At 41.9% G+C, this 57,500-nt stretch overlaps 2 protein-coding genes across 2 annotated transcripts; both read left to right on the top strand.

The window, feature by feature from the left end:
• Positions 1-5,806: 5,806 nt before the first annotated feature.
• On the top strand, positions 5,807-36,305 carry nap1l1 (nucleosome assembly protein 1-like 1; the record flags this gene model as incomplete). Its single annotated transcript, XM_084049826.1, is given in 16 exon segments — positions 5,807-5,851; positions 5,853-5,946; positions 13,590-13,626; positions 15,280-15,368; positions 17,805-17,907; positions 21,711-21,852; positions 23,693-23,773; positions 24,860-24,988; positions 25,597-25,668; positions 25,985-26,124; positions 26,429-26,574; positions 27,558-27,577; positions 27,817-27,939; positions 28,410-28,442; positions 29,093-29,143; positions 34,138-36,305. Coding segments are annotated over 16 exon segments (1,344 nt in total). The 3' UTR covers positions 34,177-36,305.
• A 1,654-nt stretch (positions 36,306-37,959) lies between these two features.
• Positions 37,960-41,118, top strand: phlda1 (pleckstrin homology-like domain, family A, member 1). The gene is made up of 2 exons (XM_084049913.1): positions 37,960-38,630; positions 39,900-41,118. Exon 1 carries the CDS (start codon positions 38,142-38,144, stop codon positions 38,598-38,600), a length of 459 nt encoding a protein of 152 aa, XP_083906039.1. The 5' UTR covers positions 37,960-38,141; the 3' UTR covers positions 38,601-38,630; positions 39,900-41,118.
• Positions 41,119-57,500: the final 16,382 nt, after the last annotated feature.

The following is a 57,500-nucleotide window of genomic DNA, read 5'->3' as shown; positions in this document are numbered from 1 at the left end:
TAAATGACTCAAACCCCCGGTTTGAGTTGTGTGCCTGGGGAAGGAATGGGGGGAGAATGCGGGCGCAGGGGAAAGTAGTATGGAGCAGTGTTCATCACTTAAAAGGGTTAAAAGGAGGCAGTGGCTGTCATTAATATTTCAATCATTTGGCCCTCACTCTGGCATCTCTCCTTACAGTCACCACTGGGAAGATGTCTGGTCAGGATGTTCAAAATGTTTGCAGTAGGTGATACTGTGTTCATCAGTGTACATTACAAGAGGGAAGACTTTAGCTATGCACAGCTTCTTATACAATATACAGTATGAAGGATGTGTTGAGATTTAATGTGCCATTCTCATTAAAACTGTATGTTGGAGTGGATTCGAAGTTAATGCACCAAAACCTGGTTAAGATCGTTGCTGTCGGGTGGAAACCTTGTATGTCCAAAACCGTACATTAGTTTTTGAGAGTTATGAGATTTAGTCACAAGCTGTAATACTTTTCATTGGTTAACCACTTTAACCTGGTGTCCCTATTTCAGGCAAGTCATTATATGCTAAATGTTTTTGAAAGTATACTGTAAGTGGTTAAATATACTTAAAACCCACAGAGAGATGTAAAGTGTGACCAATAGCATTAATCTATTAAAATAAATAAATAGATATGGCAATACGAGGTTCACCCGAATCCTTGCTTCAGACGGGGTAGCTCCATGTGCAGAGTACATTTTGTCACAGAAAACTTAAAATGTTGTCCGATCTTATTGGAGGTGTCAGCTGAAGCATTACTTTGTTGTCTCTTATTGGGTGTGTGCTGTGTTCTCAGACCTCAACTTCATTATAGTTCAAATTATATTTCAAAGTCTGTGTAATGATAACACTGGCTCCAGGAGCTCCACAGATCACTGTGAGCATGCAATGACTGCCTTGGCATCTAGCGCATTAAGGCATTTGACTGTGATATTGTGATGTCATATTCTTATTTGGATCCGGTGAATAGAATCACATCACAACATGAAGGCAGTATCTGTCAGCATTACTAATGTAGGTGATTAAACTTGAGCAATAACATCGTCCGTCACTTAATTCCCTCGATAATCACTCGAGAGTCCATTCCGGGGCCCAGTATGATCTCAAGGGGAGGAATTGCAGTTTCTCTTAAAGCCAAAGTCATCTGAGGTGGAATCTTCATAATCCTGTCTGAATCACAATGCTATGGCTTGGAGCTGACAAATCTCCTTTAAGGGCACAGCTTCGTTAAACAGCCTTTGGGGTTGTTAGGCTCTATATGGCTCTATATATTCTTCTTACATTGAGATGTACAGTTACACATCACTGAGGACTGATAAGTGCAGGTCTCCTTTGTTTGAAACCAAACACCTCTGAATCAATCAAAGGGAACTCCTCCCCTGACAAAAGGAGACATATATCCTTGTACAGGTTGAGCAAGGTTACTTGATAGACTTTGACTTGGACTTGAAAATGTATACCCACCCTGACCCAAGTCTGACAGAAAAGCCAGTCCAAATCAAGTTATAGGGGGACACCTTTTATGAACACAAACCTGAATAAAGCTATTGTCCCATGATTCTGATACTCTGCCACCACAAAACACAGTCAATTCATTTATCCATTTCTAACTATGTATGTGGAAATGTACGGGTCCATTTGGTTACATTTGCACCATTTGTTTCTGAGAGTTAATTAACTTATAGCTCTCAGTCAGCTACATAATGTTCTATAACCCTTCATGATGCTGCATAGTGCAGGTGGGTGCCATGGGCGGTTTGGGAGCAGGGAATACTACAAAAATAACAAGTGCTCTTGACCGTTTCAATGTGGGCCACCTTGTCAGATACCCCCATTCCGTACGGGGACTGTGGCTGATCGTGCATTTGCACCTCAATGCATTTTCACAGGGTTCATCAGTCGACAATTCATCCTCAAGGGGAAAGGTTTGCACAGGGTCCAAGGATCAAAGATCATGTCAGGCAAGGTCATCTCTTTGTACTGAATGTACTGTTTAGTGAACAAAACCATGTGAATTAAAGAAATTATCCCCAATAAACTGGTCGCTCCTGATGTAAGTTATTATTGCCCGAACTAAGGCATAGAAGACAACATTTTTGAGTGGTGTCTCCTTGCTATTCTTTTTGTTGTACACAATTGGCTGCAGATTCCTGCAGGCGTATCTCTACTCTCTCCTAAGTTAATAATGCATAGGGATGGTGAAACTTTAATTTTCAAGTTGAATGCATTTGGACTAAGTATGGTGTGCATTTCTGACTGTCCCCTCTCGCACATCCAGGTCACTCGCTGTGCTGCAAACAAAGCAGAACTATTTATATACTTAAAACTTGATAGCACATCATGCACAAAATGACAGTGGATCCTATAGCATCAAACCCCTCTTCTGAAATTCTATGCTTTGGGAGGACTGTGGCTGTTTTGGGATAAAATGTAAGAGACCTGTATAATTATTATGGGTGTGTTTTAATCACTCACCAAATTGGAATTTCACCAAATTGAAATGTATTACTCCTACTACAAGTTAGATTGTCAAGTTAGATGGCTGTAACTTTTTTAAAGATGGTTTTAGGATTAATTCGAAATTTACATAGTATCGTCGTTAGCACGTCTGTTTTGTTTAGCAGATATTGTGTAATCTACCGGTTGATAGGTTACAAAACACTCACTTGGGGTGTGAAGTGATATGCTGCGTGACACCATTTACTGTTGCCTCAGCCGGGTTTAAACACAAGCCCACCGTGACATTTTGAGGGTGGCTTGTTCAGCATGCTTGCATGGCAGACTCACAGCTGAGGTGGATCCCAGCTGGCCAACAGGGACCTATGTAGGGCGCTCTTCTGCTCACCTCAATATGGTCTCCGCTGCTTTACACCTGCCTAGATGATGGTTCGCTGCAAGGTGCTTCAAAGCTGCATTATTACCTAATGCACTCCACTTGAGTCAAGGTGGTGCTTAGTGAAATCAATCACTGCAAGGACAGACAAAAAAGGTTTCGGCTCCCATTTTTCGCTTAACTTGTATTTTTATTATGAACCGATGTATATGCAATATAGTTATACCATATAAATGCCAATTGGTAATGTGTTAAAGGTTTGATTTTAAAAAAACACTTCCGTGACCTAGGGGGCATGGGTTTGACATCAGGACATTGGTACTCTATTGGCCCTTTTTGTGCTCCGGTTATTCAAAATATCAACTTAATGATATAATGGTACTTGGGTTTTCTTTGAAAAATAGTAGGGGTGTAATAATACATTATACATAGATGTACGTAGTTGTATGGTTGGAATTCAAAATCGATACATCGATACAATTAATGTATCGTTACACCCCTAAAAAAAATTGCCTTGGGTTTATGCCAGACTACCGCAACATATTTTAAAATCAATTTCCTCTGAGATTATTAGAGACATATTAGCTATCTGTCAGATAGCAGATAATATCTTTTTCATTATGAAGGTGTTTACAAGCTTCATATGAACTGGGTCTGACGTCTTCATCCAATTTAATGAAGAGTGAAAAGAAATAATTTGCAGCCCATGTGGTTTTGTGTTTTTACTGACATTGTCCAACTTAATAACAATATACAGCATTGTGATGAGATGACTCATGCTAATGTGGGTAACATTAATAATTAATGTGAAAATAGAGAGCCTGCCATTTTGATCTAGAGGGTGGGTAGGTTGAGATCTATTTATAGACAGGCTCACTTAAACGTTACCATGATGCTCCACATGACAAAGCAATGCTTGACAACTAACCGCCACTGACAATGTTGTCAATGGCGGCAGAAACCTTGTGTATCCATGTTACATCTTTTTCTTTTGTCATAAATGAATGCCCTATATAATTTGTCAAGTGACAGAAAGTAGCAAAAATCCAGATTTACAATTTCATACAAGTAGATCCACTAATTCTGCTCTTTTTAAAAAGTGATCCATAATAACACAGGTTAGTTTTCCCATTTCCTAAAAAGTCACGGTTTTGGACAGTGGTAGGTACGGTACAGTAACATCCGGTGGCGTCACTTCTGGACCAATCAGAATAAATCATTTATTGTATCATTTATTCATGAAAGACCATGTATTTACACCAAGCCTGGATCCTTCATCACTGTTCATTCATGCCTGTGTTATTTGTAAAGGTAAGTCAGAGAAATGCTATTTCTGATGTGAAACCCACATACACCTACAGTAGAAAAGTTTCCTCCTGCGGGAGGCTTTGGATCACAGTTGTGACCTTTGGGCTCTTGCCAGATACGTATTGCTCAGAGAGTTTGAGCAAAGCAGCACCGTGTTCTGTGTTAGTAAATATACTGGACTGCTGTTCATTGACGGATGATTCATGTTCAGTTTTTGCCTCTGGCTTAGTTTGTGGTCAGTCCACTCCAGGGTAAAAGATATTTACAAATCATTTAGACTTTTTCATTTAGATAGACTGCCCACCACTATCAAAAGGATTGATGTCCAGATACATTATCTAGGTCAGAAGTCTTAACACTTCTGACTTCTTTTTCTAATGTCAGCAGTTACAGGAGGGCCAAATAAAAATATTATTGATTTTGGCACATGTAGTCCATTTGGAATCATGATACCATAGTTTAACCACTTAACCCCTCTAGACTTAGTAAAGTGGACCTGAATTTTCTCTGGACTTGGACCACCTTTTTTTATACCAAATCTCTTTGCCAAAAATAGCCGATTGGCTAATGTTCCCCCCAGAAGTGGTTAAGAAATCAGTACTATGGAGGCGATTAGGTACTGTATGTGTCAACAGTTGGCAAAGTATAGACCTAGCGTTTGTTTTCGGACAACTCGACGGAGGCGCGCCGTCTGGAGGGGACTCGAGCCACGAGAGGCACCGCCGAGCGGGCTAAAGCGAGCGAGTCGCCGTGCCGATTCCGAACATTGCGAAGTCCCCTTCAGCCAACTGAGCGCCGTCCGAGTTATGTCACGATAGGTACATAAGTACATTTACTCCAATACTTTTACTTCTACCCCACTACATCTCAGAGGCAAATATTATACTTTTTACTCGACTTCAATTATTTGAAAACTTCAGTTAGTTACTTTGTAGATTTTGATTATTATTACTAAACATACATTAATCACGTCAGCCCTATTATATATATATATAAATCGTCTATTTGAAAATAGGCGATCTACACAAGCTCACAATGCTTGTAGGCCTACAGTAGATCAGCTATTTTCAAAAGTAGAATAGATCTGCTATTTTCAAAAGATTTTTCAACATTTGAAAAAGTAGGCCTAGTTCACACCCAAAATGACTTTTTTCTATGGACTACTCATCCCATGAAGCCTTGAATTCATGGAGATTTTTATCGCTTTCCTAAGCCAATAATTTGATGACCAGCGGCGTCTCCGGTAGGACCGGAGACTAATTTGACCGGTCATCAAATTATTGGCTTAGGAATGCGACAAAAACGGAAAAATCTCCAAGAATTCAAGGCTTCATGGGGTGAGTAATTGATAGAAAATAAGTATTTTTTGGGGTGAACTATCCCTTTAAGAACATTTTGATACCAACACTTTTGTAATTTTACTCGAGTAAATTTCGAATTCCGGATTTTTACTGGTAACAGAGTATGTCTACATTGCAGTATTGATACTTTTACTTAAGTAAAAAATCGGAGTACTTTTTCCACCACTGTACACCACAAACACACCATGAAACACAACGAGCCTTTCTCAAAGTTGACGTAGACGAGCCTACTTTTTCCCGGGAATTCTTCTCTAACCCCTCCCACAAGCAGCGTGACCCGCCTGGTTTTTACGTGATGACGTCGGATGTATATGAGCGCAGGCGGCGGGATACCTCGCTCCCTTTTTTTACCGCCATCAGAGCGGAGTGTTTTTCCTCCTCCCTGTGTGACCGCTTCACTGCGTAGCACCAACCACCGCCTTGTACAACCAGAAGGTAGGGGTACAATGACTCGATATTTATGCTCCGACTCGAACTGCAGTCGCTTCGCACGCACCATATGCGGGATTGTAACCCTGTAACCCTAAAGTAAACTCGATAATGTGGCTATAGCGTGTTGAAACGACGAGTCCTCCGGCTAAATGCTAGCAGTGTTGCCAGGTCGACTTATTATAAGCGACTTTGGGCTTCTTTTTCTTTAAAGTTGCTTGCAAATATTGGTGGTTGTTGCGGTTTTTGGGGCTTGTTTCTAAAGTGTACATGCTTATTTAGGCTTGCTCACAAAAATATATATTTTGAAATCAGTGGTTCTCAAAATATTTTCATAAATGGTATGTGCCCAGGGAGCATTTTTTTGTGTTGGAATGTTTAAAAACATATTTCACATTTATTTGTGCATGAGTTTTTGTGAGCTTGCTGACGCATATAGGTTGAAAGTGTCCATGTGGCTAAAGTTGCTTCTTTTGGGCTTGTTTTCCTATACCTGGTTACTTATTTCTGTCGCAAAATCTGGCAACGGTGAAGAGCAGCCATTGAGACTGAGAGGGTGGTGTTGTACGAATTTTTTGTATCCCCGTAAGAATCGGCTTCTTTCCCCCTCGCGGTTTTATTTCCCTTGGAACCCAAATGGGGACGAAAGGGGGTGGGAGAAAACGGTGAACTTTTAAGTGGGAAACGGATTGTGACAGGGATACAATGTTAGGCACAAAACCATGGCTCCACCATGATGTGGTTTAACATGTAAAGCAGCTCGCTGCTTCCACGGGGTAACCGGAAGATTCGCCCCAAAACATGCTAGCCCCCATTTTCTTCACGGACCGCTCGGCCCCAGTGGTTCTTGTATTCTTGTATTTGTTTTACCGAGGATAAGGCTAGAAATAAATATAGGGTTAGTCATGGGTTTACTGAGGTTAAGTCTAGGGATAAGGTTAGGTTTTGGCACTGCTTTACTGAGGTTGTGTTTTTAGGCTAGCCCTGAAACATGACTGTCATAATCATGACAGTCATGGATGCACTTCAACCGTGTGTGGTGGATTTCTCCTTTAACAACCCGTACATCTACTTGAACGTTCAGATTTCAAATATGAAGTGCTCACCCCATGGCCACAGATGTTACAATTATTGCACGCGCCTGGAAGTACCTGCGTCTTCCGGATTGTTCAATAAAGGGAATTTTAATCTGATCGGTGGTCATTTTCTCAGTTTTTTAGCCATATCCTTTCAACTATGCGACCCTATCTGGTGGGAGGTGTATTGCACTCTGATACATTATAACTATTAGAACATGGCCACCAATCAGATTAAGAGGCTTTTTATTGAACAACATGGGAGATTCGGTTACTTCTGCTGGAGCGTGCAAAATTGTAACATCCATGGCCATGGGGTAAGCACTTCATATTTGAAATCTAAACTTTAATCATGTAGATGTATGTGATGGAGAAAAGCCACAACACGGTTGAAGTGCATCCATGACGGTCGTGGCGCAGGTGGACAACCGTCATGTGATCCATGGCTAGGTTCAGGCATAGTTTACTGAGGCAATGTTTAGGCATAAGGTTGGGTTTAGGCATAGTTTACTGAGGTTACGTTTAGGCATAAGGTTAGGGTTAAGCATAGTTTAGTGGGACAACATTTAGGAATGCCAGGTGGCAACCGTACGGAGGTCGCCGGATTTGCCCTGGGGCGACTGTGTTTTGGGGCGAGCGTTTTGGTATTCCTGATCACACGGTGATTAGAAGTCATCATGGATCCTCCTAAACCGGGTCGGTAGTGTTAGCAAAACACTAGGCTCGGATGATCCCTGTTATAAGTAGGAATTTGTTGGCACATGTGTTGTGTTTTAGACTAGACCTTATTTCTTGGGATGAGGGTGTGGACGTTGTTTTTGTACCATGTATATTTAAAAAAAATGTATATACATATTTTTTTAGCGTCTCGTGTTGGATATTCAGAAAGTTCCTCAAATTAATTATTGATTAAAGAATAACTATTTTACCATAGAATAACTATTTTCTATAATAAACTAAAGTAACCCAGTGATGTATATAAGACTACAAGGCTATGAGTACTGATGCTGCGGGGTGGGGTGTGAATAGAATCGACTGGATGATGCTCTTTGATCAATGTAACTTGGTAGTTTATTTTATATTGGGACCCAATTAGCTGGCCACTTTTCGTACTCCCTACATCCGATTGCCCATATTTTCGTCTCATTTCTGTCGTATGTGCGCTAAAGTGTCTTAGTGCACACATAGCAAGGTTGCTAAGTAGAAGCTAACTTAACTAAAGGCACTGTACTGACTAGAAGTCTGGTTGGCCCGGTCAACTAACTTGGCCAACTTGCTATGACTTATTTTGGTCAAAATAAGTTTATTACCATAATGGCAACATATTTCTAGTAGTAGGCTTGTGGTTCAGATTGTTACTTTGTTAACGTTCAAAGTGAAGTAGGCAGGCATCCACCAGTCCTTTGTGAAGTCACCGATGGTTTGCCATGTTTAGTGCAATGTGCAGCATGCAACACGTGGTCGCTGGCAAGGCTTTGTGACACTGATGGAAGAAGTACCCAGATTTTTTTTCTTAAGGTAAAGTAGCACTGAGCTTGTACATAGCCTATTGAAATGGGATTAAAGTGGTTAATGTGTTTTTAATAATATAAAAATGTATATCTGCAAAGTAGTAAAGTTTCAAATAATTGCAGTGGAGTAAAAGTACAATATTTACCTCTGAGCTGGAGTAGGAGTAAAAGTACCGAAAATTGGAAATACTCATGTGAAGTAAAAAATCTAAAAACTTTCTTAAGTACAGTACTTGAGTAAATACTTAGTTACTTCCCACATGGGTTGGTTCTATATGCAGTAACGGATCTGAGTACAGATTGACTTGCTAATAACGTGTCTGACATGGCTTGAGCAGTGTTTGAATGGAAGGTTGGTCCAAATGATCTTGTTTAAGACGTGAGGCTGATTCTATAAATTCCATCTAAATAAGTAGTTTTCACACATCGAAGCGAAAAGGTGAAAATATCTGATCTGTGAGTTGGCAGGTATTTGGTCTGCTCTGTGAGTTGGTGGCAGGTATATAAAGATCTTCTGCAATGGCACTTGGCGTAGCTCCTCCACTCCCAGAGTCAAGTGTCTCTTTGCAGGCAATCAACATATTCAAGGAACATAATGACGGTAGTTATTTTGTTGAGTTGCAGGTTCACATTTATAGAATATCCTGTCCTAGTTAGATGCGTTTTCATTGGTTAGGAAAAATCAACAGTTCGGCTTTCAAACATATTTGCTCTGTCACTGAATTTGATACATTGTTTGCTTTTTAGAAAAGAAAAATTCTCTGCTAAGAGCCTTTTTATAGTACTCACTCTGCCATCAATAATTTGGTGAGACTGGAGAATATCATCTTGCCTTGGATATTGTCATGTTAACTTATTCGTGACATATGTGTCTGCAAGGCAATATGACTTGTATAATGCATAAAACTATACAGCATGTCCTGGTGCAGGAGTGCATCTTGGCTGTTCTTGTGCTGACACTGCATTCGATAAGCGTTATAACATGAGTTATAGCTGAAATGTTGTCATAAGTGTCATTTTCCTTGCATATCAGTATCCCACTTAAATAAGAAACAACACTAGCCTGTCCTACACAACTAGTGTGACTGTAATAATGTCATATGGGTGGGTATTTTCGAACATGCAGGTGACTGATCATACCTCATTAGCTAATCGCAGGCTGATTCAGAATTAATCACATCGGTCGAAAGATGTTGCCGTTGATATGGCGGCTTCACTAAATTAAGTCTCTTCCTTGAGATGAATCAAGTTTCCTTTGACAAGCTCTATTTAAAATGGATATTTGACAATGGACTTCAAACCTAACTCTAACGTCTGAGCTTCTGTTTTTTTTCAAATGAGGTGGTTACCACCTGGCCAATCTGAATTTGTCCCTTGGGAGTCAGGGCTGGTGTCTCTAGATGTGTCATTTTCACTAGTCAGGATTACCCAATTCAACTTTTTTGGATAGTTTTCTGTAGATAACCAGTTGTTACATTTTATGTCGTTAATTGACATTTTGGGAACATTTTCACCTGTAACGACATGGCCAAAATGGGGAGTGTCACAAGGCACCGAGTTGGGAGCTTGTAGATAGGCTACTTTCTGGGAAGAGATTTGGTTTAGAGTGAGAAAAGGAGAGGACCATGTATAGATGCCTGGGGGACCCCGATCAGGAAAAGACAACACTTAAGTCCTATCATCTCAGATGATATCTAGGCAGATATCACAATCTAGATACAATATTCATATGCAGTATTGCCCAGGCCTAGACTCAGATCAGACTATTGGACTGTCTAGTAAGAACAGTAAAAAAATATAGCATTTATAATTATTCTCGGAATCACTTCTCACTAAAATAATTTGCCCTGATAAAGTGCGTACACTTAACTGTAGAGTATATGGAGAGGTGTGCAACTTGTCACTTCCATACATGCTGATCTTTGCATAGACGTTTGCTCAGCATCATCTTTATGCGTACACACCCTTGATGCGTGTCTCCAGGCTTTGAAAATGAGCACTGTCCTTTGCATGTTCTTTGCATCTTCGGTTCTGGTGACCTCCAGTAATGAGTTTCTTTCAGGGAGGGGGTTCATAATAATGGGTTAAATATTCTGTCTTTAAATATAAATGGATGGCCCATTCTGTAGGGTGAGCCTTTGCTGCATTATACTGTAGCTAGGGATGGGACGATATGAAAATAACATGTCACGATCACTCTGGCAAAAATAATTGGGATTTAACGATATCACGATAATCAAAATATGCTTAAAACGTAAAATGCCCCTTTGTTAAACACTTGAACCCCCAGCATCCCTATTCAGGGGGGAACGGTCGCCAAAAATAGCTGATCTACAAGCTGTTGCAGATCGTCTATTTTTGGCCAATCGATTTGTGTAGAGTGACATGAGAGTGTACCAAGTGCGCTCATTACAGGTCCGTTTTATCTAGTGTAGCGGGTTTAAGTGGTACTGAATTTGCAGCTCAACAAAAGCTAATTCATCCTAGTGTATGACGGAGGACAATTTCACGATAAATCTCGGCAATACGATTATTGTGAGGGTTTCTTTTTCATCACGATAATGATTATCGTCCCATCCCCATTCATAGCCAGCGGTGATGTGGATTCGACCTGTGTGAGGGAACACATGCTTCCTGGCACCCTATTTGTTAGAAGTGCCATGATTCTCAAAATTAACAATTCAATTTAGATTTTCTGCACTGTCATTGCTAAGACTGTTAAGTCTTCAATTGCAAAGACAAACATTTGTTTCTCAGTAAGTTTTATTTAAATAACCATTATGCTTTGCTTACCTCAAGTCACACAAATGCCAAATTGTCACTTTTGTCATAAATGAAATGCATAAATTGCATCATGCATGAGGAGCGTTTAAAGGGATTTTCAATTAACCAGTCATCATTAATGTAGTGTTATGATGGTCATGTATCTCTGTGTTGCTCAAGGCAATTATGTTTTCCCTTTGCCTTTTTTCCTTCACACGAGCGCATGGTTTGGATACACAGAAAAACGGCAACTGTGTGCTTCCCTCTAATGCACAGGATGAACGGAATGAATACTGCCAGAATCCCGAACCTGTTAGTGATTCATATGCTTGAAATTGGAACATTAATTTCAATTTAGAACCAAAATCAAGACACTCCTAGTATTTGTGTGATGTGGCTGCAGCTCCACCTATAGGACAGTGTGACGTCCACGTAACCTGCCCTATTAGCATGTGTTTTTAAATGATTACGATCAATTACATTGATGGATGACAAACCTCCACCTTGGTTGACGTGTAGGTCTGGCTACCCCTATGGTATTTCTGTGCTACCCCAATATTGAAAATCCAAACCCCCTTTAATCAATCTGCATTCATGGCTCTTTCCATTTCACTTGACAAGGAGAATTCTTCCAATCCATAATCTGCCACCACGTCAGTGGATTTGAGTTAAGGCCATTTTAGCGATTGTGAGTTTTGACACCAGTGTCAGTTCCAGGTCATGATCTGTTACCATGGCTGTCTTGTGGTGCTGATTGTCTGTGAGACTGTCTCCTGTCCCCCAAACCCCCTGAGAAAACACTGGTGATCTACCCCCCCCCCCCCCCCACCCTGCTCTAGGAGGAGGTTAGGGAAGGTGGTGTGAGTCATGACCAAGTTTGATTCTCATACTGTCCCCATGTGGCTTTATTTGACTGAAACAAAGGGGTCTCTTGTATAAAAATGTGTAATTGTATGATGACGTGAAGTCATTTCTAGGAGCTGTTCTCAACAAAAAATCTTCGGCACACTAATAGTCATAGGTTGATTAGTTGATCAACAAATCTGTAAATTGTGTTTGCTGCATCACAGTGATGTTTTTGGGTCTTCTACCATCTTCTGTCACGTTATGAACAAGGCTTTCTTTACAAGCAGGGCTAGGGTTTGCAGCTCATATCTGTCACCAGCCAAATGATGGTAAATATTGTCTTTCACAGCACTGCCTGTTAGTCTTGTCTACCAGCCACTTTGGCCATTGCCTAGAACTTGTTTCCCAAGCTGAAACCCATATCTTGGCCGATGAAAGGTTGAAACTGGCTGCTTTGGAATCAGTTGGCCACTGTCGTCTTTTCATGTTGGTCTCTGCCCTGTTGGCTTATTTGAATGAAAGCGGCCCTTTCAGATGTGTCCGTTTTGGGTCGGGCCATGTGTGCTGCATGCTGCTATCATGTTATCAGGTAGCCAACCGGGTGCCCCCTGTCCTGTGTCATCAGCAGCCAAAGCCTCAGCCCAGGGTAGTGCAGGCAGGGTATGGATTAACTGAGCACTGCTCGCTGCAGTGAAAACAGTTGACTGAGGAGATATATAGGTCGCTTGTAAGATTAAAGGCGTCGTTGGGTTGTGCTTTAAACTGCAGCAGCAGATGTTGACTGTTGGTTAACACTGGGAACTAAGTAGTACAGTAATGAACACATGTATGCCTTTTTTTTTAATGCTTGTCGCCTTACACCAGGGCAATGCTAGCACTGCTATTTTCTCTGGGGTTTGGTGGATTACAGTTCGTAGCCATCATGTTGTTTCCAGTGGAGAAACTGGGCTGAAGATATTTTAAGTCCATTTTGGTGATGTATTTGAAAGTGTAGGATCATGCTAAATTTATCAGATTATGTCCTGTTAGTGTTGGTTAATGATTCCTGGGATATTGGTTCCTTAAATGATTGATGAATGAATGCCTAATGTTTGTAACCGCCTGTCATAATCAGACCTAGATTAATCAACGGTTTGAAATCGAAAATAATTCTTAGCAGTGTGTTTTTGAAACCAAATGAGTGCAGTGTGTTTTTGAAACCAAATGAGTGCAATTGTCAGTCACAGAAAAGCATACCAACTTCACTTTGCTCGTCTAAATTTTGTCTGCTACTGTCACCCATTGTTCTAGACTGCAAATCCCTCCAACCTCTAGCATGTTAAAATGAATATAAAGGATGTACTGCAAATACTTATTGAATCATGTCTGGTGGCAGACTGGCCCTGTGATGTAACCCCAAACTACTGACTATTGTCTAAGTCTAAACGGTTTCCTTTCCTCTCTTTTTTCATAGCATCAATCTACTTGGCTAAGATGGCAGACCTAGACAAGTAAGTGCATCCTTTTTATCCTGAATCCTATCCTTCTATTTTGAGGAATATGACATAACACTTATCAGTGCATGCTGTGTGTCGAGTGCATCGATGCACAGCAATTTACGTAGGCTGGTGTTGATTTTCCAGCACCAAGAGGAAGCAAACTCATGGATCATTATTGTCATGCTACATTTGCACGAGTTTGCTCACACATTGCATGCTAACTTTAATAATGTACTGGCCAATCAGTTTTAGCCTCAAACTGACGCTTTGCTGATATGAAAGTATGTAGTGGCCCAAACTAGTTACTCTTTGTCACCGAGCAGCTCCCCTGCAGAATTTAAGAAATCCAAGTGCCTTGCTGTAGGGGATTTGGCATTGTTGAATGATGTTTCTTTAATTGTATAGACCCTAAAGAAAAACGCGGGCAAAAATTCTTGCTGGCTAAAGTCCTTGATTTTGCAGGCTAAAATCCTTGATTTCTCGATAAAATGTGCAGGGTTTTTGTGTAGGATATTATTATTTCTTTTTTTTAATGCAGTGAAATTGCAGGAAGTTGTGAAATATGCGGCATATTTGGCTGATTATGCGGTAAATTATGCGATCGCATAATCACATTTAGTCTAGTTAGTCAAAAAAAGTCAAATAGCTTCAAGTTGACTGGAGACCTGTGTTGCTTGTCCTTCCCCCATCTCTGTCCTCAGATTCCTGTCTCTACCATCCTACGTAAAACGTTTAAATTAAAATACATTATATCATGGACAAAAATTGTCTTTGGATTCTAATCGGCAGCATCTTGTTTTGGAACTGTTTCTTTCTCTTTAGAGTGGTGAGGTGAAGGGCAGATGTGGTATCAATTTGAAACCCACATTAGTCCATGGTGTCAGGAACAGTCTTAATGAAATTATAGCCGAAAGAGGCCAATTACCAAGAGTACAGTTGACGCTTGTGAACAGGACCAGTGTTGATGAAAAGGGAACAAATGCTGCACAAGGCAGTTTCATCATTGTGTGTCAGAGTAAGCAGATAAATACAAAGCCATCCCGCTCGCCTGTCTCTCTTCCTCATTTCACTGCCATGAAAGTGGTTGTTTGTTTACTCGATTGGCATGTCATGTTTGGCCTCGCGATGCATATACACCGTCCGCCATACAAATGGACAGGCACTCGAACACTCATTGGTTCCACATGCGCTGCTGTTGGCCATCCAGACGCATCACTGCTTTTGATGGATGGGCCTTGACACAGGTCCAATAGGAGCAACGCTCCAGTGTGTGTCAGACCACGGGCAACAGAGGCCCTCTTGACACACACGCACGCACACACTGTTCAGCCATTGATCTGCCCTATAGATACGGACTGACACGATGGTGGGCAGGTGATGACTTGTTGCCGTTAGTATTAGTGTTGTCCTGTGATGCGTCATCAAATGGCATTCAGGATAAAAAGGTGATTATTATAAATCAGGATAGATAGATTCTCTGTATTTCTAAAGTAAAATCATGTCCAGCTGGATCTGACTGAATAAAACACCTTAATTGTCAGTTGAACTCTACTACTTTATACCCATACAATTTGCTCACAGCAAAAAGCCTGGTAAAACATCATGGCTTTCTGTATTTTTTCTGACTCTTTCTATTTGCCCCACTCCTACTGTCTCCTTGAACAGCAAAGACCAGGCTGAGCTGGACCCTGCAGACATGGAGGACGTGGAAGAGGTAGAAGAGGAGGAGACGGGAGAAGATGTCAACAGCAAAGGTATCAAATGACGAATGCCGTTAGTTTCTTACATTAACAGGGTCTGTTTTGTGTGACAATAATTTGACAATAGGTTTGTTGACACGGATAATAATTTCCCCCTATTGCGTTTAATGTGTAATGAAATATGCTTTCAATCAACAAATATTCTTTTGGATCCGGTAGTGAAATTGAAGTATAATAGACTGGTATTGGATTTGAATATTTTTCAACAGTGCTCATTCCTCTTCTGAACTCAACACTCGGTAACATTAAACTGATGTTGGTTTGACTTGGCATTTTGTTTTTGCTCCAGCAGTAAGGGTTTGAATTTGAGTAATCTATTGTATTATTTTAAGATGTAGACACTCTTTTTATTCTTCCTTAGATCTTCAATAAATAATGTTGTTTTGTTCTCATGTATTGGCTTACTTGCAGCCTATTGTGGATAGAATTAGACAACCTTTGGCCTTTTACTTATTTATAGTCTTAACCATACTTCAAGAATTCTCAGTCATGCTGACGGTGAACACACACACACAGACACACAGAGACACACACGTGCAGCAAAAACCTTGCATGAGCTTCAAACACCCATTGTAATTAGAATTGCACTAAGTAATGGAGAGTTACAGTTTGCCACTGTTTGCATGCTGAGAAAACAACAGTCAGTCAACACAATGAAGTGGACCCCATGAATCACAACTGAAAAGATTTGGGAACCTCGCATTGGCATTTGAAGGCAACAGCACAAATTAAAGCCTGCTGGCTCGGTTATAAATTATGCAGCAGCTTCCTCCTCGCTTTAGTCGTGGCTGCAGACGATTGTTCTCGATCGTTTGGCAATGGAGATATGTGATTATCAATAACCCCCCACACACGGGAGACAGGTGGCTCCTTTTAATCGTGTAGCTGTAGATACTATTGAGTTTTCGAATATTGTGATGGCTGTAAACTGGTACAAGGCAAATGATTTCAGGATGTCAATACCTGTCAACTCACGGTCTGCAGTGAGCTAGCTGAGTAGGCTTTGATGGGTGTGTTTCGCACTCATGATTGTGTCACATTTTACCTGTCCAGCTGTCACAGACAGAAGTGCATTCCCCATTTTCACTTGCTTCACAACAGTGAGTGGATAGGCGTGTACGTTAACACTGCTGTCAAAATCCTGGATAGCCGAGTTGTCCAGGAATATCTGTCCCATTTACAGCACCTGGGATACGCTCGTGATGTATTGCGTATATCTGGCCAATAATACGAGTTGCTATTGTTTTTTGTGGCCTGCCTCACATTTATGTTTAATTTATAGTCTGTCATACACCAGTGTCGCGCGCGCGTGTCACAACATGTCACGTTGTGAGCTTGTAGATTGTCTATTTTCAGCTCCCCACACTGTCATACAATGAATATAAATCAGGCTGAGAGCTATAGCCTATAGTTGAGTGGGGTCCCCCATGGCTCTGTACTAGGTGTGCTAGTATTTCCGTCTACAGTACACCAAATCTCTTTTTTTCAGAAAATAGCCGATCGATAAACTCACAATGCATTGCAAGCTTGTAGATCTGTTATTTTTGCCCAATGTTTTCCCCAGAATATGGACATGTGGATAACACAAACCTGACGTTGGCCGAATTTGCATCTAGAATGCATTTGCATCAAAGACAGTATCTGAAAGCACCCTGGTTTAGAGCCCTTATAGTCTCTCGTAGGCAGGCAGCTATTCCACAATGTCCGAATGCTCTATAGTCTGGAACTGCACATCCCGAATGCCGATAACGGAAGCTGTCATCTGTTTGACATTTCTGTTCACGAAAATATATTTTTTAAATATCTTTACGTTTTATTTTAGAATCTCCATTTCTGATGAGCAGCAAGCTATATATGCTTCGATTATTTATATTAGGACAAATTTGCGCCACTGTAAAGACTATACGGAAGTGGGGAGGAGGCGTCTCATCCGCTTTATCCTCTGATCATTGTCAGAGCTTCCGTGTTCCAGACTATGACTGAAGCATTTGAAAATTGTGGGAGGCAACAGTCTGGCTCGCGAGACTAGAGCCCTGATGACTCAGCCAGTGAATCAACCGTCCACAGAACAACAGCATCCTGTCTATGTAAATCTGAAATGCCCAAAATAATCTACATGACATTTGGAATGTGTTATTCAGCGCTACTGAAATATTACTGTACAATAATGTATTTTCTACTCTTATCTTGACACATCAAAAATTGGATACATTTACTTGTCATATACAGTATATTGCACGATTTGTTTTGATATACCAACTGTAATTCCTAATGATGTATAATTGATATGTTACTGTTATTCAGCTCGGTGTAACTGTAAAATATGTATATAATGTGTGCTGCCAAATACTGTAAAATGCCTCCTGTCATTTAAAACCAGGGCTAAAATGTATCTTTCTACAATGTGTGCGTTTCTGTCCTCGTCCTCAGCTCGCCAGCTCACAGTACAGATGATGCAGAACCCACAGATCTTGGCTGCTCTACAGGAAAGGCTGGATGGCCTGGTGGGCTCACCATCAGGTTACATGGAGAGGTGAGACAATTACTGCCAACTGCTTGGGTGTAAACATGGACTCTTAAGATAACTTAAACCCTATATACTTAATTTACCATAGCCCCCTCCCCTTTCCCTCTACATCAAATATCTTCACAGAAAATAGCTTGTTTTTTTCGCCACATTTATGACCCAGAATGAGGACACTAGGGTTTGTGTGGTTAAACATTTTATGTTTGATGTCACGAAACATGGTACTTGGTGTAAGATGAAATGCTGGAGATTCCACTTTTGTATTACAACTCATCAATGGAGACTAGTTAGCCAGACACTCAGCCTGAATTTTCATTTCATTTCACTCCATTATTCAGTCTGAAAACCCTCACAGTGCAGCCGTTCTCTGAGATGGCATTGGGGACATGGCCAAAGTGGGACTCTTTGAGATTGGTTCATACTGGATCATCCCCATTGGGCCGGTTAGATTCTTTTATTATTTTTTTGATCGTTTTGGGGGTTTTCTGCCTTTATTGATAGTACAGGAGGTAGACCGGAGACGGGGAGAGCGAGATGGGGAGAGACACGCAGCAATGGTCACGGGAACAGGATTTAAACCCACAAGCCTATATGTGGTATCCACCTAGACCGCTAGGCCAGCGGGCGCCCTGGCTGGTTATATTCTAACCGTACCGAGAAAACCCCGCCTTCGTCAGCGTCACCAGACCCTGAATGCGAGGCTAGCAATACAGGGGTTGGAGCCAACGAGAGAAAGTAACTTTTCAGTAGATGACACAATAAAGTAATAATGGGGAGCTACAGTGTGAAAACTTGAGTCTAGCCTTTGTTAATGTGAAGGACCCCCAAATTGATATTTACAGTATTTGGCCCCCCATATGAAAATAATTTATACCACAGAGATTCTAAATTATTCAATAACTTTCACTATTTTTCAAAATGTTATGAAAATAGCACATCTATGTGTTCGAAGTTTGTAGATCAGTTAGTTTCAGATAGTATAAAATAGCGTTCAAGTGGTTACACTGATTTTTCTTTATAATGCTATATCAACTAATTTAGCTGGGGATCCCCTGGAACACTCAATACAAAATAGAAGTTTAGGAAGTACTAGGGGATATCTCAGCTTTAATTCTTTAAATTCATAATGGTCACTTGAGATGAGGTGTGTGTGTGTGTGTGTGTGTGTGTGTGTGTGTGTGTGTGTGTGTGGTCCTTGACAGAAGATCAGTTCTTTTTTTTTTTATAACTTTGTTTTTATTGAGGATACATCAAAACAGTTACATTTATCACTTTATCAAATAAAACAAAACAAATCATACAACAGACATTTACATGTACTTAGACAAACAAAAAACAAAAAAAACAAAAAACATATTTTCATATTACATATTTAGACCTTTGTGGGGGGGCACATTAACCCCATTTTCTTACATCATCACATCCCTTCTCTTAGGATTATATATATTATCCATTTTCCCATCGTTTTTCATAGAGATCTTCCCTTATTTTCAGTTTGAATGTTAATTTTTCCATGTCCTGAATATTGTCCACTATATTTCTCCACTGTTTATAGTCCGGTGTGTCAGTCTTGAGCCAGTTCCTGGTGATGGCCTTTTTCCCAGCCGCTAGGAGGATTTTGACAGTCTCCTGGATGTACAGTTCCCTCCATATGACCCAAATACATTACAAGACAAGAATGGGGAATTTCATAGCCTAAAACCTCACATATTGTTGAGTGCAGAGTTTCCCAAAAAGGCTGGATTTTCGTACAGCTCCAGAAGACGTGTGTATGATTCCAGTCAATGTTTCCGCAGTTTCTCCAGCATGGCTGTTGATTCTTAATTTGTTTACTTTTAATCTGGGGTGTGATGAAATACCGAATTTGATTCTTCCATATGAATTCCCTCCAAGAAGATCAGTTCTATTGTAGGATGCTATGTAGACATGGCACTGAGTGTTGGCTGACGAGGCTGCATTGCCAGCAACCTTTCTCAGCATTTCATGGGTTTGGCAGTCAATGTTTTAGGTCCACTGATGGCAGTGTAAAAATAAGAGCAATTGGAGACGTACGTCTCTGCCAGGATGGCTCTGGCATTGTTATTGATTACACAGAGAAAGTTATTTCGGTGTGACTTCTCTAAGGTCCCAACTCCTTAATTGCTGTATTTATGAATCACCTCGGTTAAGTTGCTGACTAAAGAGCATAGAACGATGTCCTTGCTTGGGTCCAGACCATAGACTCCGCCCACTCCACTGAGTGGCCTGCTTCTCTGGTCAGACCCTCAAATGTAGTCAAGAAAATGAGTTCTAGTATTTAAATCCTGCAATGAGATTTATGAATCTTGATTCACTGTGTCATCCACACAGAACCGGCCAGTGCCACCACAACCAATAAATCTAAGCAAGCAAGGCATCATTTCTTCACTGCCATTAAATGAGGCAAATCTGTATAAGATGTGTTCTTGGCTCGGTTTCTGTCCATTTTAAAGCAGGCACTTGACTTACAGACTTACAGAGAGCCCTCCCCCCCCGGGGCAAGTGCTGCACTGGTGTACTGCACTCTAGAGATAACTTCACCATGCCAGGCTCCTATGGTTTCTTGTTTGTTTAAAGTTTGTATTTATCACATCTTACGAAAGAAACTAAAAAGCTAAAATCATAATGCTGATCTCCACTTGGAATTCCCAAACTGCACTCGTGGTACTCTATGTTGTGGCACCAAACATGGTCTCTGGACCTCTGTCCAGAGACCATGGGAGTGTTGTTTGCTGATGTTTTAACCTAAATCCTTTGTTCTGTTGTGAGGACATGATGTCACCAACATCTCCACCATTTTATATTTTCCCAACATCATAGGATTCTGTTTAAAAATGTGGAAAATTCGACCTTTAACTGGAATAGCTGCTGTTGTCATCTCAACAGCAGCCTTGAAGGCAGACGCGAACAAATGGCAAGTGAAGATGGTGCTCCAATCAACCGTGATATTTCAGTTGTCTGTCAATGACAGACGGCCGTGAGCGGTCATGAGCTTATCAAGCTCCTTGCAACTTATGTAATTGCTTTGTAGTGAGACTGAATCTAGGTGACTATCCTTAACTTGTGGAGTGAATACGGAAGCAGTTCATTCAAAGCAGCTGCTTCCCTGGATGTACCTGTGTTCATGTACGTGTGACTGGCCCATGTGAAGAGCACCATCGCCCCTTATTGACATCTTGGTCCCAGAGGGCTGGGTCACGTGGTCTTAACCAAAGCGCATACATCCCCTCTCGAGAGCTTTTGTAGCAATGATGCCATTTAGCAACCTAATGACTCGCGGTGTTTCTGCTCTAATCTCTTGGGGCCCAACATCTCGAGAGGCCAGCTTTTAATTACAAAATACACAAACTAACATTCTCTCTTGAATGGGGAAAGCACAATGATGATAGTTAGCATTATCACCATAGACTTTTGAATGGATAAAGCACAAAAGATGCTAGCGTTATAGCCTTGTTGATTTTAACAGTTGGTACAACAACAAAAGATAATGTCCCGCTCTTCTGTTGCCTCAGCGCTTGTCTAACGGTTGTTATGCTTAGTTGTGTGCCGATGTCACGCAACCAAGTATGTATCAGGCATTATGATACCAGTGTTTTAATTCTTTCAGAAACATAGTTGAACGTTCATATTGTGAAACAGAACTTTATGGGATCAGGGCCTTGTAGTTTAGAATATTTCACACTCAGAATTTGTTTTTTATTTTATTTACCACCTCTGGTTTTCGCTCCTACAGCAAAAAAAGCCATTCAGATGAATCCACTAACATTTCTTTCCCTCCCTGTCATCCTCAGTTTACCAAAGGTTGTAAAGAGACGTGTCAACGCCCTCAAGAACCTCCAGGTGAAATGCGCTCACATCGAGGCCAAGTTCTACGAGGAGGTCCATGAACTGGAGAGAAAGTACGCTGCCCTCTACCAGCCCCTCTTTGACAAAGTAAGTACTAGATCGATTTAACTAGCACACTGTCCAGCCTGGTGGTCTTGACCAGCGTGGCATTCTGCTCAGTTCTGGTATCACACATGGGACCAAGAGCTAAGCCACCATCATGACATTTTAATCGTCATACAAATTATTGTGATTAATGATTTAATTATGATTTGGTCATTGAACGTTGGAACATAAAAGTAAAAATTGTACACACAAACTGCACAGGGCAGACAAATAACTTGGATATACAATCTTTTATTTACATTTTTTTTTTAAAGTAATGGTTATAGCTATCCAATACTCTGAATATTCGCATTGGCCTTTCGACAAGGATTGGCCTTTCAACAATGTACAAATTGAATATGCTCAGTCAGTATTATTAGAAATTCCACTTGTCTATATACCATAGAATTTAATGAGGAAGGAGCCCCTAGCCTCTTGAACCGTTGTGCATTGAACTGCACAAGTGTCTTTGCTTTGACACCTGATCTGAGGCACTCGTACTTGGTCGTCAAAAAAACGGTGTCACCGCACCTCGCTGTGACATTGTGGAGGAGTCATTCTCCCACAGCATCTGCTGGCCTTGATCAGACAGCCATCTGTATGCAGAGATCTTTAGCGCTGCTGTTTCTGCCGCTGCTTAGCCAGCACAGACACCCACCCCCACCCCCTCGCTTGGCTGCTCTTTGAAGCTAGCTCAAGATTTAAGGAGAAGGAGGCTTTCTGTTTGAAAAGAAAGCAAGGCCGTTTCAGGCAGAGCCCAGGGTTGGAGCCCAGAATATATTGGGCCTTTTTTTTGGGGGGGGGGGGGGGCCTTATAACTCCACTTCTAGTAACGTTTCACTGTTTTTATACGAACAGAAGGTTTACACATTCCTTTTTAACAGGTAGAGCAGCATTCATGAGCCAGGGGACCATAAAACCTAACACATTAATTACATTTCCAGAAATGGATGGTTATCAATCTGAAAGTAGGGGCCTTTTTTTCTTTTTTTGCACTTTAAACTCTTGAAATGTTGACACCTTCTGATTTTTACGGTGGCGCGAGGTTTACAGCTGACTGCATTGATGTACTGTAGGACGGAAGGAGGGATGGGGCGCACACAGCAGCAAGCAGTATCCCCCGCCAAACCGCTGTCTTAGGGAAATAATGTATTGGCTTGGCAAGTGGGCTCATATTGCATTTATCTTGGTTGACAACAGCTGTGTCTTTCTTGGAGTTTTTTTTTTGCCCACTATGGGCTTCTGCCATCTCCAGCCTTCCCTCTAGATGTTGGCATCATACGCCCTCAGAGGACTTAACAATTGCATCTTTTGAAGCAAGCGCTTCGTAGCTCCAGTCCTCTGCAGCCCCCCAATGCAGCAGGGCCTCGATCCTACCAGGTAGAACTAGTCCCTGGTTGGACTACTTGAGTTAAAAGGATAACCATGCAAATGCAACCAACGTCCTGGTAGGATGGAAACCCAGCAGTACCAGTGTACTGATTTACAAACGCATTGGAACGACACGTTGTGAACTTGTATTCGAACTTGATCTAGAGCTGTTTTTCAGAAGAGATTTGGTGTAGGGATAAAAAAGGAGGGTACCAAGTATAGACCTGTGGGGTATTCGAACTTGATCTAGAGCTGTTTTTCAGAAGAGATTTGGTGTAGGGATAAAAAAGGAGGGTACCAAGTATAGACCTGTGGGGGACATAAGTCAATCGAAGTAGGGTTTAACTGGTTATGATCTTAATACTGGCTAAAAAGAATGGGGAGGGCAATGCTATTTATTAGGACGCCCGTCTGCCTGATTGCCGTTCCAAATTCTGACTGTTTTCTCCCTTTTCATCGTTTTCCCCCACAGAGGAGTGACATCGTCAAAGCAATCTACGAACCCACAGACGAGGAGTGTGAATGGAAGGCAGATGAGGAGGAAGAGTTGACAGTAAGTAAGCAGGTACAGGTGACTTTTACGCCTGCATGCCTCTTACATCTTTTATTCAAGCAACTCAAAGCTGCATTGTGCGACACGCGGCCCACCCCTCCACCGATAAACAAGGGCAATTACGCTGTTAATGTATTTGTCAAAGGCAGACAAATTGAGAGACAAACTTTTCTACCACTGGTCATCTTGCACTGCGTAGTCTACCATAGTTGAAAGCGCCGGTATGGTGCCAGGTGTGTGCCAAGGTGTCTCAACATGACAGCGGCTCAGGGAGGGGAAACTAAAGTCATGGGGAGGAGCTTAGAATCGATCATCAACCATTGGACAACATGCTTCAGAACAGTGGTTCCCAAACGCTGTGCAGATAGACTAGTCCAGGTTATTAATTCATTTTCTTTTTTCTTTTTTTTTTACTTTCTATATCAGTACTTTGTGAACATTAATTCACCAATGCAGAGGTAAATTATATACCCTAAAATATACTGTATTATAACCACATACAAGCTCACAATGTGTTTCGATCATGTTGTGAACTTGTCAATTTGCTATTTCCGCGGTGAACACGGGTGTGCCTTGACACTTTGACGTGGCTATTGTTATGGCTTGGGCACTAAGTTTGGAAGCACACAGCTTTAGAAAAACATCCTGTAGAAAGGAGACGGGAGACGTTCTGGTCATATCTCAATGAAACCCTCATCATTGTGCATGTTTTCATTCCTTGTGACTCTCAAAAATCTCACAATGCAGCTTAAATCTCTTTGATCTTTTACTGCTTCTATTAGAACTGGAGCCCTTGGCTTATTCCTGTTCGATTACCCCCACCCTGTGACAACAGCGCTAATGGTGATTGGAATAGAGATTTCATTTTGCGGTGGTGCTGAATGCTAATTCTCCCATGTTGTGGTATTTGGTGCACGGTGCTGCTGAGTGCAGCCTTTAATTAAAGTGCGGGTGGGGATGTTTTTTTTTTGGTTAAATTAGTGTCAACATCTAAACAAGGAAAAATCATTATTTCGAAGGTGAGACCCCTGTCTTACACTCCCTTTTTTTTTTTATCCCTCCCATCCATCCTCCCCTGATTTTTAGGAAGAGATGAAAGAGAAGGCGAAGGTAGAGGAAGAGAAGAAGGACGAGGAGAAGGAGGACCCCAAGGGCATCCCAGAGTTCTGGTTAACGGTCTTCAAGAATGTGGACCTGCTCAGTGACATGCTGCAGGTAAGGAAGGTTAGACAGACTATACAATATGATGTGCTGCTGGAAACTAGGTCACACCAGATGCAAATACTGCAGAGGAGAACTGGATCTTTGCTGCCACCTACTGGCCTAAGGCGGTTTCACACCTTGTGGTCTTATGTGGGACCACCCACCACCTATTTTATTATAACTTTTGAATGGATGGATTTTCCTACCTAACCACTGGTTGGGGTTATACCAACCGAGTGCTACAGTGATGACATCAAGTCCAGAATAGGGGTGGATCAGTTGATCGAACTAATTATTTAAAAACAAACAACTCTTAATGAAATTATGGATCTTCAAAAATCTGCAAGCTCACAACTCATCATGATGTAATCTGTAATCAATTAATTAGTTAATTGATTAATTCCCTTTATCCCAGATCTGTTATTGCTCTAAACACTGCACAACGGACACTTCACTTTGTGCAGTCTGTTGATGGGCAGATGTGTGATATGTTTTTAATGTATGTTTTTAAATAGATATAAAGTCTTTTAATGCACTAGAGTTGGCTTGCTACCTCAATTTGGAGACATACATGAAACTAGGTTCCCCATCTCACAATGTCTTTTTTTCCTCCTCTCCAGGAACATGACGAACCCATCCTAAAACATTTACAAGATATCAAAGTCAAATTCTCAGACCCAGGCCAGCCTATGGTGAGTTCCTACTGCTCATTCAGTTAACCAAGGCGCTATCGACAGCCATCTACCTATTGTCCAGTGTCATATTAATGTCGATGCCATGTAATTGTGACAACCTAAGGATCTCGTCAGTGTCCAGATGCTGGACAAATGGCAGATCAACAATAAAAATTGCATTGATCACGCTGATCTTCATCAGGAAAGATTCCTGAAGAAGTAGTGTAATAGAAACCGCAAATAAAGTGGAGCTGAGAACCAGAGTGCAGACTTAATTATTATTTTAATAGTGACATCCTAACCCCCCTCATGTTTTGGCTCTCTGTTGTTCCAGAGTTTCACATTAGAATTCTACTTTGAGCCCAATGACTTCTTCACAAACACAGTGCTGACAAAAACCTACAAGATGAGATCTGTCCCAGATGAAAATGACCCTTTCTCCTTTGACGGGCCGGAGATAATGGGCTGCACGGGGTGAGGAAAACACTCACTCACTCACTCGCGAAACCATGCCAGCTCAAAATCAATTAAAATGCAATTACACATTTCAGTGAGGGCATTATCTAAATGCTCTAGTCTAAAACATTGAACCTTTTTAATTGCAAGGACCCCCAGTTTGATATGCATTAGGCCATGGACCCTCATTTGATAACTTTTTTTTTTACTGTTAGCCCAGTCTACACTATGACAGTTAGATGGTAGCCCCCAGGGGGCTCTCTGATCCAAGTGTCACAGGGATCTGAACTTGTTTTCTATCCTTGTCCTCCATCCTTCCCAGCTGCACGATCGACTGGACGAAGGGCAAAAACGTCACTTTGAAAACAATCAAGAAAAAGCAAAAGCACAAGGGTCGCGGTACCGTCCGGACGGTAACCAAAACGGTCCCTAACGACTCCTTCTTCAACTTCTTCACCCCGCCAGAGGGTAAGGATGGACCCGTTCTATCCATGTTCACACTACCGTAAAATGCAGTTGATTCTAGCCCAGTGTGTTGACTTTGACTTGGAAAAAGTTCAAAGAAAACTACTGTTGTCAAAAAATCGATCATGGTATTTGATCAAACCCATTGTGATATTTGGTTTTGTCCATATGGCCCAGCCCACATGCAGGTTGGTTATAAAAGACAACCGTATTCTACCACCAAAGTCACAACAAGTTTCAGGAAGTCACTAGCACTATGACTGAATATAACTGATGATTTGAGTTGATTTCTGCTGTGTAAAACACAACTGCTGTAGTATGATGCCACACTGTAACAACTGCACTCTACGTTAGGCTCGTACAAAAATAACTTTTCAGCTGAATTATGTTTTTTTTTCCTTCTGTGAAATGGCTATGCAACTAATATAAATAATTTCACTTAAAGTTAAAAAAAAGCATTCGTCGTTTTATTTAACCACAGATTATATAACCACACTATGTACAGCTGCTGAAGTCTGCATCTTTGGTCTGTACTAACGCTAGGATTTTTTTTTTAATGATTTATTTGTGTTATTTATGATTAGGGATGTCCGATATTATCGGCCTCCCGATATTATCGGCCGATATTAGCATAAAAATTGATATCGGGAAAATATCTGTATCGGTTTTTGAATTTTTTTTTTTTTTTTTTTTTTTTGCTTTATAAATAAGTTACAGGAGTTCTTACTGTATATGGTGTGTGTGATATGAAATTTAAGCTTACCCTAATCACAATAATCCCCGCATATATCGGTATCGGTTGGTATCGGTAATTAAGAGTTGGACAATATCGGTGTATCGGTTATCGGTAAAAAAGCCAATATCGGACAACCCTATTTATGATTATGTTGAGCTTTAGTTTGGGGAATTGACTGTACGAGCTGGGTTTTGTGTTGCATCTGCATGTATGGTTAACATATTTTACCTCATTTCTTGTCATTTTGCAGTCCCAGAAAGTGGAGAATTGGTAAGTAATTTTTCAAGCAAACTCTCAAGAATGGAGTAATTATCTAATGTGTACAGTTCTAGTGTTATTACCAGACATTATTTGTTTTAGTGACTATGCTTAATTTATGCTCCGTCGTATGACGGTGTCACACACATTTTGCTGCGCTCCACCAAGACAGTAGTGGCAGAGGAGCCTCAATAAGAGAGTAGTTTGGAAGAGTGCTGATCTAGAGACCTGGTGATTGTCACTTTCTGTAGGATGAGGACTCGGAGGCCATCCTGGCTGCAGATTTTGAGATCGGTCACTTCATCCGCGAGCGCATCGTTCCCAGAGCTGTGCTCTATTTCACAGGAGAGGCCATCGAGGATGATGATGACGATGTGAGTGTCTAGAAACAATTCAGCATTCTTTTTGACTGGCCCGTGTGTGTGTGTGTGTGTGTGTGTGTGTGTGTGTGTGTGTGTGTGTGTGTGTGTGTGTGTGTGTGTGTGTGTGTGTGTGTGTGTGTGTGTGTGTGTGTGTGTGTGTGTGTGTGTGTGTGTGTGTGTGTGTGTGTGTGTGTGTGTGTGTGTGTGTGTGTGTGTGTGTGTGTGTGTGTGTGTGTGTGTTTAGGGGTTATACATAAAATGTGACTTAGGTGTATGAGAAATCAAACCAGCTTAAACCATTGATACCTGGAACGCATCTGTGTCACTTTAGATCTCTTTGGCTATTTTTGAAAAAACGTGATTTTATTTTTATTTTTTAGGATTATTCTTTTTAGACGCGGCCTCAGGTCTTAATGGGTTAAACCACAGTTGTTCATTTGTAAGATGCGTCTCTCGCTAACCCTAAGTTTGTTTTGTTGTAGTACGATGAGGAAGGAGAGGAGGCTGATGATGAGGTAAGATTCATGATGATCGATTGTTGCCGTTAATGCAGTTAAAACGGCCAATTGAAACCACCACCTCCAGTTTTGTAAATTGGTGAATGTTTTTCCTGGCTGTAAAGGAACACAAAAGGGGTTGGCCATGGAGGAGGTGGTTGATGGTGGGGGCATAATCTTAAATTTGAAGTGTGTCTTGAGTCTTGAAAATGGAGACATAAAGTCCTTACATTTGATTCATCAAGAAAGGCATTTCAGGCCACATACACTACAAGGCATTCTTATGTTGCACAGAATTCTCAATATGATAGTTTACCTGAACAATATTTTTAAAAATCTTTATCATGTTGAAATGAAACTATGTCTCGAGACATTGCTTGCTCAATTCTGGAACAGACCATTTGTTATAAGGCATTTAAAATGTACTGTCCTTTTTCTTTTTTTTTATTGATGGTTTGCATAAGAATGTAGACTGACTATTAATAGACAGGATTATCTATTCAGTGTAATGAAGAAGACCCGCATCCAGTGTAGTTCACAGCTCATCACTTTAAAGTAGTGCAGAAAGGGATTTGTGGTGGTTTTACTAGTGTGCTAAATTCATCTAGCTCTCAAACAGTCTTTCAATTCAGTGGTCCAGCTGTTTAATGTCTCTCTCTGTCGTTCAGGAGGGCGAGGAAGAAGCTGATGAGGAAAACGATCCCGACTACGACCCCAAGGTAAGACGCCACTTAATCCACTCCATAGCCATATTCCACATTTAAAAAAAAACTCTTTTGAACAATGACTCGTCAAATTTCAACATACAGAATACAAACTGTTCTCATTTTGCACTGGGTTTTAATTTGCATCAGCTTTTCTTCCTTTTTGTGTCCTTGACAATCTTGATTTCTGGCTGACCAGACTACGAAATGAACCAGAATCAATTATAATCCTGTTATTTCAGTCTGTCTTGGTTTCACCATTGTATTTGGCTGTTAGTTGTGACACTGTTGCATGCTGTAATGCCTGCTAAGATGTCGACTCAATATTTCCACAATACACAATTGGAATATACTTTTGAAGAAAAGTTAGATAATATCCATAGAATATGTTTAAATCAACTTAATGGATTCATTCTGGAGGATACTTGCTCCTATGCTTTTGCCATGTTAAAGCTGCTTTTAAGATTAATGAATTAACACCAGCTCCATGAAAAGAAGTCTGGTTTTTCCACACATTATTTTTCTCTTTAAGGAATGCCTAAGGGTAGAATGAGCATGACCGCTTTGTTATGCTGTACAGTAGTGGTTCTCAACCTTTTCTGGATTTATTTGTGTTAACATTAAGTTCTTATTATCAGTATCACAAAACAAATTCAAAGTTGTAAAGAAAACATAAATCACTTTTATTTATGCATTTATATATAAGTTTTGTTATATTAACGTTGTATCATAATTCAGACCATAGTGTTTTTCCAATTAGTTGGGGGCCCACTTGCAATATCCTGACGGCCCACCATTGGGCCCCGGCCTACCGGTTGTGAACCAGTGCTGTACAGTATATTGACCAAAAAAACAACATCTTTGACATTCTGTATTCTTGCTTAATTTCCCCGAGTTCATTAATTGTATCTTCATCTCCAATCACTTGGGCACCCTTTGTGAGCTGCTCTTTAAATCTTTCCTCACTAGGTTTAAATGGTGTCTGTAGAAATAACCCTGTGCTGGTAGGTACAGCCTGTGAATTGTCTGCTTACTGCACAATAGGGCTGGGCAATATGGACAAAATCAAATGTCACCAAATATCACCGTATTTGTGACCAAATGCCTCCATCTATATTGTGACTGTATCGTTATTGTGACGATTATGTGTACATTATTTAAAAAACTATTAAAAAAATGTTCAGTAATATTACGAAGTATAAATGGGGCTGAAGTGATTTCGACCAGAGAATGTCATAATACAATATCTAAATTCCTAGACAATGTATCTAAATTCCTAGACAATGTATCTAGTCTAATATCACGATATTTATACAATATTGATATATTGCCCAGCCCTAGTGCAACCACCTTTCCTCCTCGCTCATTTTTGTTTTTGCCCCTCCTCTCATCTCCATCCCTGCACCTTCCGCCTCTCACCTACCCCACCTTCGACTGACTAACCTAGAGCATTGCTGGTTTTAGTTTTTGGATTGCCCTTTAACCTTTAGTGAGCTCTGCGTTATAGCACCTGTATCTGTTCTGTATGTTGAAGTTGGTCCAGTCCTTGTATCCAGTTTGAACGTGTCCCTCTCAAACGTGGACTAGAGTTCGATTTTCCTTTCATACGGAAAATCAATTGTCAGTCATTTAACTCTGCTTTGTTTATTTTGGATGTATATTTGTTTTGTTATGTTTTTCCAATCCATGTGAATGTCATTGTTCATCTTTCTATTATGTTTTCTTTTGATTTTCGTGTGCATTTATAAGTCTACCTCTGGGCCGATTGCTACCTCTCCCAGAGATATGGCTTTTTAGCACTGGGATGTCTGTACTGGAGGACTGTTGGCAGCTGTGACCCCTGGGGTATCCCCCAGGGGTCTATACTTGGTCCCCTCATTTTCCCCCCTCTACACCAAATCTCTTTGTTGAAAATAGCCAATCCACAAGCTGACGACACATTGCAAGCTTGTAGATCTGTTATTTTCGGTGGATGTTTGCCTATTTTCACAGAATGTTTACTCGTAGAGAGACTAAAGTAATTGAGTCACATTATGTGGAGAACAAAAACAATGCGACGCCAACCGGAACCCACCACTTTTTCCAAACCGTATCACTGGTGTCGAGTCGGTATGAAAGGCGGTTGTGCAGAACCCTTACCATCAGAATATTAACTTTTTCACACTCAAAAAAAGCAAACGTAATATCACGTGTACCTGTAATTGCATGTTAGTTCCAGATATTTCACATTTATTCCGCTGGCAGTCCCTCACAGTGCAATTGTACCTGAGAAAATGAAGCAGGCATTGGGAGTTTTCCTTTTTTTTTTTATTAAGCACTTAAAATCTGGTGTCCCAAGTTTTGCCATGTCACTATAGGCAAAGATTTATATTTTCAAAAATGCCAAATGGCAACGGAGAACATTTAAAAAAACCAGGCAAGACATCATTCATAGGTTAGCAAACAGCGCCATCTTGTGGAGAACCACTGACAACTCCTCATACTCTTCCTGGGCACTGTGGACCTCGGGCCAACTGACGAGTGTACTTGTCCATGGCAGTCAATGAGTTAATAAATATAATTGCTGATGTGATGTTACTTTCCAAAATCTCCTTGTATTGGGCGCTAGAACCCTTTCAGCATTCCAACAGAGCTACAAGGCGTGTCGCTAAAACAGACTATGCTTTTTATTATGCTTTGTTGTCTCTTGTATTTTTTTATTTTCGAGTGCTCATGGGAAGGGGACACCCACGAGAGAGAGAGAGAAAGAGAGGGAGGGAGAGAGAGAGAGAGAGATATACACACACTATATATGTATATATATATACACACACACACTCTGTAGGTGGTTTTCATGTAAACAGTGCTAGCATTCCTCTGTCAGGCTGATCATAAACACTCGCAAGCATCACGTTCAAAGGAAAATGTATTTTACCACCTGAGTCTTATTTTCTGATTATTTGCCATCATGCCTGTTGGTTATGATCTTTCACTCACCAGAGATTTTGGATACCACCACTAGACAGGTTTACAGTGGTGTCTATTGTACGGTGACCAGGCGTCCCGGTTTCAAACAGGGTGTTTAGAGTCCCAACTAATATCTGTAAATGCAGTATTTAAGGTATTACTTACTTCCAATGTAAATAGTGTAAGTACAATAGGCCGTTACTGCAAGTAGGAAGTAACTGCAATGCATTGGACCATTGCATTGGTAATAACTTAACTTTTCCCTCCCAAGTATTTTAGATAATTAGGTTAAATTGGAACGTGTTCTGTGGCCCAGTTACATGTTGTAAAGCTGTGTCTAGTGGTGGTGCTTTGGTGTTTCCTAAAATGTCTGCAATTATAAAGCATTATGGCAAATACTATGAAAATAAATGAGGCCCATGTTGTGTCATAAAATAAATATGGAGTTTTCCTTTAATGTAAAGAAGCAGCTATGAAGGTAACGTCATACTAATGGATCTGAATGTGTCATCGCCACATTCAGAGCTGTGTTGTGTACTGTACTCCCGTCACATTTGAAGTTGTCCTGTGCTTCTGGTCAATGTTTCCCAACCATGGTCCTCATGAGTCCACATCCTGTTCTTTTCCAGTCTTAAGAAGACGTTAAACCTTTACCCAGCAACCAAGATCTAAAGTCCCTGACACACTGAAAGCGTCATTGATGCGAGTCCGCCTGTTCACATCGCATGTTTAATTCAAGAATGGATACATGTTAAAAACTAGGTTACCTTCATGCATTTCTGCAACTCATGGATGGTCTGTGCCATACATGGGCAATATACGGCCTGAGGACCGAACCAGGCCCTTTGACCATCTAAATCTGATCCTCAAAGAAAAATAAAATTACCCCCCCCCAAAAGAAAATCTACATCTTAAAAGGCAGCATTATGTTAATGGTTTTGACGGAAATGTATTTACCATTTGAGTACATACCTGCATTCTATATTGCATCGTTTTGTACACAAATGTTTATAATGAGACGGTGAAACGGTCTGCCTTAAGTCCATATTTATAATGCATATTATACATGCAATATATTTGATGTGAGTGATACAGTAACGCTGTAAAAAAAAGTTGTCTACCAAATTCATGCAGTTTTAACATAATTCAGCACTTTGTGTTTCAAGTTTAAATCCAATAGTCCAATGTGTGGCCCTTAACTCACTTTCTCGAAGTAAGTATGGCTCCTTGGGAAAAAAATGCTGCCCATCCTGGTCTGGGCCACCCAGCTTGGTTTCAATAACTAAGCTCTGAAAGACGACCGGTTTTCTCCACTTGATGCCTCCAGTGTTTCTGCAGCCAAACAGCGTTTGACATGATGACAACATGTTTTCAGTGTGTCGAGGCCTTAACTCGTCCCTGATTATGACAACAGGTTATCGAACTCTGTAGCCATTTTGTTCTTGGGGCATGCTCGGGGAACCCCCAAAACTGATGCTTTTTCCTACCCTGACATATTCACACGGTCAGCAGGCTGAGGACCATGGTTAGGTCACTTTGAATGTGTTGCACAGTGGCTTGGCTTTTCATTGTTCCCTGTAGAGCCTGACTGATGCCAGATGTGTGTGTCCGATACGATTTTTGGAGTTATGGACCACCCATGTTTTGACCAAGTTAAAAGTTTATATTAAAGAACATTTAACTTGTATGCAAACAAATAACCTTTTGATGCATAAAAGCAAACCAAATGTATTAACACATTTTTGAAAAATAGCAGATCTACAAGCTTGGACTACATCGCAAAGCTTAGTGAGCTTGTAGATCTGCTACTTTTGACAATATTGAATCACTTGAAAATCTACTTTTTCTATAATGTCAAAAATAGGGATGCCAGGTTGAAAGTGGTTAAAAGAAATTGGGAAACATCGGATTCGCGGCATATTGCAATATATCATACAGACTGATGTATCACTTATCAGTCAGGCTCTAGTTCCCAGCTTTCTGTTTGACTGAGGTGAGTGTGTAAATGTGGATTGGTGTTCCTTGGCCAACACTCTATTCCGTATCTCTGTGGTCTCTTGCAGAAGGATGCAAACCCACCGGCCGAGTGCAAGCAGCAGTGAAACCTGCCCCTAACACCACCACCACACCACTCAACATCCCCCCGACGGCCTTGAGGATCAACTGCACTGTAACAGCTTCTCAAAAAATTTAAAAAATGATAATAAACACAAACCAAAAGAAAAGGAAAAAAAAAACATAGTTACTTACGCCTTATAATGTTTTGTATTTTTCTTGGTAGAAGAAATAATTTGAAGAAAAAAAGGTTTGAAGATTTTTGTTACAAAAACTCATGGTAATATACTGGGAGCTGTGGCTCGACATGCATAGTATTTTACTAGACCTATATGTTTTTTTTCTCCACTTCCTCTGTACAATAGTTAGACTGCAGAACCCCTCTCCCTTCAAAAAAAAGCATGACTGTTTTTTCCTCACTGCTAAACTAGTTTGGGTTCTCGTGAAGTCTTTTGTTGTATTTGCTCTTAGACAACAGCTGTGAATTAGACTGCAACGCGGCAACTTGAAATAAGCCCAATACATTACCCCCCCCCCCCACCCCCCTGCTACTAAGTTCCAGGTTAGTTGAAAAAGGTTTGAAAGTGAGTACTTTTCGTTGTTAGCAGGGTCTTTAGCACTTGTCACAGCAATGAAGTGTATTGGGTTGTAGAGAAGAGGGACCCAGATGTGTAAACGGTTGTATCCTGCAGTTCTGGCTAATCTAATCTGCCGTGTATGACATTTAGAGCTCTTTTGTTTTCTCTTTGGACCACCTCTATGCCATCATATTGAACTACTTTCCACTCTTGATACATTCCAGTAAGCAGACTGGCAGGCATGGGAAGGAAATAATTCCTCTTGAAGGGTCCGCCTATCCGGCTCAATGGGCCCCACTCTAAACGAAACAGAACCATGTGTTGGCGCTGCTAAACTGAGCAAGGATGAAGTCTGCCACTCCGTATTCCCCTTGCCTAATGTTGTCTTGACTTCATCAATCTGTGACGAGGTCACAACCCAACCACCCGCCCACCACCTCTGCCCCACGGCTTGTTGTGGCCCAGTCAGGACTCTCTCTTTAACATTCCAGAGAATTCTTTTTAGATGAGGTGACGAGACAGTTTTGAGGGCTGGCCAGTAGGGGGCCACCAAGCCCACTATCATGTTTGTTTGAGGCTTCTCTCACTGTAGGCCTGCAGTTGCGTTGACTGTTGTCTTTTCTATAGCACTTTGTACTACTGTGTGGTGTACCAGTGGTGTCTTCTCTGTGAACGGTTAGCTGTTCCCAAGTATTCCGTGTGCAAATCTCACAAGAGCAGCACTTTGTTTGACGGATCATGTAATCAAACGTGTCACACCTCTGGGCAGGGGAACCACCAATCCAACCACCCGCCCTCCCTGACCCGGTGGGGGTATTTTGACTTATACAGATCTGCTATTTTGGTGCGTGAAACCACATGCAACAAAATATATCAAGCCCTTAAGTGTGTTACCTTAACATGAGGGATCCACGTTTGGCCCCTTTGTAAAATCTTTGGTTAAGGAACAGACTCTGGTAGATGTAGCACAGCTAACTGATGAAGGGTCCAAATTGAAGCATCTGGTGTAGACATGAGTTTTTTGTTTTTAACCCCCTCAAAGCTCTTTTTATTGACTCATGAGACTGAAGTAAGACTGGGTGGCACATGGCACCGCCTCGGTCTGAACACCGAGTGCGTGTTTCACTTATATCACTGTGAAGGAACGGAGTCAAAATACAGTCTTCTCTGTGGTCATACCCCCCCCCACACACACACACCTTATTGTGTAGCCCACTCCTCTACCCAGCAGGCCACACTGAAGCATGTCAAGAGCAATACTTAAAAGTCGGGGAGGGGGGTTGGATTGTGAAGGAAGAGTAGCGAACCCCACCCACTGCATCCTTACGCCTTTTTAGTTGTATAACGTTCATGTCGGTTGTTTTGGACAGCATCATGTCCAGTGGCAGCCTCTCGCTGTCGCCCTAGTGGAGAGCCAGGGTACTTTACAAATTTGCTGGGAGACGGGAGAACTCAAATCCGTTTATTTTGGAAGGAAGGATGCAACAGGATTCTGTTCGGCTCCTTTTTAGAGCAGCTGTTGTCAAAGCAAAATGCTATGCTAAAAATACTAATGTACTCAATAACTGTTCGTGTATGAATAAATTGGTTCAACGTGGTTTCTGTTGTGGTGAATTGTTTTGATTGTGGTTAAAATTATTTAATATAAATTATAAGTGCCTGAGATTTATTTGATCTTGTATCTGATCAGCTAAGAATTTGTGGATAGAAATTTGCTCAGAACTTTATATTTGCTGTTGTGCTGTTGAGGTTCTGATTCATTTTAATCACGTTATCAATCTTTATTGAATAGCCTACTGAAAATGTCAAGTAGTGGTATAATTAATGAGGATCAATACTGCAAACTGAAGTGGTTTAATACTACTACTCAGTAGGCTACTCAACCTACAACTCATCCAAGCTGATTTATGATCCAAGCTGGCTCTGGGACGGGTATTCTAGTGGCCAAAGCTCTGTTCAGACCATAGATTTTCAGGTTTAAACCAACAGTCAGACATCACTTAATTCAGTCCAAAACAAAGGGCACTTCACTGCAACCACATCGACTGGAATCGCACTGTTCTAATCCCTAAGTAGGCTTTATATTACTTGCATAAGTAAGCAGTCATATAAATGTACTAGACAGGTTATATTATGTAATATTTATTGTATAAATAGTATGCATTATAGATGTGTGGCTCATAAGGCAACAGCAGTGGGGAGACGTCACAGACATGCATTCAAAATGCCATTTAGACCTGGAACACCTATATTATGTTATACCTTGGCTTTCAATCTGGGAACACCTTTGTGTAACATTAGCTTTTGAGATGTATATGTGTATGTATGTGTGTAACATTAGCTTTTGAGATGTATATGTGTATGTATGTGTGTAACATTAGCGTTTGAGATGTATATGTGTATGTATGTGAGCAACAACAAAAACAATCAAAATTTTCATTAAAATCTGAAGTTTTCCAGATAACTTAGGTCAGGATTTAGAAGGTGTTTTTAGAATCGGCCTCAGTTCTAGCGGGGTTTAAGTGGAGCAAAGTCATAATAATAACTCAGAATTGTGCATTATTGAAATGCCAATGTATCGATTTTTACAATACATCCTCCAGTTTCATACTTCCTATCCGTTGCCACTGACTGTCGGCTACTAACACGATGTAAAAACAATTCAACGTTAAGGAAAGGAGCCCCCGCTGTGACATTGAAAGGCCCTTCCACACACCGCAATGTAAATGTACAATGTTCAGTGTATGAAAGGGTAACCAGAACGCTCGCCCCAAAACACGCTCATCCCCATTTATTTCGCGGACCGCTCCCCCCAGCGGTTCTCGTATTCTTGTATTTGTTTTAGGCTTCTAAGAATAATATTTGAAATAAGTTTAGGGTTAGGCATAGTTTTATTGAGGTTAAGTTTAGGAATAATGTTAGGTTTAGGCATAGTTTTACTGAGGTTATGTTTAGGAATGAGGTTAGGTTTAGGCATAGTTTACTGAAGTTATGTTTAGGAATAAGGTTAGGTTAGGCATAGTTTACTGAGGTTACGTTTAGGAATACCAGGTGGCGACCGTTCCGAGGTTGCCGGATTTGCCCCTGGTCGAGCGTGTTTTGGGGCGAGCGTTTTGGTATCCTATGAAAGGCCCCGCTGACACATGAGCCCAATGGATGTCACACAGGGGGCGGTCCGCCGCTCCACAAAACCCCAATCAAAACGTGACGAGCAGCCACTCTAGTGTTGCCTGCTGCCAGCGGACAAACCTCCCAACGCTCTGCAGGAGAACACTTCACACGCTTCGGCTTCACTCAGTCACTGCACGCACACACACGCACGGCACACACACACCACCGCAGTGATCCTCCCCACAGCATCCGATGCCTTCACCTGGGCGAGGGGGAGGATAACAATCCAGAAGAAGAGCAGACCGGCGGGCGTTTACGAGAGGATGTTGGAAAACGGAGGCAAGATCTTCAAAGAGGGGCTCCTGGAGAAGCGGAGCGACGGTCTGCTGCAGCTGTGGAAGAAGAAGCACTGCGTCCTGACCGAGGACGGCGTGCTGCTGCTGCCGCCGAAGCAGCACGACCACCCGCACCATCAGCATCAGCACCACGGAGGAGGAGAGATCAAGATCAAGGAGCTGCACTTTGCCAACATGAAGACGGTGGACTGTGTCGAGAGGAAAGGGAAATACATCTACTTCACCGTTGTCATGATGGAGGGCAAGGAGATAGACTTCAGGTGCCCACAGGACGAGGGCTGGAACGCGGAGATCACCCTGCAGATGGTGCAGTACAAGAACAGACAGGCGATCCTGGCGGTTAAGTCGACGAGACAGAAGCAGCACCTGCTCGTGGTGCAGATCCCGGGGCAGAAAATGTCTCGCAGCTCGCCAAACGTTGCGTGACACCGCTGCTTTGGACATTCGCCATTTGCGGTAAGCCATCCAGTAACCGGAAGGCTCGCCCCAAAACACGCTCGCCCCCATTTATTTCGTGGACCGCTCGCCCCCAGTGGTTCTTGTATTCGTGTATTTGTTTCACTGGATAAGGATAAGATTAGAAACAAGTTTAGGGTTAGGTATAGTTTTACTGAGGTTAAGTTTAGGAATAAAGTTAGATTTTGGCACTCTTTTACTGAGGTTACATTTAGGCATAAGGTTAGGTTTTGACACAGTTTTACTGAGGTTACGTTTAGGAACAAGGTTAGGTTTAAGCATAGTTGCCTATACTGAGGTTACGTTTAGGATAAGGTTAGGTTTAGACATAGATATTTAGGAATACCAGGTGGCGACCGTTCCGAGGTCGCCGGATTTGCCCCGGGGCGACTGTGTTTTGGGGCGAGTGTTTTGGTATTTGCGGTAAGACATCCGACATGGATCTCTCTCTCGGCGGCTTTCTTGGGCCCACTTTATCCTCACAGAGGTGAAAATCCCCCCACGAGAAAATCGCTTGGATATACATTCCCTGGCACCGTTTGATCTTTGACGAGGCTCAGGGTTCTCTCGTTACCCAAAACACGGCTTTACGCACGGTGTTGATGGGGGAACGGCTTAAAGGCAGATAAGATGTCATTGATTTCATTCTTCCTATATTATGCATTCATACATGTGTAATCTACAACGAAAGACGAATGCATAAGTAGCCTACATATTTAAATTTAGACTTTTGATCGAATCAAACCTTTGTTGACTAATTGAATGTAGTGTGATCCCAAATTATGCACCAGGGCGCACAAAGTTATTACATGCACACTTCAAATGCTGTCAGTCGAAATTTCCCATGTTGCTTGCTCTCCAGATGTAATAGACCCTATTCGCTCACTAGCTTATAACCAGTGAACCCCCAGCATCCTTATTGAGGGGAAAGCTTTCACAGAAAATAGCAGATCGACAAGCTATTTTCAGCAAAAAGCTTTCCCCACAATAACCGAAAACTGAAAAGACACTAGCATAGTGCCTGGCCCCTGAGGGACTGTGGTCACCCATATGGGTTTTAAGTGGTTAAGTAGGCTACATGACATAACACACTAGTGGCTGCACTAGTAGCAACCCTGTAATGTTGGTGTGATGAGGTAACATTGTTAACATAACGTTAGTGGTGCTTTCCTGTCGTAGCTCCTATGTAATGCAATCGATGTGTTGGAGACTTCATGTGCTTGGTTGGTCTTGTCCTTCAGTCAGTGTTAATTGATTGTACATCCACAGGCCAATTGGACATTCAGCAGGAGGATCCACGTTGAACCCGGCTGTATCTCCCCCCGTCGTGTCACAACCAAGAACCATCTACCAGGAAACACCTCTTCCATTTTTAGTGATTTCCAGAGATCAGCATCCTTCGCCTCGATTCCCTTTTTTCAATATAGACTTCTTCAAGAAAACTAAACAAAAACACAAACAGACTGATGTACAAAGCATGAGAAAACCCTTGTATTTCGACGTGCAATGGTATATCTCTTATTTATTAGATGTGTATATATTTTTTATCAAGGTGTTATGTCATTGATGATGAATGTACAGTATGGTTGTTAAATGGAAGTATATGCTTGGAGGTTCATATCCTATGTTATAAAACAAATTCCATTGGAAATAAGCCTAGTGATAATGTAGTTACTCATTTCAGTCACATCCATACGATTATATAATTTCCTTTTGAGAGAAATGTGTCCTTAAAACACATTGTTATCATTCTTCAATTGAACCAAAGACTCATACATTTTTCCTCTATTGTGTAGTGTTTAAACTGTGCAGATATGATGGAATACCCAAATGAGCTATAGCCCTATGTATTTTATTTGATTGCTTGATTGATTTATAGCTGCAGTATATCATCTCAATTTTTCAATTGTGTATACCAACAACCAGAGTTGGGGTATGTAGACTATTTCTTTTGCTTTTGTTTTGAGTCTTAAATCTGTGAAAGTTCCATGTGGAGCATTTTTTGTCTTTCTCCAGCTCTTCTGAGCTGAAACGAACCAAGTCAGCTTGGAGAGGAAGAATGTGAAGAATGGATGTGTGAGATGATTCCCCTAAATGTGGTGATACACAGGCAACCTTCTGGCCATCTCTGACGGGAGTCAGTGTAAAAAAAACGGTATTATTCAGTATTATTTGCATATATGGAAATATCTTCCTGTAAGCATTAGAAAAGTGGCTGATGCTCTGGCACATGTTGTTTCCCCTGTCTGGATGTGCAGCCCATCTGCAGGGCCCCTACAACTCGGCCAGTGTATAACCACCCTATCACATGTCTCCATGTCATCGTCACCGCACAAGCAGAGTGATAGCTGTGCCCTTTATTGACTACAACTGGAGCAATGCTTCTCTGAACACATGCCTCAATGCTGCCATCATCCCTCATACTCAGTTCTAGCTGTGCCCTTTACAGCCACTCTGTCCAGTTGATTGTTTGAATGTGTGAGATCTATTTTCATACCTCTGAAAATATACATTCCATTTCAAATGAACAGTGCCTCATGTGATTTCTCTAAAAAGCTCTCGCAACAGCAGCTTATAGTCAAGAGACTTGCAGTTCATATATCTGTCGTTTTAACCACTTAAACCCTATAATATAGGGAACTCCACTCAATGAAGTATATAGGGCCTATGTACTTCATTGAGTAGAGTTCCGACCACAGCTCTATACTAAGTCCACTCCTTTTTTCCCCCCTCTACACCAAATATATTCGCCGATATTAGCTACACGCTCACTGTGATTTTGTAGAATAGAATGGGGATGCTAGGGTTCATGTGTTTAAATGACCTGTTTAACTACTGTAGCTATTGCTTGCTGTCGGTCTCGACCCTTTCATGCTGTACAACCGTTGAACTTCTCACCCCCTTTCCTGAGCTAAAAGTGGAAGCTGTGGAGAATACTGTTTCACTGCCAACTGCTGCCACACAGATAAACCGTCAGCCTAATGTCAAATGCACACGTGTCTCCAGCTATCTCCCTTCCAAATTGAACTAACTCTATTAAACTCAGGCCAGGGAGAAATGCAGATGACGGCATCACTTTTGACACATCTGCATGCCAGAAGGGTGCCCGCTGCCAGATAGCAGTAGAAGGGGCCCGCACTTGTCCCCTCTCTGTCACTATGAATACTGAAGTCTGACACGGAGAGATATTATTCTCTGGCACGACAAATGGGGCACACCGACCTTCCTTAAATAGACTACTTCCTGTTTATTTTGCGCTTCATGAGGATCTGGAAGTAATAGGTTTGGTTTCAAGAGGTTCTTCTGGGGCCTCTGGGTTTTGGCGTGCTACCCAGATAATCTGAATTTAAAAGAACTGTAAATATCCTGTGGCGAAGCGGCACGTAATTTAAAGTTGGCCAATTCAGTTAAGCTCCATCTTGGCATGTGGGTTTCCTCTTTTGACGAGGTACTAATAACTTGTGAAACTGGGCACATAAAATCATTAAATCGATGAGGAAGCTGTACTAATTCCAACTTGTTTGGTGTCCTCCAAATCATTGCTGAATTTTTACCAATATTGTTTCATGTGCATTTTAGTGCACAGTACATATTAGACAGTATATTGGAGACTATTTTAGACCTACAAATAACACCTTGATTGGCCTTTTGATGGCCTGCTGACTGATTGGATGGATGGCAATCTACACGATCAGTAATCTTAGGCCAGTTACCGTACAGGTGCCAGGAGTTCACCCATGATTAAGTTATGTTGACAGACAATTGTATACTCTCTACACACACACACACACACACACACACACACACACACACACACACACACACACACACACACACACACACACACACACACGTGTAGTAGATGGCTCAAATTCCTCACTGTTGGCTTCCCCTCCCCCATGGCGGCTTTCTTGAAAGTTCAGACATCAGCGAGTGTCAGACCCGAGCTTAGTAACCTCACACCACTTTGCTCTCTGACCCACCATTGAATTGATTTCGTATGGGCCTGGAACACCACATGCATGACTTAAGGCCTCTGATAAGTCTTTGATGTTCTGGGATCCAAAGTAAGTGGGCATTACCACCAACATCTCATGTCTTATTAAAGGGCAAGTGGCTCTTCAGTGAGCCATGAGTGGATCATAGGGCAGGAAGCCTTATGCTATTTCCACAGCATAACGTGATGATGTAGGCTGCCATATTCCCTCTGGGCTTGGACACATTAATCTATCATATGGATCTAAGTCTCTCTCAAGCGAGGAGGGATACAATGGATCCATAGCGTTTGTTATGTCTTAAACATACCATTAAGCTTCTATATGTCAAGTCACAGTGACCTGCATATAGTACATAAATGCTGTCATGCCTTGTTGATTTTATGCTTGTAATACTCACATCCTCTCTTTGTCAATCCCAGGACATTCCAGTGATCGATAACCATCCAAGCCTCCATTGTATCAACCGAGTCACATTCTGAACATTGCACTACAATAGCCAGTTGGAAGGCAATTGATCCACAGTCTGTAAAATGTGGTGTAATGTGCTTCCCATAAAAGTGCCTGCACTGCAAAATATAATCGGTAAAGAAAATAAATGTAATTCAATAATTCAATAAGAGCTGTGTCACTAAAACTATTCCTTGTTGAACACAAAACTGCCCTCAGATACACTTGGATGCAGTTCCAAAGCCTGAGCCTATTAGAGCAGAAAACAGCCCAGCCCCTTGCACAGAGGGCTAAAGCATTTACAATTCAACAAATATTGGGCACAGAGGAAAACCCATTGTACCACGATTTACATCATACAATATGATAAAATAACCACGATCTGTTGTGTCTCTTTAAATCGAATGGTATCAAATACCATTGAGGTGGATTAGCCTGAATCCAATATCAATTCTCTGGCAGTTATTCAAAACGTCTGACCAAAGAATTATAGGAAACATTATTGTGGGACATCTCACACAGGCCTGTTTGAAACTTTCCATGTGCTTTGTGAGGTGCTGAAACAGACCATCAGACCATCAACTCAGCGAATGGAACACAGATTGTTCACACGGTCAGTCCTTATTTTGTTTTTGTTCTACTGTGTGAAAGACAGTGTGGGTGGAGGACAGATAAAGTGAACCTCACTGTAGATTAGCTTCATTCTCTCCAGCCATGGGAGGCTCAGAGGAAGATAGCCTTCAATATGGGTTGTTCCTTATCTGTCCCTATTGTGTGTGTCAGCTGTGCAATATTCTCAGAGCATAATAGGAAATCATGGGGAACAGAGCATTAGGAGGCCCAGCTCTTGAGGTCTTGATTGTATGCTTTATTATGGTTTATGTGGTTCAGTGGTGATCCTTGGCATAGATAGGTGACATATGGCAGCCCTTGTCTTCTTGCAATTTAATACCTGCCTTCAGGCACTCATGCTGGCTTCCCCCACCCAAACGTTGCCGCTTGGCGGGCACAACAATCGAGGGGGAAGGGGAAGGGTAGCAACCCACATTGATTGAAATATGAACTTAAACAATACTAAATGTGTGCCTCTCCTAGCCTACATGAACACAAGCATCTATCATACTGGTGGTACCCGAGATAATGGGTGATACAGTTTCAAATGGCTTGAATGACAAAATGATACCCACATTAATATTGAATAATTAGTTTTGGGACATTACCACTGTTGATTGACACTTGTGGGAAACCAGTGAGGCAACTATGCAAAAATAACAAGACTAGGTCAAAACCTAGCATAGGGCTGGACCGTGTATGGAACGCTGTAGGGCTTTTAATTTGAAATGACAGATAAAGCTGAACATTCAGGTTTTCGCGTTAGAGATTTGGTCCTGGCAGTTAAATAGATCATCTATCTCTGAAAATTTTCTTTTCTAGTCTAGTCTACAGTATCCTGCTGTTCTGCACAAGAACTACACACAACTGCACCAGGACATAAAGGGAAGTATATTTTATGGAGGACATGGTTCAGTTTAAAAAGAAACTTTGCTGATTTTGAAACTAAAGATAATACGGTGTGGGGAAAAATACCCTATGTCTTCTGCGTATTTCTCTGGAAAACATTGACGTCCTGATTGCCAAAGACATCAATTGCGCAATTTCACGTCATTGGGCATATGGAATGTAGCCTTATCACATCCGAACAAATGGGATCTAGGTTATGTTTTTCATCACATTGGGCTTAATCTGTAGAAGCCCTGTTTGAATCTCTGAGGAATAGAAATCTATGTGGATAGGCATATGGCTTTACAGATTTACCTTACGTTAACTGTCACAAGCGCAAGCAGTGAGCAATCTTTCAAGAGATTGGCTCTGGTAAGAAAAAGCAGACTGAGTTCCAATTGCTCAAAGAGGCTTAATCTTCTCACCTTGATGATGTCCTTTGATTGTGATTTACTGCGGAAAGTGGATTACTGTCCTGATCAAGGACTTTGCTGCACAGAAGTCAGGCTAAAGATAGGCACCCCGCTTGTCTATACCAGTGGTTTTCAACCTTTTCAGGCAGCGACCCCCCAAAATAATCATATTTGAACTGGGGACCCCCCACCCTGATAAGCACTTGGAATGTAGGAGTTGAGGCATTCAATTTAGTTTGACCCGGTTCCACAGATAAATATTGCAAAAATAGCAGATCTACAAGCTATTTTCAAGATTTTAGCCTCTTTCTTATATCATTTGATAATTTGGCCAATGTTTGACCAGTTTTTATAGTATAGTTGGTTAATTACTTGATGCAGTTGTAGTCTTTTTTCATTTCATTAAAACATTTTTAGGTATTAAAAAGGTCTTGAAAATCCTTACATTGACACTTCAATCACTGCTGCTTGTACTGATTTGACATCAAGTTGGATGCTCCCCTCTCCCTCTATCTCTATCACACATAATTGAAGGCAAATGCCATATCCACATTCGTGATCATTAGGCTTCAGCAACCGTTAAGTTGCACTTATGTGATGATGTAGCAATAAGATGGTATGATGGTAACAATCATTTACTGTTTCAGGATGGGTGGGGCATTGCAAGACGTTTTCTAGCCCTAGGGCACCATCATTGCCAGGCCCACCACTGACGTAATTAGCCATTAGCAAGCTGTGCAACATGGAAGAGGAAGGTGAAGATGTAGATCAAGTATAACAAATATGAATTGGCTCCTTATCCGTCTGTTCAGTTGTAGCCTGGGACCAGACGAATCTGCGAGTGAAAAAAAAAATTGCACTCTGCGATTTGGGTCTGGCACCGCTCCATAGAGAATCCATTTCCTGCTCCAGAAGACGTGTGTGACCAATCAGGGCCCAGTATTCGAATATGGGAGACTGTAATTGGTAGTTGGTTGTAGGTCTAACCAATTGAGTCGTGGGCCATTGTTTTGATCCCGCCCCTTGGGGAAAAAAACGTCCTGATGGAAGCACCAGACTCATATCCACGCAGTGATATAGTCTGTCTATGCCAGGCTAGTTCAGTTGTACACAATGTGGTGTATGCACATGATAACTTGATTACTTGAATGCAAACTTATTATTATTATAACTTATTATTATATTTATAATTTCCCCTTTCTCTACATAACATTAAGAGTGTGAGTGTACATACAGTAGGAATTCACACATGGGTGCCTGCAGGTGTGTGGTAGAAGTCTTTGACCCTGACCTTTAACACACACACACACACACACACACACACACACACACACACACACACACACACACACACACACACACACACACACACACACACACACACACCAGCCCACTGCACCTGTTGCCAGCCCACCCAGTGCTAGAAGCACGCACAGGTCAGCTGGCATAGCTGTGGCCTCCTCTCAGTGATTAAGGCAGGAAGTCTGAGATAAGAGCAGAAATGTCACCTTGCACCACTGACCACTCCAGAAATCTGTGACTGAGAACTCAGAGATAGACTGCTGAACTATGTAATTATATTTTATGGGGATGTTTTTCATTTGTTTTAGGAGTACGTACTGTTTTGCATAACCACCAGAGCATGGTATGAAACACAGAGGTAACAACAAAAAGTTATCCTCGGAGCACAGGTCTACGCCAGGTCAGGTTATTGTGGGGCAGCAATGTTCGGAATTTGCCAATCAGGATGGAATATGAAAAATCGGACGGAACCATCTTGATCACTTGAGTATAGGGATAATGGGTTCCGATTTGCATGATGTTTGGACAGAATTTGTAGGAGTAATATAAAAAAGAAAAGTGTTGCAAAAATCGGCCTCCTGGTGGCGCTATAATAAGGCAATGTTAAAAGAGTGGCATTTGTTCTTCAACGTAGTGCGAATGTGTGTGCAAAGTGTCAACGCAATCGGACGCTGCATTCATGATTTGTGGCATTTTGTTCAAAACGGGCCACTCCTGCAAACTTTAGATGTCAATGTTAGCCAATCAGGGTGGAATATGAAAAATTAAACAGATCCATCTTGATCACATGACTATAGAGATCATGTGTACCACTTTGCGTGAAATTTGGATAAATTCTGAAGGCTTAATATCAATTTTCTTTTTTACATAAGTTGGCCTCCTGGTGGCGCTACGAAAGGCAAATGTGAAAAATGCAGGGCAGATGTTTTTTCTTGGCCTCTAGGGAGTGTGTGTGCAAAGTTTCACGCAGATCGTGCAGTTATAGTTCAAAACGCAAATCGGCCTTTTATAGCGCCACCATGCACCAATACTTGGCGAACTTCTTTTTTCTCCTCTACACCAAATCTCTTCGCTGAAAATAGCCAATCTACAAGCTCACAACGCGAGACATGGTGAGCTTGAGCCGAATGCTCCACTATGTGAGTTGAATGTTCACCTACGTGAGAAGAATATTTGCCTATTATGACAAGTGGTTAAGTCTGCACAGATTGCAGGACCAACATATTATCATATAACCAGAATTGATTTTCCCTAGGTGAAGGGGATGATTTAAGGGCCAAGAGGCTGCTAAGCTTTAGCTGTTTGTTCAGCTGCCATATCTTTTCTAGGGGTTTTATATGGCAGCTGACCAATCAGCGCTGCTATACTCACCATGTCGAACATGGACGAAACTCAGGCACCAAACACGGTTGCTAGGGATTGTTTGGTAGAATCGACACTGGAATTTATCCCGGTACAAAGGAACCAAAACGCAGAGCAGAAAACAGTAACCGTCTATGGTTTACAAACAGGAGGGCAAAGTTGGCTACAGAATGGAGAGTTTGGCAGCCAGCAGCACATGCTGTGTTTTTACCCAACTCCCTCCCTATGTTGATGGTAAATCCCTGTGGGAGTATCTTATAAGGGGCATGAACCCTCTAGCCAGACGATCAGAGATCTTCGCCTACTGATATGTCTGGTGACATCTAAAATCAGTGAATGGGCTAATACTGGGTGGAAACTGGAAACCATTCAGACATTTCTAAAATAACAGCTTCATAACCTATTAAGACTGTAGGATGGTCCTTCATATTTAGTCCAAGGGCCAGACCCCTACTTTTTGGATATTGGTACCATTAGAGGGGGCAAAGGTTGCATGTGATTTTTATACTGTGTGTAGTTAACGAAATTCTATGATAACAATGTTTTTTTCGTCCCTCATATCTGATATCTGATGGAAAAAAGGTGGTATGTAGTGAATGACACGACCCAGCAACTAATGGGTCGATTTGGATGATTCTTCCATCAAAGTATATGTTTTCTGGGGTGTTGAGTTGATTTATGAGGTGACTGAAGCAATTCAAGTTTAGTGATATGTTCAAGGTCAATGTCAAGGTCATTTTGGATCCAAAATGTTAACAAAATTGGCATATCTTGCCCCCGACTTTCATGTTAACCTTGCCCCAATAATACCAGTTTTGTAGCAAATAAAAAATAAAACAAATAATCACAAATATTACATCAGTCTTAATATTCCAAAAATATGACATGTAACATGGTATGAACTACTCAATCAGAACTGTCCTGTTCAACTGCAGTGAATCTTAGGCACTTTGTTTGTACAGTTCTGGAGTTTGCAGAGGTCTGCACATCTCAGCCCATTACTGAGACAACTGCGGTCAGGAAGCTTGCTTAGTCGTGCACATTTACAAGCCAACAACTCAAGGACTACATCTGGTGCAGTGGCTGTGCACATCCATGAATTGCTAACTGTCTGCCACCATCCACTCTGTATGGGCATCTTCATATTCTAGTCTGGTAATTGGCACAGAGCGAGGGCTTGGAGAAATAGACATTCTCTACATGGTGGGAGTTGACTGGAATCAGCCTCTCCTCTCCTGGCACAGAATATCTGGTAGCGGATCTCGTTCACGTCACTGGAGGTGGTGCCAGACAGGCACCAGCTCCAAGTAAACTGCTGCGATCGGTCAAAGAGCTCTGTTGAAACATCCCAAGTCTGGCCAAGTTGTTTGAATGTCTCCTGAAATTCAGGGGTTTTCTTCAATAACCCTCAGTGCCACATCATGTAAATGCGTGTAGCACAACCAGACTCTCACAGATGCAAGGCCTAGCTTTGTGTACCACACTTTTGGTAGATAGGATGAGGAATGTGTTTTTGGAAGGCTAAACAGAGAACCATTACATCAGTATCTTCAGAAGTAACAATCACAGCTTTTGCACCGGAGTGTGTGTGTGTGTGTGTGTGTGTGTGTGTGTGTGTGTGTGTGTGTGTGTGTGTGTGTGTGTGTGTGTGTGTGTGTGTGTGTGTGTGTGTGTGTGTGTGTGTGTGTGTGTGTGTGTGTGTGGGTGGGTGGGTGGGTGGGTGGGGGGGGGTGTCCTGGGCATGACGTTAAACTGCCCAATTGTAACTACCATCGTCAATGTAGTAGGTGCAGTGGATGCACATGCAACTTCTGTGGACTATGTAGCTTGCATACAAGAAGGCACTACTCACCGCCACCGGTGGAATCTACCAGCAGCCGACACTACCTGACGGCCAGGTGGAACTTCCAGGCCCATGAGAACAACTATAGAGAGCGCTTTAACACCAAGCAGCAGTGCAAGACTAAGAACTTTGTTTCCTCTGGTGATCCAGCCTAGGACATACCCACGCCCTGGTTGTTGGAGGGTTTTGACAACTTGGGATGCCCGAAGACGAGGCAGAAAGGCTGGCACAAGTATTGTGCTGTCTCTTCTGCCATGTATGGCAGCGCCGCCGCTACTTGTGCCCATGGAGTGCTGAGTGACATGCGTGTTGTATCATGAGGACATATATCCATGAGTTTGTGAATGTAACCTCTATACTGCGCCTAAAATATTTGTGTCTGTGTATGCTTTCCCTGTGTGTGGACATAAATAAATTGTTAAACTGTGCGTGTGCGTGTGTGTGTGTGTGTGTGTGTGTGTGTGTGCGTGTGTGCGTGTGTGTGTGTGCGGGTACGCGTGTGTGCCTGCCTGCCTGCGTGCGTGAATGACAGTCAAATGACAGTCCTTTTTGGTGCGTGCGTGCGTGCGTGCGTATGTGTATGTTGTACTTGTTAACTTATCTGTAAGTAAAGTCTAGTTAAGTGTGATCCTTGTTTACATGTTTATTACATGTTTTCCTGTGTTGAGTTGTGCGCTGGGGCAGGCCTACAACCTTGAGTCTGAGAGTTCCTGACTCTTCAAAGTAATGTCTAGATCGTTTCTACATCGTCATAAACCCATACAAAGAGGTATCACTCATGATTCTATGATATTTAATTTCAGAGTGGCAGCCATCTTGGATTCGCCCAGTATGGCTAGAGAGATAAGTCAGCTTGTCTATTGTTATATTATGATGTTGATCATGTCCATCCATGGTACAAACATCAGAAAATGGCATAAAAGTGAACCGTGTTTTGTTTAGACAACAAAAAATGGCATAAAAGTGAACCGTGTTTTTGTTTAGACAACAATGAATTATGTGGTTTTGCATATTCAAAGTATACTCCTAAAACGGTACGTAACTCATCTACTCTTCTGAAACTGCTATCACACATTTTATCACAACTGGATGTTGGACGAAAAAATGATACCCCATATGTTTTGCCTCTTTTAATGGCAGTGGGTGTACTGTATGTTTGTTACCGCTGGTTTTCTCCGGCGTCCAAGCAGCGTCCAAGAATTCGATTTCCACGGATGTTATCAGAAGGTGGAGAATCTGGAGATCTCTGATCGTCTGGCCACGTGAGAATTTGAAACCCTATAGGCCTACTTATTTAGTAGTTTGTTTTCAGCTGATTAGATCTACAATCCCCCCCGCACCGCCACCGTTTTCTGCCACAGCGCCACCTAGATTCTGGAAAAATCTTTTTTTTGCGCCCCCCCCCCCCCCTAGTGGCGCCCTAGGCAACTGCCTACTCTGCCTAATAGGGCGCGCCGGCTCTGCTTTCTCTGCAAACTACACATTTTGCCAGGACCTGTACATAAATTGGGATGCCAGAAAAAAAGGAAGAAAAAGAGGTAGCTGACAAGGGCTTTGAACCTGAATAAAAATGTAGGCTAATAACTTACTTTTTTCATTCAGCTGAGAGTTACAGCTATGTAAAAAAATCAAAAAAACATCTCTATAGGCTTTGTGTAGCATAGTGGTTCTACAAGCAAGTCAGTGCATTCTGTGGTTTCAGAGAGTTACGAGGCTCTGTAAATGCATTGTGAAAACTATACAGTAATGCATTGATATAAAAACTAAAGAATAACTTTAAATACTTGAGTGCTTTTAAAAGCATGTATTTTGATTACTTATGTCTTTTTAAAAGCAATTACTCTAGTAATTTAACTCGAGCCAATGATATTTTCATGTTATCTTTGTGAACAAATAAGGCATTTTTGGGTATGTATGTGATAAACAAATGATCACCCTGACCCAGCATTCATTGGTACTCACATAATCAGACCTTGGGCCTGGCTTTCAGCCTGTGCCACTGCTTGTGTGAGCCGCTGGATAAGCTTGTGCAATAACAAATTCCCTGATGATGATCTATGTATTGATATTATGATATGAGAGTAGACATTATCTCTCTCTGGGATTTCCGTATCGTAATAATGTGATATAGCTCAAATGTTGTCTTCTCCTGTTCTTCCGGGCTGCATTAAAGAACACCTAAGCACTACAAACCTACACAGTAGAATCCTCAGTGATAATTCATCCATTTCTAACTCTGACAGTGTACAAATGGGTCCATTTGGTTCCATTTGTACACTCTCACAATTACATCAACATCCATACTGACTGTGTGAAGTGTCTTTCACAAGGGCTGATTGTTGGTACAGAGGTTCCTGGTGCAACGTAGCCAGTCTAAACTATATACTGTGAATCTGTACATTGTAACTAGGATCCTGGTCCCATAATTGCTTTAAATCAGTGAAATCTGAAAGTCACAGGCAGTCAGAGTACAAAAGTAACAATAGGTGTAATGTTTCTTAGACTTGTTATCAACAAATTTGGCCGGAACCCCACTTGTGTTTTACTCCCACTGGCTGGAGTAAAAAAGAACACACGCACGCACACACACACACACACACACACACACACACACACACACACACACACACACACACACACACACACACACACACACACACACACACACACACACACACACACACACACACACACACACCTGTTTATATAGAGTCAATGGCACATGCACGTACAAACACACACAGAGCGCCCGCCCCCGTACAGGTGATATGGCTGTCTAGCAGTGATAACAGCAGTTGTGCAGCTTAAAGTCTGTCTTGCCAAAGCAAACTCAACCTCCTCCATCCAAACTCAAGGTCACACACTTTGGTTCGTGTAAAATGTGTGCTTCCTCTTTTGCCTGAGATAACACTATCGTTACATTGGGCTCCGGTTGGGGTCCATGCAACAGTTAAAACAATGGAAATGGAGAGTCTCACCATGCAGGCAAATTTACATGGAAAACAGAACAGGCTGTGTCCAATAGTGAACCACTGTTGAATGTCAACAAAAGTACTTAGCTTCTTCATCTGTTTCCCTTAAATAAATGACCAGTAATGTACAGTAGAGATGTTTTTCCCTAGAAACTGGAAGTGGAAAGATTCACAAGAGCAATCCATAATTTCTGAGAGCCGTTGACATTTGGGAATGATAAATCGGTTGCTGCTCCTCAAAAGCTGGCAGGGTCACAAAGTAATCAAATACACCAAATGTACCCAATTACGTTGTGCTCTGACATTCAAGCTTTTTTGAGTCCGTTTCCACTCTCTTTTAATCCTCTTAAACAAGAAGAAGAGAGGAAGGGCACATGTGTTCCAGTGTTATGATATAGTTGAGGGCAAAACCAGCACCCACAAAAATAACATTCTGTGTTTGCAATGTCAGCCACAAAGTGCAGTTTAGTACATACTGTAGCCTTTGTCAGCATTTCTTAACGGCTTAAACCCTATATACTTAGTTGACCGGACTTCCTCAGTGGTCTATACTAGGCCCCCTCCTTTTTACCCCCTTCACCAAATCTCAGTGTAGCCACGCTACACTGTAAGCTTGTAGATCCACTGTTTATGCAGAATAGCGATGCTAGCGTTCATATCTGGTTAAAATGACATCTTTCAGAGCACCTATTAGTGAGAGCGATGAATAGAGCTGCAGAGAATGCAGCGAGAGATTGTTTGCTTTGGCATGAAAATGGTATCACTAGAGGCAGGAACTGTGCATGAGATAAGATTGCTCTACCATAGTTGCATGGAAAGTCACTCCTGTGTGGTTTAGAGCTGTCCTTTTATGGTTGAATAATAATCGATGAATTGGTCAGTTTGGGCTTAGTTAACGTTTGTTTGATCAGTGGGTTTTTTAATGGGTCTTTTCCCCATGCTGAATGAATTATTTCTTGAACAATGATGAGCACATCTCTTTTCTACTGTAGATATACCCTTTAAATCTACCAGTCTATATGCCAATAGCAAGCAGCCATAGTGAAATCAAGATTGGAATGTTCATTTTGCATGCTCTCCAATCTGAAAAAGCTGGTCTCTGTATGAAGTGTGGCACAAACACTATTTTATTTTTGGTACATTAAATCAACTAATCAATGAGTTGACAAATTGCTATGACTATAAGTTGACTGATTTTGTTGTTGCTGAGGGGACAGGTCTAATGAGGTGCAGTGTAATTGTGCATGTCATTTTTGGTTTGAACCTATAGCTGGCTCCTTTACAGTAAGTCATTTTTAAAAATTGTGAAAATACTGTAGCTTTCACATCATGTTGCATCATTGCGTGCAGATATGACATTTTTGCTATTTCTGAAACAGGATTTAAGTGGGTAATTGCATCTCTTGAGCCACCTGAGAGCTATATCGTTTCTCTAAGAGCGTCTCTCTCTTTCCTTTGGATATGGACATATTAAGAATCACAGAGGCCCTTGGGCCAACGATCCTTTAGCCTTTATGAGGGGCCTTTTACTGCACTAGATTTTCAGGCCTCTACACAGCCTTCAAACCTAGTCCTATGTTGCACTGATAAGAGCAATGGTCACCGTCTAAGAGCACCCACCAAGTTTTAAACAATCACAGCCTGTCCCTATTGGCCGTCTAAGAGCACCTACCAAGTTTGGGACCTTTAGTATGCTGGGAACTGGAGTTATGGCTGTTTAAACCACAGCCAATAGGAACACAAAGGGGGCTTAAGCAATGGTGCGCCTGTGGTCCCTGGTGTGGCTATTCTGATGGCAGACCCCTGACCAGTGTTGGTGGCAAGTTTGGTGAGGATCGGAGCAACGGTGCGCCTCGCAGGTCCGCATGTTACGTTTGTGATGTCCACCCACCGTCTACCGTTGGTTGACCCTCCAGGCAATTTGAATAGGATTGGCTGAGGGGGCCCAAGTATTTGAGCATTAACTGACAGTATATACATTTGTAGAAAATTGTCAATGGGTCTCACGGCTCAGGGGCCCCTGGTTGTCAAGTGCCCCTGGGCAAGCTGGCCCCATTGGCCATAAGGTCTATAAGATGTCCCTCAGCCACAGCCTGTCCTCTGACAGCTTTTCTTTTCATCCCCTCCATGAATTACAAAATGTACTACTAACTGGGCTTGAACACATCTGATGTGCTGAACAAATTGAGCCACACAGTCCATATGTCCTCAAGCTGTTTTTCACTCCTTCTTTTGCATGGCGGCTTTCAAAACTGGCCTTAAGAGTTTGAGATTTGAACACATGAGCTCATGTGGCTTTAGTTTAGTTTAGTTTATTAGATTGCATTAAACCAAATCATACATGTTGGTTAAAAACAATTGAGGATGAAACAAAGCTTTCCATTGTGGTCCTCTCTCAAACATTAACAATGAGTCACCACCTGAGTCGTTGACGTAACGGACCTGTATGAATAATGTGGTTTGTCATTATAAATACAGGTACATGGTGGGTGTGCTTGGCTTTGTGTGTGTATGTGAAATGAAAGCAAGGAAGGTCTGTTCCTTTGACATTGCCTTGGGGCTTTCGCACTGAGGTAAACAATTTGGAGACAGGAAACAGCCCAAGAAAAGATTTCTGTCTGCCATACACTTCACCTTTTGTTTTTCTTTTGCCATCTTCATGGAAAAATATGTTATTCATTTATCCCATCAGGATTTTAGTTAAAATCACACACACAATCACATGCCTCTGAATGAAAGTTTTGTTTGAGGCGGTAGCTAGTCATGGAAATAAGGGGGATAACATTGAAACACTCGGAAACGTCGACGCAAACTCAAACGCGTGTCCCAGAGCGAAAGTCATGTGGATTTTAGCCGGTCATCTGATAAGCATTCATTTAGGAACAATGAGCTTTTCAGTGACGCACAACGGTTTGGGAAGTAGCTCTGGTAAAGTATATGTTTATCATAACAACATCTGATAGGCACATAATGTTGTAGTGTGGGCGCCTGGGCGGCTTTGCTGTCTTCTGATAGCATATTAAATTCACACCAAGGAGTGAAGACGCTGTCCGCCACCCAGTAGTGAGGTTTTTGTTTCCTCCCAATAGAGAGAGTTCTCTTCTTCTTTGCTTATGCTTTGTCACTTGTCAACAGTCCAGAAGATGACACTTTCCCTTTGATGTTTACCTGTCTATCCCTTTCTTTATTACTCAGTGAATGAAGAAACATACTGTAGATACACATTTGATCCAGTCTGGGGTCAAATGTAGCCTATTTAAGCTAAGTGTGTATGTGTGTGTGTGTGTGTGTGTGTGTGTGTGTGTGTGTGTGTGTGTGTGTGTGTGTGTGTGTGTGTGTGTGTGTGTGTGTGTGTGTGTGTGTGTGTGTGTGTGTGTGTGTGTGTGTGTGTGTGTGTGTGTGTGTGTGTGTGTGTGTGTGTGTGTGCGCGTGCGTGCGTGCGTGCGTGTGCGCATGTACATTGTATGGATTTGTGTCTGCTTTTCCAAACAGTCTCTCTTCAGTGTTGAGAGTTAAAATGAACAGTGAGGATGATGCTGTATGTCTCTGTGTTATCAGGACCTCGTCAGTGAAAGGGGAACAGAGGATTTGTCTCCCCACTGGGCATGCAGGCTCCATGAGAAGGGGATTATAGGCTGTGTGTGCGTGGGGTTAATGACGACCATGGCTTCCTTCACCAGGCCTTATCACGGGGGACGACTGTAACAAGCCTCTACAGCACCCAGAGCCACATGGAGTCCCTTTGATAAAGACACATCCGGACGGTTATTAGCAGCACAGGCCAGCAGGCTGACCCGCATTTACCACAGGGCTCCGACTCGAAACAACCCGCAGCGTTTTTTTTTTTCCTGCACTGAGGATATTATAATATCCTGTCTGTGTATGTCTCTGTCCTGTTGTGTCTCCTGTTCTGTCACTGTCTTTCTACAGCAGTGGTTCTCAAACCTTTTCATGTCAAGGACCCCATCTCAAAAATAGTTTGTGTGTGACCTCTAGAGGCAAAGATTTGCACAAATGTTAGTTTTTTTTCTCTCAAAAATAGCAGATCTACAAGCTCATAGCACAAAGTGGCGCGCTGTGAGCTTGTATCTGCTGTTTTTCAATAGCCATAAAATATTGTTAAAGTGGTTAAAATTATTGTGATGCTATAACTACTTTTGACACCCTGGTACCCTCCCAAGGACCCCTGGGGGTCCCTGGACTCCACTTTGAGAACGACTGTTCTACAGTATCAACTTCACCTCTCATCATATATAATTAAATGTTGTTTAGCTCATTTTATTTCCCCCATTACTTTCTTCAAGGTAATTTCTCTCCTCTCTTGTCTTTCTGTCTGTCTTTCCTTCGTTGCTTTCACTCTCCGTCCAGTTCTCTCCTCTGCTGTCTCCTCTTCTTCTATCTGGCCTCCTCTCCTCTCCTGTCCTCTCCTCTCCTCTCCTGTTTTTTCCTACCTCCTCTGTCCTATCCTGTCCTGTCCTGTCCTGTCCTGTCCTGTCATCTCCTAGTACCCCCGCCCCACTACCAGGGTTAGGACAATGATCTCATTCACACCGCCTTGGGAAAATGTTTGTGACACTTGTGTGTGCTGACGGGCGCCCATGTGATATTCTCTGTGCTCCAGCTGGCTGGGGGGGGGGGGGGGGGCACTCGGGAGGGAGAGGACAGGGGGTGTGGAGGGGAAGGACGGGAGGCAAATGTAAAGAAGGAAATGGGAGAGACGTGAGCCTGAGGGAGGGCTTCGGTGTGAGGGAGAGACAGACAGTGATGGAGACAGAGACAGACAGAGAGAGGGATGTTGACGTGTATTGTGTGGGGCGAAAAGAAACCATGGAGTGAGAGGGGCTGAGTGAAGGGAGGGTTGAGGAAATGACCATGGTTTCTCTCAATGTCACAGAATATGACAGTGAGTGGGAGGATGGGAGGGAGGGGGGTGCCTTCCTGCATGCTCTCTTTTATGCTCTGTCTTTGTCACCCCCCTCCCTGATCACCTTCTCTCTCTCTGTGTCCCTTCTGACACTGTCTCTGTCTGTCTG

This window comes from Gymnoscopelus microlampas (assembly GCF_963454915.1).
Source record: "Gymnoscopelus microlampas genome assembly, chromosome: 23".
Lineage (NCBI taxonomy): Eukaryota > Metazoa > Chordata > Actinopteri > Myctophiformes > Myctophidae > Gymnoscopelus > Gymnoscopelus microlampas.
Note: the sequence above shows the minus strand (reverse complement) of the source record. Positions and strands in the feature narration are given on the sequence as shown.

What these genes read in the sequence shown, in the direction of transcription:
- phlda1 (XM_084049913.1), top strand. Translation starts at nt 38,142, where the DNA reads ATGTTGGAAAACGGAGGCAAGATCTTCAAAGAGGGGCTCCTGGAGAAG.